We start from the raw sequence: 72,089 nt of genomic DNA, 5'->3' as shown, positions 1-72,089 counted from the left end.
TTGTTTGGCCAAATAATATTTTTTAGCTGCAACCAGCAGCGCTGGCCCCTGCGTGCGCAGAACCTACACCTTCTTGCTGGTCTTGATTTACTGCTGGTGGGCATCAGATATTCTAGCTTGTTTGCCTGTCTCTGTCCATCGAGCCTGCTGTCTGGGTCTGTGTTTACTGTCAATGGTTGTATGCTGCCCTGCGTGCCCCACCCCCCTCCTCCTCCTCCGTGGGAGTGTCTCCGGTGGCTCTGCTGCGTTTGCTCTGCGTTTGCTCTGCACTGAAAAGTGCGCTGCACCCCGCTTTTTCACAGCGTGTCGCCGGCTCCCAGCTGAGAATAATGTAACTTTTCAGAAAGACGCTGGTGTCGGCAACTAAATCATATGGAGGGGCTATCGCAGCGGAGACGGAGGGGCTCAATTGTGGCAGCAGATTGACTGCTGTTTACAGGCACAGCTAACGTTATGCTTCATGCATATCGATGCATACCGATGCCGTTTCCGTTTCCATAATGACTTCTTCTCTGTTTTTTACTCAACTTTCTCTAATCTGGAGAGCACTGTCGCCACCTAATGGGTCGGTAAAATAGGTTATACACATTCAACATGCCCCAAAATTTTACAGGAGATGGATCTGGCTTTGATCCACGTCCCACCGTCAAAAAACGCAATTGACGACTTTAGTCGTCATTGGCACTCTACGTTACTATCCGAATTGACGACTATATCATTGGCACTCAATGAGTTAAGCATACTGCGCGCGGTCTCTCTCACACAAGCTACCTGCACCATTTTGTCTATAGCCACAAAATTAACACTTCTAGCTGGAGCGACGTCAACTGTACGTGATCCAGCAACTGCGGAGGTGCATTTGGTAAGTCTAGGCATTTTGAGATGTCCTCTTTAGCGTAGCAACTGTTAAGTTAGCGATAGCTCGTTGCTAACGTTAGTTGTGGACACAACTTAGCGTGCTAGTCCACGGACGCTAATCTGATTGGCCGCTGGCAGCCTGGGGCGGGCTCTCCCTCAGCGGCGAATGGGAACTGTTAGTTCTGAATATATTATAGAAACAGACCAATCTTGGGAAGCGACGAGATGAGGAAGTGAGAACTCCGTCAGAACGAACGGGGTTGCTATATTTTCGACAAATAAATCCAGAATCATGTTTTATGGACCAGAGACACACATTTTTAAGATTCAAGATTCAAGATTCAAGATTTTTATTGTCACTCCGTAGTACAAGTATCACGTGTGAAATTCTTGTGCTGTGAACTCCGTTTACAACATAGTACAAATATAACAGGGCATATGAGTGCAAAAACAACAAGAGACACAACAAGCAATAAGGCAGTAGAGTGATAAGACAAGTCAGAGACAGTGGCACTGCGCATTTTACATTCAACGTATTTGATGTACAGGTGCAAATAGCATACCTAATTAAACATACAATTAAACATTAGACATACATAATTGGAGCATCTACAGTGCGGTACAATACAGCTACTACACTATTTGTGTATGTTAAGGAGTCTCGTGGCCAAGTAGATTGTGCTCTGATAAGAGCTAAATGGGTCCTATCTTCCATCCGGCGCTAAAGCACGCAGTGTGTGAAGTGAACCTTGACCTTGAGTGTCCAACCGACAGAGTTGTCAATTTCAGGTGTACTACAGATCGTCTAGACTAGAGGGTCTCTTACCTCTACGCCTGCAATATAGAGACAGAATTAGGAGAGTTGAGATGAAGTAAGTGCAGAACACCACTAGGTGGCACACCAGTCTGTCACTAGGCAGGAGGGGAGCTGGTGGAGAGGGCGGAGCTGTGGTAGTGGGCGGAGCTAAGGAGAGAAGCACACAGAGAAATCTACTGAAACATACATTCACAATACATTCACACCGACACCTTGTTGAACTCTGTTCAGTCTAATTTGTAATTTATTAAACAGCTGCACATAGATCAACTGTCAGTTTAAAATGTATTGTATTCAGAAGTCTGAAGTTTGAGTATTTTAAACACACAATGCTTAATGGAATTCAGCTGTTAACTCCATGCAGGAAATTACATTTTAGAGTTTATTTATTTGTACGTACATGGAAGGGCTTATAAAAAGTCCTACCTCAAAAGGAACAAATAATGAAAATATCAACATGACATGACTATATTACATCAAAAGAGAACAAACATAAATAAATAAATACATAAATACATAAATACATAAATACATAAATAAATACATACATACATACATACATACATACATGCATACATGCATGCATACATACATACATACATACATACATACATACATACATACATAAATAAATAAATAAATAAATAGAGGAATTGGCATAATAAAAAATAAAGCTAATATTTGTGTTGAGAAAGTGTTCATGTCAGAATAACCTCCTCACCTCTCACTGCTAGCCAGCTGGGTGGAGACTCTCCATGACTAGAGACGTGACACTTGTAGAGGCCTTCATCAGACATGGAAACATGGTGGATGGTCATCTGTCCCATAGGCTCGGTCCTGATGAGGTGGCCATCTTTATAGAAATCAGCTGGGAGGGTGCACGGCAAGGTTATTATCGCTAATGAAAACAAACAAAATAACAAAAACTAGGTGTGGGAGAAAAAACATTGTAGTTAACTGAAATAAAAACCTGACAAATACCCCATATTATAAAACAAGACTAAAACCTACACTGAAAGTTTCTGAACCTAATAAGAATTTATTAAATTTAAAACAAATTAAAACTAAAGTGGAGTTGAAAACAAAAAGTCTAAATGACATAGAAATAAAAACTAATGGAAAATGCAAAATTATAATAACCTTGGTTGTAGGAGCGAGTCTTGGTTGTACAGTTCAGAGTGACATCATCTCCCTCCATCACAGGAAGGACAGGACTCTGCAGGATCACATGACCATCTGAACACAGAGACATGACATCATTTAATCCATTTACCAGCCCGTTCTCTTCAATCTGTGCACAAGACTACAAGTACAGTAACATGACTTTATGCTTTCAAATTGCGTGCAGTGAATACACCAAAGAGTTGGGAGCTATAACCAGGAAGAGGTGTGGCATTCAAATAGACCGGGCGTGTAGGGTGCACTGGTCGAGATGGACGTGAGAATAAGAGATGTGTTCTAACATTTTCAAATTGGTTGTGCTGCAGGGGCTTTATTGTGAAAGTTATATGACAGGAAAACAGATGTTCTAATTCTGACTAGCTTTACACTCGTGTTGCTGGACACATGTCCCGAGGTGTGTCCCCTGCACACAAAATACACAGTTGCCGTATTAGTCTCTCCCCAGACTCAAATATGACGTTGAATCGCTGCACTAGTCCGCATACTACATAAATAAGTCTGTGCCACTCTGCAGCCCCCGCTGCTGTTTTGAGGTTGGAACATTTGAATGACTGACAGGTCGTAGCACCAATGAGAGAGTGGTTCATTTTCAAAAGTCAACAGAGTCAGGTTGGGTGGGCGCGGCTGATCGCTAAAGTCGTTACTGATTGGTGACTTTGGGGGAACCAATCAGTAGCCACGATTCCAACAGCAGTTTGGAGTTTGGTAACCTCGCGTCACCAGGCTCTTCTCGGCGAGAAAGAGCCTGGCCTCCGTTCACAAGTGATTTTGTCACCCTGCCTGGTTCCGGCCTAGAGCCCGCCCTAGACAGGAAGTAACAGCGGAAATAGCTCGTTAACTTGACAATTAGACACAACGAATCAGAAAATAAAACGGCAAACAACAAAACAAAATATGGACGTACCCAGGGGCGTTTCTACGGGTGGGCCCGGGTAGGCACAGGCCCACTCACTTCTTGCCCTGGCCCACCCAAAAAAAAGAAAAAAACATTTTTTCTAGAGGCAAACTTGCTGCTGCCTTGTTAGCTAATGGTTTTGTAGCTTAGAAATGCAGGGCACATCATCTCCAGAGTATAATGCATGACGACTTAATGACATCTAGGAATTTTGCGCTTCGCGCGCAAAGTTTCGTCATGCAATTGCCCCACCAATTTTATCCAGGCCCACCCAATTGTATCCAGGCCCACCCATAATTTTATTTCTGCGTACGCCACTGGACGTACCGAACAAAGTTTTTGAAGAAACATTCTTGTAGAAACATTGCGGATTCACAATCTCACATATTTTAAGCCAATACAGAAGCTTTAGTTTTCAAACAAATGGCCAGTTGATGGAATAGTTATAACGCTAGTTGTCTGTCCGCTGTTATCGATAATGGAGGATTGAGTACAACAGTTGAAGCATCTCTGCTGCCTGTGCTGGGAAAGACATGGACATTGATCATAAGATTTCACATTGCGAGTACTCCATTGTCTTTGGCTCTCCAGAAACCTTCCTCGGCAGTTAGTAGAAATGTGCTAACGCTACTATACAACTTGTGTTGTTGTTCTTTTCAGGCTCTAGCTAATGTAACCTCGCCGCGTCAAGCTAACGGCAACAAAGACGTTTTTTGGCGCACTTATTTCCGCTTCCTTGGTTTACGCCCCCTTGACAAAAAGCGGGGTGAAAGGCCAGACTAGAGGTTGGAGCAGTGTCCCCGACCCAGAGAGAGATCTGCAGCATGCAATAACGTAGTGTATCAGTATAAGAACTCTCATGGGTCTGTTGTGTTGAGACTATTGGTGTATCACTATTTGAAAGTGTAAAGTTGTGTTATTTGTACACATGGTATCCGCATCCAGCACTTGAACAGGGCAGTCGCTTTATTTCTCGCTCTCCCTTATCTCCCTTCTTTCCCTCTGCCTGCAACAACACCCAGAGCAAACTTGCATTTGTCTACTCGAAATGACAAATATGGATTTATTGGATTTACTAAGCTGGTCTCTCAACGCAAATCAACTAAACTTTGAGGAATGCGGGGTCCGGGGAACCCCCACCCTCTGCCCAGACGGATCTTTCGCCGCGGGATACGGGAAGACAACAGCGATTGACCCTAGGCTGTGACGTCATGAAAATTGAGATGGGCGGTCAGTGAATTTGAACTGTGAAAAATGGATTATATCTGGATATATCATAGAAATTCCACTGATCTGCAATAAGGGAATATGAACTAAGTTGGGAATCAGAGACTTGACACCTGCTGTTGACTTTCTGGTCTGTGTGACCCTGGTCTGTGTGACCGAAAGGAATTCCAGGCAACCAAAACATTTTATCCTAATCTGGACTCTCGTACTGCCAAGGATGCAGCTCTCCTGATATTTCGTCTGCAACTGAGCTCTTCCCCCCCCAAACCCCCCGCCTTGTTCCCTGACAGCTCTTGCATCATCCACCCCCCCCCCCCCCTCTTCCTCCGATACATTCATCCATCTGGCGCTGATGACAGCGAGCCACTTGCGTTGTTTGAGGAGCTAGTGCAACGGTGGCGCTGCGCACGCGGCGACCCGGCTGAGGGCAGTAGATGGTCCTTTGGAATCTGTACTTAATGCAACAAATGTTTATGTATTGTATAATATTGAAGTGTGCCTTTATTACTTCAAAACTAGTAATAATGTATCTCAATTCTGAAGTGTGCCTTTATTACTAATCTCAAACTACTAGTAATGATGTTGTAATTGTCCACTACTGTCTCATGTGAACCAAAGTGCCCTTCTGGGACATGTATTAAACTGATTGATTGATTGATTGATTGAGATCAGGTTGCATTTATAGACAGTTTCATCAATACAAGGATCACTAATTTAATTTTCTAGTTTTTTTTAAATAATAATTTTTCACACAGAATAGGATATATAGATAGATAGATAGATAGATAGATAGATAGATAGATAATATAATAGTGTTATTTAGTTATTCATAATGAGTGAATATGACAATGTTGGGGTAACAGATTACAAAATAAGGCATTACTGTAATCACATTACATTTGTATATAATGAGTAGTGTAAGGCATTACTGTTCCTAATTCCAGTAATCACATTACAGTTACTAAATCAAACACTATGTCATTACTTTCATTACATAAGTTCTTCAATTATCTGCAGGATCGGGGTTGAATCTGCAGGGTTATGGAAAAAACATCAAACGTGCACGATTGCGCAACACAGCTGACTGTAAAAGTGAATTACTAATTGCTAGAATGGATGGGCTGGTGGGACGGGGAGGAGTGATTGGTTAGGTTTAATGATGGCTGGTTGGTTCAGTCCAATCAGAGGCAGCCGTCCCTCCAGCTGATCCATTGTAGCACCAACTTTCTTAGGAGTTAGGAGGAGGAGTTCGAGGCAGATGGGGGAAATGGCAGTGTGGTCTACAACCTTCGAGGGGTGGAGATATGCTCATTACCTCACACCTCAGGCGATGTTGCGGAGTAACGCAAAAGTAATGTAATGAGTAGTGTAATGAATTACTTTCTCCACGGAGTATTTAAGTAACAGAAGGCATTGTTTTTTTTAAGTAATGTGAAATGAGTAACGACCCCCAACACTGGACATATGACAATAATATGGTCTTACCAGTGACAGTGATGTTGACTGTGTCACTTTTGTCTCCCTTGCTAGACTGACACCAGTAAACTCCACTGTCTTTTGGGAATGTGTAAGCGATGCTGCAGGAAGAACCTGATGGCATCCCCCAGTAATCTCCACACTGAGACAGTATTCCTGTGGTCGTTGTCCTCCACACCGTCCGTCCAGCAGAGCTGTCGTCCTCACAGCTCAGAGAGACAGACTCTCCATCAAAGACCTGAGATCTTCTGCTGGGACTCACAGTCAGAGAGGCTGGGGAGAGGCAGCAGGAAGGACAAATTAGTCATGATGCTTTGACAAAACAAAATGACCTTAAGCAAAAAACATTAGGCTACTGTACAAAGAAAGTCTGAAACACAAAGCCTAACTCTGCATGTATTTATTGGTTATAACTGCAATTTCTGAACTCACTTCCCATGTATTTAGTCTAGTAAAGATAAGAGGGCCTTCCAGTTCCCCCTCAGGAATGTTAAGTATATGGCTCAATACTCTGTGCAGTCCACTTCACAGGGAACTATGGTACTAGCCGATCGGAACGCAGTCTTCAGCGTTGGCAGAATCAGAGTAGGTATAAGCACCATTGCATTTATCTTTTGTAGTTTCAGTTCAATTTTATTTTGTGGGAGTTGTTACTTTCCTGGATCGAATAAAACTTGATATAAGAGCAATCTGACGTTGAGGCATTTTTAAGCCCTTTTTTGTCAATTGAGGAAGCATTGGATACTGACTTGGCCAGTCAGAATGAGTACGAAGCTGTGTAGTTTAGCTCTTTGAAACATGATGTATGTTTTAAAGCAGGGATTCTCAAAACTTTTTCATGCCAAGGCCCCCCAAATAGCATTAGCCTTTGGCCACGGCCCCCATATTGCAATATGTCTTTAAAAACCCATTGAACCCATTGGAATCACTTCCATACTACCTCAGAATATGTCCTTACTTTTATTCAGGTAATAACCGAATAATTACATTTGTATCTCAAATCTTTTCTTTTCTGTTTTCCAATCTAAACATTGTTCCACAGTCAGACTACAGACCACACCAAGGGGAAATGTCAATGAATGTGATGATGACTGGCAGGCAATTAGACAGATGGGCATGGTAAATATATTTTTATGTGGAAGGGAAGGATTCAAATATATTTGTTAACACTACAGTACTAAATATAATTATAAAATATAATAAAAATACAACTATTTATTATACTGTAGTAAATGAATTATTCCCTTTACCATAAAGATGTTTTTAAGCACACAAGAAACAACATTTATTATTATTATTATTATTATTATTATTATTATTATTATTATTATTATTATTATTACCTATAATAATAATAATAATAATATTATTTTTATTTGTATAAATATCTAAAGAGATCGAATTTTAAAGCTTAAATTCAGATTCTGTGTCTTTTCAGGATGTGGCGGGAGAGACTCGAGAGTCAGTGTCACTTCTCACCCGAACTCCTAAACTCCAAAAACTATACTATCCAAAACACACACACACACGAGCTCTCTAAAAGGGTTTCCTACAAAGGCCCTATCGTAACATCATAAGAGTTTGTACCAACCTTGTGTGGGTCTGCAGCAGAGCAACACGGTCAGCACTGAAGAGAAAATGAGACTTGGGTTAGTTAGAGGTTTTGCATGCAGTCAAGACAAGTCTCCTGAGAAAACTGGGAAACTCAGGGGTCTAGTGAGTGGAAAGCATTGGTTATATATCTTCCATCGTTCAGATAAATTGTATTTTGTGTTTGACGAGGATACTAATTTTGATCTATGTTAAAGAATGATTTCTCTACACAGGATGTAGATACAGGATGAACACATCGGGGAGTTTATATATTGGCTGCACCTGTAGCTCTATAGGACTCAGCAGTGGACTGATGTGTGCCTTTCAGAAATGTGATCGACTGACCTTCTAATCCAATGTGGTCTCATAAACAGCTCTGACCCCAGGCCAAATCTCATCTAATCTAATCATTTATAATTCCTTCAACAAGATAAAACAAAGACTATAAGATTCTACTACAGGAAACGACTTTAGTCAACATTAGTGAATCATATTTGAACGTGTTAGTTACAGTAACACACACACACACACACACACACACACACAGACACGCGCACATATTCTACTTACAGAGCAGCCATTGTAGCGATGTGACTTCCATCCTACAGTTTGATGATATAAGATCAATATGGAATCTTACCAGTTCACAAGCCCACCCCAACGCAGCTTTTTCATACTTACGCCCTCTGACAGGATGTACAAAACCCCTTCCTCCACGTATATACACACATACATGTACACTACACATACACTATGCATGCACGCACGCACACACAATTTATTCACTGTCTGTATACAGATTTATTTTGATTTTTTTTTTACAGAAATTTGCACAGGACCTTTGCACAAACATTTCCTAACTTAAAGGATAAGTTCACCCAAAAAAAGAAAAGGGAATTCAGTCATTATCTACTCACCCCCATACCCAGAGGTGTAGTGCTATCTGGATAAGTGGGAGAACGCACCTATATGGGGAACACCCGCACACACGCAGGAGTTTTTTTTTTTTACATGCAGTAGGCCTGGAAAAGTGTAATTTCCGCCTATTGCAAAAATGGTGTATTTGACCATTTCTGCATACTGGGATCCCTAAAGAGTCTTGCAATTTCAAAAATGTGGGTATGACTGACCAGCTGAGACTCTTATAGATTCAATAAGCCCAATTGGTGGCTATTCATGTCTGATCTATAGTCCCCAGAGTAGCCATGTCATTGTAGTGAGACACTTTTTTGAAACTAGACCTCACTGTATGAAAAGCAATGACCTCTATGGCTACCTCTAGGACAGGGGTTTTCAAAGTCTGAGACTGTGGGCCTCGCCACAGACAAAAGTTGGAAAAAGGAGCCCCCCTCACTCAACTCCTGGATGCCTATGGTATCAAGATTTTGTTATTTGAACCACACGACACTCAACAATCGATCCCCGATAGCCTGATATTGCTGTTTGACATACTTCAGACTACACCAAATACATAAAAAGGTCTGTCTGAAGGCATTTATTTGCTTCTGACTCTGGGAGAGTCACATTCCCCAAACTACTGTATCTCTGAACTATCTCTTTACCAAATCACACACATTTAGGCTATTCTATGCAATCTCCTTTTAATAACTAATATAATATTTTGTCACTTTATAATGTGACTGAGCCTCCCCTTAAACTGCTTGGAGCCCCCCTGGGGAGGCCCTTTGAAAACTCCTGCTCTAGGATATTCATAGCATCATAAACCTTTGCAACCACGAACTAGAACTCCCTGGCACGCAGACGCACTCTCACAGCTGGACGGAACCATCCTCCAGCCGCCAGTGCTAACCCGACGCCTATGGGCTTGGCCGCTGAGCGGGACCGCTTGGCAGCACTAGTCCTGTCCCCAAACGTAGTGCGTACTATTCAAGACGCAAGGGCCCCCTCCACTACCTTGGTTTATGCAGCAAAAGGGTCTGCGTTCCAATCCTGGTGTGAGGGGAAAGGGGTTGAACCCACACCGTGTTCCGTCTCTGTCATCCTTTCTTACCTGCAATCGCTGGCAGATCAAAGCCTAGCTGCGGAAACCATCAAAGGTTATGCAGCAGCAATCTCATCTTGCCACGAAGGGTTTGGTGACAGAACAGTGTTCTCCCACAACCTCCTTAAACGATTCCTGAAAGGATTAAGGTGAAATAAACCAATCATGCGCGCACTGGCCCCCCAGTGGGATCTGTCTCTGCTTTTACCTGAGCACCCTTTGACAAAATATTGCTTAAAATGCTCTCCCTGAAAACAGCCCTCTTATTGGCCCTCACCTCAGCCAAAAGAGTGAGTGACTTGCGCTGACTTGTCTGGGGCTCCCTCACGCCTGGCCATCAGAGCAGATGGAGGCTCGGCCACTTTGTTGCCAAATCCCTCCTTCATCCCCAAGTCCCTGGACAACTCGTTCAGGTCAAGAACGATCTCTTTGGAAGGTTTCTTTCCCACTGAGGAGACGGCTCATCGCCTGTGCCCAGTACGCGCTTTGGCGTAGTACGTTTTAGGCACAGCGAAAATCAGGCGGACACAACAACCGTTTGTCCACTACAGAGTCCAATCACCAGGCGCCGCTCTTTCCATACAGCGGCTCTCACACTGGCTCTGTGAAGCTATCACAGAAGCCTATATGTGGCGACAGGAACTGAACCCCCGCAGGGCATCAGAGCACACTCCAGCAGAGCCATGGCATCTTCCATGACCCTACTGAGAGGCATGTCCGTAGCGGACATCTGTGCAGCGAACTCATGGGCCTCAGCCTTCATCCATTTCTAAGCAAAATTTCGAAAATTCCATCTCTTGCCACCAGGGGGTGCTGCCGCACCCTTAGCACCCACCTTCCCATGCCCTTGTTGTTATGGGCAACATCCGCTCGTTAGTCAACAAAGTGGACTGGGTTTCACGGAGACCTGGCTCTCGGACAAGATTCCCGAGTCCCATGTGAAAATGGACGGCTTCTCGTTTCATTGGATGGACAGAGACTTTGAACGGACTGGCAAGAGACAAAGTCTCTTGCCAGTCTTAACGTCTGCTTGTACGTTAATGACCAGTGGTGCCATCCTGCCCATGTCACGGTGAAGGAGAGGGCCTGTGACTGTACACTGTCTGCCACTCTGCTGTCCTTTAAGCAGTTTGTGAGCCCCACGCGGGGTGAACACTTGATCTGTTCTACACGGACGTTAAGAAGAGCTACGTTGTGAAGCGGCTCCCCCCTCTATTCTCCTGTTATCCGGAGACAGCCTATTAAGTCTAAAACTGTGCGTGTGTGGTCGGATGACACTTGTGATAAACTACAAGGGAGCTTTGAATGTACTGATTGGTTCGTATTTTTAGATGATGATGATCTTGACCTGGACAGTAAAGCTGATAGAGTCACTGCTTATATTAATTTCTGTGTTGACGATGCCAAACTCATTAAAACTTTGTCCAATGATAAACCCTGGGTGACTAGGGAGGTGAAAGCTGCAATTAACCGAAAGAAAAGGGCATTTTTCAGTGGTGATAGAGATATGATCAAACATGCTCAAACGGAGCTGAAAGCCAAAATAAAACAGGCAAAACTTAAATATAGAGATCGGGTAGAAAGACAAATGTCCAATACCAGAAGATACCAGGGGCCTTAAGAAAGGCATTAAATCCATCACTGATTGGACCAACAATTCCATTTGTTCGGGCTCTGGGATGGATGTTAATCAGGCAAACCAGTTTTTTGCTAGGTTTGATAAATGTGATTTCTCTGCTGAGCAGGAGAGCATCCTCTCCTCTCTGGCTCAGCCTAGTCCTGAGGACAGTTGCCCCCCTATTGTTATTTCTATTGGAGAGGTTCGTCATGAGTTTAAGCGTATCAAGGTGAACAAGGGTCCTGGGCCTGATGGTGTTTATCCACGCACCCTCAAGGTCTGTGCTGACCAGTTGTACCATGTTTTTCATTCTCTTTTCTCTCTGTCTCTGTCTTCATCTGCTTTTCCTGTAATGTGGTTAACATCATGTCTTGTCCCTATTCCTAAAAAGAACAATGTGCGTGATAGCCTCACTACCCTGAGACCTATTGCTCTGACATGTCACATTATGAAGTGTTTTGAAAGGGTTGTGCTGGGCCACCTCAGAGATCAGGTGGCACCTTATTTAGACCCCTTGCAATTTGCATACAGGAAGAGTGTAGGAGTTGACGATGCACTGATTTTTATGTTGCATGTATTTATAGTCACCTTGAATCATCATAGGGAAATGTTCTTTGATTTTTCTAGCGCCTTCAACACTATCCAGCCACATATTTTAGCAAACAAACTGATTCAATATAAACTGCATAATTCAACCATCGCCTGGTGCATGAAATATCTTGTGCCTCGACCTCAGTTTGTTAGGCTGGACGACACTGTATCAGATATTATCTGGACAAAAACTGGAGCCCCTCAGGGAACAGTTTTAGCTCCTTTTTTCTTTATTCTTTATACTGCAGACTGCAGACATAGTGAGGCCATGTGTCATATGCAGACATTTTCTGATGATACCGCTCTTATCGGTCTCATCAACAAAGGTGATGATCGGGCCTATAAAAAGGAGATTGATTAATTTGTTCTTTGGTGCGATGACACTTTTTTACTGCTCAATGTTGAAAAGACCAAAGAGCTAGTTATTGATTTTGGGAGGAAGAAGGTGGAAGTCTCCCCTGTCATAATTAAAGGGCTGGAGGTAGAAATAGTCCAGTCTTACAAGTATCTCGGTGTCCACCTGGACAGTAAGCTGGACTGGAAGAAGAACACAGATTCTGTGTTCAAGAAGGCCCAGTCTTGACTTTTCCACTTGAGGAAGCTTACAGTAGATCGTTTGACGTCAGCAGGTCACTTCTTCATATGTTTTCTACCAAGGTATCCTAGCTAGTGTCCTCTTTTATGCTGTGCTCTGCTGGGGGGGGAGCCTCACAGTCATGGACAGAAATAGGATCAACAAAATGATTAAAAAGGCTGGCTCAGTGATTGGCCTTCCTTGGAGATCACTATAGCCAAGAGAACAAGGAGAAAACTGAACTCTATTCTTTCTTTTGAAGGCCATCCTTTGTATAATGTATTTGATGCTCTGCGAAGCTCGTTTAGTAATAGGCTTTTGATGCCTCGGTGCTCTACTGAGCCATTTAGAAGATCCTTTGTTCCTGCTGCTGTAAAATTCTTTAATGAACACTGCTAGCTCTGCATTGTGAGTCTCTCTTTTTACTCTGTTATGTAACTCGTATTGTGCTGTATGTTACTGTTTCCTGTTTGTGTATCTGTACTCACTCTGGTGGCAAACCATGTTTCCTCTCTGGGATTAAGAATAAACACCATACCATACCATATACCACACACACACACAACACACACACAAACACACACACACACACACACACACACACACACACACACACACACACACACACACACACACACACACACACACACACACACACACACACACACACACACACACACACACACACACACACACACACACACACACACACACACACACACACACAGGAAAGTCCCTGCATGCTTTCTTCAGTAGGCTACCTGATGTGTGGGAAACACAATCACAGATACACAGGGGGAGGATGTGTTAACCACAAGCAAGAGAAGAACAAGTTTCATTTTCGGCTTTGTGCGGCACGCACACATACAACATAAGATGACAAATACGATGATTAAATGGCACGTGTCGAGTCATAGTCTATTTTTTTTATTTGTCTTTATTGAATGTTCCAAAACTTCATGTTTAACTAAGAATAGGCTAATGATTATTTCCACTCACCACTTATTTAATGTGGTTACTTTACTTTGTGGTCAAAAGTTTGGAAGGAACAATGCATGCTGGGAGATATGCAAATGTATTTGTCCAATGGGTCCAATGGCATTGCTCTGTCAGAACTTGCTTGGATGTCCTGATGTTGGTTTAGTAGCAAAAGTAAACACAAGTTAATAGCAGCATTCACTAGAGACTCTTTAGTGAATAGCCTACTTTCCACAAAATCATGAACAATGAAGAAAACCAGAAGGAGTTGTGCCAAACAAACAATATCTCAAAAACTATACATCACATCGCTTATATTTTGACATTCTGAGTGAGAGCAGAAGTAGCTCAAGATAGTTTGATGTATAATATATGCATGTCGTGTTAAAGTTGTGTGAACTGTCTTTAAAATGTAAACAGAGTTAACGGAAAGCCTCGCGCCACTTGGGCTCCATAGGGTTCCATTGTCATTGCCACCCAGTGACGCGGTTTGTTTACCAAAATGCTGCTCGGCTGATCCCTCGTATTGGTTGCATGGTCGAGGGTATTGATCCACTGAAATGAAATGGAATAATGAAATCGCTGGGCTGGGTGCAGAGTGTTTGGTGTGTGGGAGATTCGAGCTGTCAAAAAAGGCAAGAGCTGTCAAAAGGGAACAAAGCCTCGCTCCTGGCCAATCCCGGCGTTTGATTGCTGCGTAGGCGGGGTCTGCCCATTTTTTTTTTAATTAACAATAAAAGATTTACAAAATATGTCAGACAGACAATAACACATCACCATACTTGAGAGCTATAAACAAACAGAAATGAATAAGACGTAGAACAATACAATACAATAATGTTTACAAAGACAAAGACATGTTAGAATAAAATAAAAATAAGGACAGACAAAATGACATTAGCAAAAGTCAATTCACAGGGGTTACATCAATATGTTTCTGTAATATTCTAAGAACCTGTTGCTTTTTTTATTGTTAAGCTGACAACAAGTAGTGCGCATGCATGACAGAGCGTGACGTAAGGGGAACACCAGTCAGCTGGGTTGATGAACATCCAACCACAACCAGCGCACAGGAAGGAAACATAAAGATGGCAAGTGTGAGCATTGTGAAGTATTGGAAACTGTGCAGCATGTAGGCTACTGTTGCAATGTTCACACTATGCAGAGGAAAGGAGGGAATTATTTATTGAGCTGGGCAAACTGGGAGTTAAAAGCTTTTCCCTTAAAACACTGTTGGGTGATGGGGTGGCACAAATAAATAGTGTTAGGGAAGTAGTTCGCTTCCTTGTAGCTACAGACCTGTATCAGAGGATATAGGTCAATGTGCAGTGACGTAGTTTAACAGTGTGAGGCAGCAATGCACCAACCCGTGCCTAGTCTGCCGGAAATCTAAAGAAGAAGAAGAAGAAGAAGCACCAACCCCAAAGAGCATGGAAGCAAAGAGACGAAACTCCGGCCATTTTTGGAAACAGAATGCGCCTCGCAGTGGTCAGCTGCGGTAGCGCGGGCCCCTATAATCAGCCTCTCTAAACAGTAACTCAACGGGAGAACACTCTAAATTTCGTGGATTCACATCTTTTCTGGGCGTACTGCAAATCTTGATTGAAGTGGTGTAGTGCAGGGATGTAAAACAACAACCATATTGTGGAAACTAAGCAAAATTTTTCGTTTTTTTCTTTTAGTTTTTTCAAGATAAATAGTAAATGCAAAGGACCCGAGGTTAAAACCACGGCAACACACTTCTGACGGAGTGGACGACAGCCGCATTAGCTATTTATCTTGAAAAAAATAAACAAAGAAAACGAAACATTTTGCTTAGTTTCCACAATATGGTTGTTGTTTTACATCCCTGCACTACACCACTTCAGTCAAGATTTGCAGTACGCCCAGAAAAGATGTGAATCAACGAAATTTAGAGTGTTCTCCCGTTGAGTTACTGTTTAGAGAGGCTGATTATAGGGGCCCGCGCTACCGCAGCTGACCACTGCGAGCCTGTGCGAGGTTCTTTTGGCGCTGTCACGCTTCCAAAAATAAAAAATGGCGGAGGCTGCTGGGCGCTGATGTTGCAATGGGGCAATATGGAGCTTTCAGTTCTTTCCATAAAAGTTCTTTGCCAACCCGTGCCTAGTCTGCCGGAAATCTAAAGAAAAAGAAGGAAATGGATCGAGCTGACATTCTATGTGTAGAAAAGAGGAAATTTTTGGCTTTCATTGCGATGGTGGTCAACTGTGCTGTTGATGTGACGGGGAAGACGGAGAGAATCGAGATGGTGCTGGACGCTGCCAGGAGGTTTTTGGACGTGGTGGATGTAACTGGGAAAGATCTAGACAATATACTGAGGGAAGCCTTTGATAAAACCCAGACGAGTGAGTCTGGGTGATGAAGAATGGACAATATTATGTTTTGGAGTATTTTGGGTGGACGTAGTTTTGTTTTTCACACTGAAGAGAATATTTTTGTAACTTCTAAAATCCAGAAGGTGGCGGTAATGCACAGAAGATGTTTGCCAACCGCCATAAAACACTAGAAGAAGAAGAAGAAGAAGAAGAAGAAGAAAGAAGAAGAAGAACAGCGCACAGGAAGAAGACAGGAAGATACAGTTGTTTTGTTTTCCAACTAAGTAGGCTATTGTAAAGTGGATTTCTGAAGAACCTGATGCCAGGTGAGGCATATGTCTGCGTCTGTTCAGGCCAGTTGCGTCATTCAGCGACATTGTGTTTCCCTGTTTTTAATTCTCGAACTAGGTCTACTGACGCACTTTTGTAAATGGCCTTAGGCATGTCTGAAACAAATCTTCAACCAGACGATTTTAAACCGGGCCGATCCGAGTCAGTCCAGGAGTCCAGTCCTAAATTAATATCTCATGTCATGTAGGCTTTGATCCGCTTTGCGTGTCAGTTTGCCCACAAACACGTTACAGGGCTTCTGCCTCTTGCGGGCATTGTCCTATGTCGTAATGTCTCACGACGCTGAAGTTGGCATCCTATTCGCAGCTCCCGATTGGAATTTTCCGGTCCCACCTTAAAAAGTGGAATAGCGCCTCTAGATGGCGTACTTGGTTCAATCATTTTCAAACTAGTTCATGAACTGGAAAACTAGTATATAGGGGGGGTGTAATGAGAATAAATTAGCTAGTTATATAATGAATCCTGCATTTTGTTCGTTTTTACTGTCGTATGCTATTCTCATTGACCTCAAAAAGGTTGTCGTATTGGTGTAAACCGCTGGAAAAAAGAGTTGATTTCACAGCGTTTGCTTATCTAGACCACATAAAACCAGGTCCTCTCTTATTTCTTTCAAACCTGGCCTAGATTACCAAGGGGACATTAGACTCTCATTATGGTCCACTCAGGGGCGCCGCCAGGGATTTTGGGCCCCATGACAGGACATAGCATTGTCCCCACTGATGCGAAAAATTTGGGCTGTTTGAAGCTGATTTAGAGGATAATATCGCATTTTAAATTATATTAGGATAACACTGTAGTGTTGTCATTATTCAGTCTTAACCATCAATATTTGCTCCTTTTCTCACTCTCATCCCTGTTGAATCATCATACTCTCTCTCTGCTCTGAATACACCAGAGGGAACAAAGAAACACTATCAACTAATGACTAGAAATAATATTGATACACATGTGGAGTCCAACAGGAGTGTTTAGCATGAGACTGTTGTGATATCATTATTCAGTCTTAATATCATTATGTTCTCCTTTTCTCATTGGCTGTCATTTGTGGGCTGCTTTTCCTTTCATATGATGGTCATTATGTGGACAAATAAATTGTGTTGATCCTTCTTATTTTTTTATTATTATTATTACTTATTATATACAGTAGTTAAGAAAAGTTGAATAAATGTTCAGATGGCGCGGGACAGACTAGACAGTTCTCTAGGTTAACATGGCAGGCAGAGTGATTCACGTAGTGTAGCCTATCTGCCTCGCCTCACACAGAGACAGGCAGACAGCAGCTGCACCATTCCAGCACTCACCTCACCTGCCTTCCTATAAAACTGCGTGAGGAACTGTTGTCCTTTCTTTTCTCTCTCCTCTCTTTTGGCATGTTGCTGGTCTCTCCTCTCTCCTCTCATCTGATTGATCAGCGCGCAACTCTGCCCACCACGCTGCCTGGATGGGAGGCGTGCCTATTTCTCACCAGGGAGAAACCATTTCTTGAAAATCGAAGGGGTGTGTGTGCGCAAGAGGATTTTTTCTTTTTTGCCAAAAAGAAGCAATTCGTTTTACTAGTACATTGAATAAAATAGTATATTCATTACAATAGGTTAATAATTTAATACTGCAAAAAATTGCCTAGTGTCCAAGCTTTTAGGGCCCTTGAAGCTGACAGGGCCCCTGTCAGCTTCAAGGGCCCTTAGAATCGTCCTACCTTTCCCCCCTATACGGCGCCCCTGGGTCCACTCTCTTTAAACTAATGCATTTGCAATATTTTTTAGCCTGTTCACAACCTACTGTTATCACACTGGGATAGATTACAACCCTTTTTTTTCTTTCTTTAGTCATCCAAAATGCATGCTCACCAAACAATACAGAAACAAAATGCCGTTTTCTATTTACATGTCATTCACATAAAAGTTCCTTTCCCTCAAACTAGCAAAGTTGCTGTTAGAACCAGCACCACCATTGTGGGGCTGCATCAAAACCCAATGTGAGCTTATGTGAACAACTCAGTAAATCTAAAAAAAAAACTACTTTCTCACAATTAAATGGGGAGAAGAATATACAGAACACCTCTAGGAATGAGCTAACCTATGCACCGTTTTATATGGAAACAAGTGTTTATGCTAGGGCTAGGCTATATAGATAAAGAGTATATCGATATAAAATATTTCATATCAGTCGATATTGATAATTATTGATAATTTTAATGACCCGTTTTTATTAATAATAAAAAAAACATGAGAAGAAAAAGATTGCATTTAACCACTTTATTTTGAACCGCCTTATTGTCAAGGCACACAGGTAATTTGTCACACACACACACACACACACACACACACACACACACACACACACACACACACAGAGCTCTTTGTGCAACTACAAGCAGTCATTTACAGACATGGTGACGTTTTATTTTGATGACAGTGTAGCTTTGCCAGCCTTCTAAAAAAACGTTTGGTAACCTGTATATCAGGGTTGTAGGGTTAACGTTAGGTGAATCAGTGAATGAGCTGCCCCACATTCCGCAAAGTAACGCTGCAGATGTCCGTATGGGAAATTGGTGTGGTGTCTAACATTAACGTTATGTCCCAGGCACAGAAGACTGCGGGCTTGTGACGGTAACGCTATTAATAGAACACATGTTAACAAACACGTTGTCAATCTAACATGGTAAATGGTAAATGGTCTGCATTTATATAGCGCTTTTATCCAAAGCGCTTTACAATGAGTAGATAGTCTACATTCACCCATTCATACACCAATGGCGGCAGGCTGCCGCGCAGGGTGCCTACACACCATCGGGAGCAAGGAGGGTTAAGTGTCTTGCCCAAGGACACAGCGACGGCAGCTGGGAGGGAGCGGGGATCGAGCCGCCAACCCTTGCGTCATTGGCCGACCCGCTCTACCTCCTGAGCTAAAGCCGCCCCTGTAACGCTTACAGACATCTTCTTCTTCTTTGCGTTTAATGGCAAATTGTAACCCAAGTTAGGTGCATACCGCCACCTACTGTATAACTAAAGCTAACGTTATATTTAACAAATACAATGGCCAAAAGGAAAAAGTGTCCACCCCCAATGCTCCCATTCACTCCAATAACCATACTCCGGCCCAGACCAAACGTCTAGACCGTTGCGAACACCTCATTTAGCGTTTTAGTTAGATCTTCTCCAGAAATGTCCTCAACGCCCCAAAACTTCCTGGCTGCATCCACCACCACCATCTTAATCCTCTCCGACTTGCTTTCAATCTCCAGAGCACAGTTTATCACCATTGAGATGAAAGCCAAAAAGGCTGTCTTGTCCATACTGATCATGTTTCCAGATTCAACACTCTTCTGTCCCGGTTCCTTTTGTACTTTAATCATCTCATGTTTCATCTCCATACTTTTAACTGCCTCTGCATAAGACATTCCTCTCTTTTCTCTCATCTTACTCACTCTTACCTCTCTAATCCTTTTTGGGCACTGTGCTGATCCTGCATGATGCAATCCCTCACAATGTATGCTTTTAGCCTGCTCTTTATTCCTCCATTCCACAATCATCTCTCCCACAATGACCACATCTTTGATTTTTTCTGCACACTGCTGCTACATGACCATACTAGTGTTGACAGCAAAAACATCTTAGCGGTGCCTTCTCAAACGGCCGCACCCTGTAGCACACACAAGCCAGGGAAACTCTTTCAGGAAACTCACCTATAAAGGTCAAACACACCGACAAACTACTCTCCTTCTTACCTTCTCTAAATCTTGTCATCCTTCTAGCCTCATGCACACCTTTTTCATACTCAAACAACTCCTCATCTACTTCAAGTGGCACACCACTTATAACTAGTGCTGCACGATTTGGGGGAAAGGTGTGATTAGTGATTATGGTGGATAATATTGTGATTTGCGATTGTGATTGCGATATAATAAACAAATGGTATCTAGGGATGTACCGGCATGAGTTTTTTGACGGTATGATAACCTTGGACAAAAATGCCACGGTTTCACATATCACAGACTAACATACATGAAATATATTACAATTTAAAATATATTAAAACTAAATAAATGAAACAATTTGAAATAAAATTATCTTTACAAAAAAACAAACATTTTGAGACATTTGCCTGTCCCAAACATGTAAAAAAGAAACACCAGAAAAATAGAAACTGCACTGTGTTACAGCACAGTGGGCTCAGACTGCAAAGTTAGTTACATGTCTGTCCAGTAATACAATGATACACCCCGTTTATTTATTTTGTAGCGACAGATGGCCTTAAACGCCACACTCACGTGACGCTTCTTGAGAGAGAGGCGAGGTAACGTGCATCTGCAGACTTTATCGAGGGACCATGAAGGCATCATGTGACAGACTAGTTAAAAGTCTGGATGTGCTGCTGCAAGCAGCAGCTGTGACAGTGTTTTCTCTGCTATCAACCTTGTTAATCTCGCTATATTCTTCATCACAGCGGGTCATTACCCACTGTGCACTTAATCGTGCACTAGTTCTGTATACTGTAAGCACCTGCAGCTCTCTCCTTATTTTACTGGCGTTCTCACTAATCACACGGCTGTTTACATGCATTTCTGAACAGCTAGCTAGTTATTAGCATAGCTCGCTGTTAACGATCATGGATGTTCTCTCTCTCCCTCTCGGTAAGATGTAACCTTGCTGCACATAACATTACTTATTTGCGGGAGTGCATGGGAGAAGTCTCCCGCTAGTGTTGATGCCCAGTGTGATGGCAGAGAAACGTGTGTTTGCTGCATCGCGTGTAACGTTTAGAGGCACACACACACACACACACACACACACACACACACACACACACTCAAAAAGACATGAAAATAATAATCGCACACTTTTGCGGTTATGTAATCGCACGTGCTGACATCGCGATTGCGATTGCGATTAGATTAATCATGCAGCACTACTTATAACTCCCTTTCTCATCGGCTCACGTGCAAGTGTGAAACACTCCACCCCACAATGCTTATACTCACTTATAATATCCATGACTTCAAATCCCTGCTCTTCTGACACACAATCAATCATCACCATTCCACTTCTGGTTACCCTCACAGACTTAACTGTCCCCACTTTCTTTTCCAAGAACTTCCCCACGTCGTGTGGGTTACTGAACACTCCATCATCCTTCCCTACCGCTTTCATTCCAACTAGAAAATTACCCGACTTCTCATTCCTCACTTTCTTCACTTGCTGACTGTCACTCGATCAGCTAGACACACTTCTTCGTGTATTCTCTATCCCTCTTAAATCATCATGATTGGCTGTTTCCGTGTCACTTGTAGTAACAAGGTACATGATTGGCTGTATGAGCCACAGAGCAGAGGGAAGCGCGCTATCGAACGTCCCCATTGAAGCATATTTTTATTGTATTGATGACGTCTCTATCGCGATATATATTGCTATAGTTTTATCGCCCAGCCCTAGTTTATGCATGTATTTTATCCCAAGAGAGAATCTACACACCTGCTCTGCAGTCGCATATTTCCACCGAAGAGCAAGTGGACTAGCCCCGCCAAACTAGCCCCCCCCCCCATGGGGGGGGAGGGGGGTTCCATTCACAGACATACAGAATACCATACAAACCAACTGCTCTAAGCCACATTACCTAATTCCAGCTAAAAAATAAAATTGTCTTGACAGAAATTTTTAATAATTCACAATTACAGTAGCTGGAACTTTAGAATGAGACCACAATTGTTTTGTAGAACTGGTATAACCCATCTATAATTCCAACACTTTATATGGGTTAATGGAATCTCTATACTACCCTGTTACACATGTCTAGCCTGGGTAAACCCAGCCTCCACGTGACCTCTATGTGCTATCAGTCACAAGAGTCTGGAGGCTGGGCCATTCAGAGCGATTTCTGGCGGACGGGGAGGGGCGGGTGTACCTCCCTTGATAGACCACTCCATCAGCCAACCAGCTTAGCACACAGAGCACATGCGCAGTGCAACAGATGGCGTCATCACTCAGCGCCCTTTGTTATTAGCAAAAGAGCTAACACTACACATTCAGTACTGCTAGCACGCGATGGCTACCACCAATGTGAATGATTTTTGCAGGTTTTGGGAAAAAAACCTTTGTTTTTGATAGAGAATAGAATTCTATACATCCGCTTAAATGTATATGTAAATGTATATCACAGCTTATCTAATACCAAATAAATTGAAACCAATGAGTCCAGGAAGATTTACCATAAAAGTATATTTAATAGCTTACATTCTCTGCAATATGCATATATTGACAGAGGGCATGAATCTCAATGTACACATGTATCGATGTACAGAGTCAAATATTCAGCCGCGATGTCACAATTTGACATACGCTTTATACTGTAAAAGGAGGGAGGAGCAGAGAGGAGGGGGTGATGGGGTGATGACTTGACTTGGAGCCTGTCTGTATCAGCAAGTGTTCCTGTCTCATGGCCATTGTCATGCTGAGTTTCTGAAGGCCAGAGCAAAGGGGAGAAATCTCCTGCTTGATAAGCTAGTTATGTGTCTCTGCATAGTGCAAATATGCATTTGTGAGATGTCATGGGTGAATCTATATGTCAGATGTCATGTCATAATGTGTATGTCATGTCATCACTTATAGCATTAATTATGTGTATGCAATTATAGCTTATAGCTTATTGATTAGGAAATATTGATTAGGAAATGGCATGGAACTTATATTTTTCTCCAACAATCCACCCAATTGTTATGTTCATCAATAACAATAATAATTACAAAATTTAAGTTCACTATTCAATATAATGCTTGTATCTATACTTAATTGTGGGCCGGGGGGGGGCAGGGTTTTGAAAACATAGGAAACATTAAACACTTGAAAGAACACAGAATTTTTGATCAATATGCAGTCCAGCGCAGTCTCAGCTCATATCACAGCATCTCCATTATCTATTGGGAAGAGAAAAACAAATTTTAGGGATATAATGACAAAATTACATCACCACTGCGGCTATAATATATAGGAGTGGGCCTACTAATCTTAACTCTATATGGTTCAATGCAAATAGTCTAATATCATTATAATGCATTGAACTTAATATTCAGTGTGTTCCAAATCACACTTAAATCTTTTCACTTTTGTAAAAGAAGCTTCTTACATACAGTATGTATATATATAATCTTTCCAGCTTCACTTTATTCAAACCTTCCTGTAAAAGGAATCATGTTATTTTCAAAGTATTCACAACAACAACAATATTTCTCATCATTCATGTGATGACTCTAGAATGTATTTATTTGTTTGTTCCTGGTGCTGTTGTTGTAATTGTTGTTATTAAAAACTATTTAATAGCCCAACTCCATGCAGTGGTTTAATTTCTTTTTAGAACTATTTTATTCTATTTCTAGTTTTAATATTGGTTTGTTTTGGAATAGGAACTGAAACTTTCTAAAATGCAAAGCATTCATAACATTGATTAATCATATTCATTAAAACATAATCACAGTATCATATAACTGATTATTCTTAAAATGATACTTTAAAACACTTAATTTTATTTAATATTGAAAATAGAAAGAATTTTCTTTACTCTAGTGAGCACAGTTAAACGTACTCTCTCTAGTAGTTTACTAGGCTAGGGAGCACAGTACTCAAAGTACAGATTTGTGCTGGTGTTGAAGGTTTTCTGTGACGTACAACCTGTAACTATAAACATTAGATTTCACAATGTGCCTGTATTTTAGACAAAATAACTTCATTACAAGTTATTAGTACAACAAGTACGTACATACGGCAGATAATGTTTTGAGATACTCTGTGAGTACATATTCAATTGTTTATTTTATAATTTGTTTGCAATGAACCTCATAAACAAGATGGCTCCTTGAGTCTGCCTTTCAAGTTTACAGATTTCGTGGACTTGTCTTGAGTGGGCTGGATGAATTCCCCAAAAAAACTGCTTTAAGAGCTAGCTTATTGGGGTGGGTCAGTCCCCAGACTGAGGCAAAACAACAATACTCTAAACGCAAACTCAAGTGTAATCTCGTCCTCAGAGGCCATTGGCTTATCTATAGATACTTTTGAAAACATCTCACCGTACTTAAGTGTAAATTTTGCTTATGTGTATATCAAACCAAAAGTTAAATGTTGGTTTGCCCACTTAATTTTATTTCTCATCCACCCAATTGGTGGTTGATAAATGTGCATTTTTCTGTTTAAGAAAATACTTCAGATTCAGATTATCGTACACAGGAAGTCTTCAAACTTCACACACAATCTATTATGATTTATTTTCAAAATAATAATCAACAGTCTATATTATTATTGATTGATTCAAATTTGCTTACTGCACTTTAAATAATGCAGAGCTTACTCCACTCTATTGATTCATAACAAACAAAACATTCAATCACATACTGTGGGGTTTGAACCTGGGGCTTGTTTCGACATTCAATTTCATAATGTGTAATACTGTGGGGTTTGAACCTGTGATACAGGGCTTATCTCTCCGACCTAGAAAGTCGGTGGCTGGCTCACTGTTTGCTCAAAGGTTTTGGGGATCCAATTGTTTCTGGCTAAGTTTTAACCTTGTTGGAAGACTGACTGTTCCAAGGAACATAAACAAATTATTTCAGTCTGCTATCACATTGGGCCAGCTACAGTATAGGGGAGAATGACCACCGTGTTGCTACTTGAGCCAATTGAATCAACAGATGGCTGTTTGTCCACTGGCTGCTCCCGTTTTTTCTTATTCCGACATCTAGTGGCCCAGTGTCCGAGCTTACCACAAATATGACATTTGTCCGTGCTAGGTGAGGGCTTTTGATATGCACCCCCCGTTATGTTTGTATTGGGGGAAATCACAGGCTTATTGAGTGTTTCTGGCAGGCCACGATTTTTACGTCTGCTACGACACCTGTTCGCCCAATGTCCTAACTTACCGCACGCATGACATACGTCGGTGCTGCTAGGTGTGTGCTTTTGAGGTGCTTTTTCTGCGGTGTTTACATTGGGGAAAATCACAGCAATAGTTATTGGGTTTGGCGCTGTGGCTAATTGTGGGGGCCCAAGCATCTGCTCATATTGTTTAATAACAATCCCAAGCTGTCCGATAATTTCTCTGGCTCTCTGACACTCTGGCCGCAGACAACGGCCAGCCTTTTCAGTGTCCATTCTCAGAGAGCAGACAGTGTCTAATCTACTGTATTTGTTTTAGGTACACAAGTCTCGGTGCAGAGCCGTTGTTTTGATAAATTCTGTAGCGTGTCTCTCTCTCTCGTAATCACTCCCTTTGGCAAAAAGCAAAGCACTGATTCCTCTATTTACTGTGAATGTCGCATTCATTTAATGTCTCATTGATTCACATTCAACTCTTTATATTTCAGTCTTGCATTACGCACCAAGGGTATTAAAACCTGTATTAAAAGAGAGAGAGAGCTACTGTTTTTGTTTATCACTTGTGATCTTGAGGTGTCCGTGTGTGTAAAGTAATATTCAACACCTTACCTTTTCGATGTGGGGACTCTGGTGACAGAGGGACGGTTGTTCTCCTGCTGACCAGTTCCGTCCGTGTGTGGGGTATCTGGAATTTACAAACTGGTGACAGAATCAATTTGTTCAAGGGACAATTGATTCTGTATTTTGGGATTGGCTAAAATACACTTTTTGCAAACTTCCATGTTCAACTCCTTTAAAATAGGCTTCTTAAGAAATTGTTTTGTTTTACAGTGAAACAGCTGCTTATTTTTGTTTGTTTGTTTGTTACATGCTTGTTACACATTGTAGGTATTTCAAAAACATATCAAACATATTGGTTATACAACTATGATTGCTTCCCAGTCTCGCTCGGTGCTCAATATCTCTGGCCGATCCTAGCCAGCGCGCCATGGGGCTACACCCCGCCGAGTGAGTGGTATGTTATGGGGAGATCTTTTGGTTTTATTTAGTATGTCGTGTGGTTCTTAAAGACCGTATCAAGCATTATGCCTAGAATCACCGCAGTTTCCCACTGGACTATAATAGTCGCTGCTAATGCAGCCTTATGGCCTTTCCAGGCAATATGTGATAACGCTTCTCAGGCTCTCTTGCTGTGCAGCTTAACACTGGACCATCCTGGTCACTGCAAAATACAGCCGGTCAAGAGAGTTTGTAATGGTCCTGAGGTCATCTGTATTATTTACATTGGGGCGTCCCTCCTTTGTCTCAAGAAGCCCACAAAATACTAACTTAGGTTAATATATCAACCATACATATTTACAGTTATATACAATGTCATTTTGACACACCCACAACATGCAAACATTTCAGATTCTTTTAGATATCAGACGACAGCTTCAGTAATGAATTATGAAATTAATTCAGACTTACCCGCTCTCGTAGATATCCTGTTTGTGACACGCCAATTGATAGAGAATAAAATCTATTCTTTCGCTTAAATGTATATGTAAATGTATATCACAGCTTATCTAATACCAAATAAATTGAAACCAATGAGTCCAGGAAGATTTACCATAAAAGTATATTTAATAGCTTACATTCTCTGCAATATGCATATATTGACAGAGGGCATGAATCTCAATGTACACATGTATCGATGTACAGAGTCAAATATTCAGCCGCGATGTCACAATTTGACATATGCTTTATACTGTAAAGGAGGGAGGAGCAGAGAGGAGGGGGTGATGACTTGACTTGGAGCCTATAGTGCTGCCTGTCTGTATCAGCAAGTGTTCCTGTCTCATGGCCATTGTCATGCTGAGTTTCTGAAGGCCAGAGCAAAGGGGAGAAATCTCCTGCTTGATAAGCTAGTTATGTGTCTCTGCATAGTGCAAATATGCATTTGTGAGATGTCATGGGTGAATCTATATGTCAGATGTCATGTCATAATGTGTATGTCATGTCATCACTTATAGCATTAATTATGTGTATGCAATTATAGCTTATAGCTTATTGATTAGGAAATATTGATTAGGAAATGGCATGGAACTTATATTTTTCTCCAACAGTTTTATATATAATAAAGATTCATATTTATCTCAGTGGCCTGGACACATTTACGTCCGTGATACCGGGCGACATGGCCTGTGTGGTTCTGTGGTGATTAGCTCATGTCTTTGTAGCATTAATTATGATTATGATTTAATTCATTATGGAAGATACATGTTGGTTTAACAGATGCAAATAATTTCGTACATAGCCTCCATGTAAAGTGACGCTATGGGCTAGGGATGTCCCGATCAGGTTTTTTTGCCCCCAAGTCCGAGTCCGAGTCCTTTGATTTTGAGTATCTGCCGATACCGAGTCCCGATCCGATACTTTTATAATACATTTAAAAAATGAAGAGTGAAGAAAATTATCCAGGATGTCCCTTATTTTTATTATATTTTAACATGTAACACTTATCATGCACAACTGTGCATGCAAGTAGTGCATTGTATTGTAAACTGAGCACTAGTTATGAGGTAGCTTGAACATTCTCAAGTCAGAACAGAAAAATTATTCTTCACATTAGAACTAGTGCAACATTAGAACTTAATGCAACATCACAGACTCAATAGTCTAGTGTTAAAACAAACAGCAGCTTAACTTAAAATGCCAGTCAGGCATTAAAATAAAAAATAAAAAAATAAAAATATCAAATAAAACAAATGAGCCAATATTCAAGCAGTGCAGTGTATTGTAAACTGAGCACTTATGAGGTAGCTTAAAGATTTTCAAGTCAAAATAGAAAAAATATTCTTCACATTAGAACTAGTGCAACATTAGAACTTAGTGCAATATCAGTGCCAGTGTGTCTGTGACGCTGCGCTGGGAAAGCAGGCCCTCGTGCACGACAAGTTGTAATGTGTGCGCTACACAGCCCACACTCTGTACTCCCATATCCAGCATGGCTTTCTTCATATTTGCAGCGTTATCGCGCAAAATGATATGGACTCGGTTCTTGTCTATTCCCCAGTTGTTCAGCATCCTCTCCATCGCCTGCTGGATGCGCTCTGCTGTGTGGGATCCACCAAATTCCTGTGCATGCAAAGTCGCACGGCTTAAAACAAAACTGGAGTTGATCCATTGCGCAGTGAGGCGAAGGGCCATGAAAACACAGACGAACTCCAAATATCTGTGGTAAACGCGACATCAGGCACGTCTTTCAATAGGACAAGCAGCTTGTCGCTTATCTTTTTCTGGAGCGCTGGCAGAGCCTTTTCAGTGATATAGTGTCGAGAGGGCATGTCGTATCGTGGTTCCATGTACTCCATAAGCATGATAAAACCCGGGTCGTCTACCAGAGAGAGTGGCTGGTCACTCATTGCTATCATCTCGGCTATCTTTTCTGTGATCTTTTTCGCCTTTTCACTGTCGTTCTCGTCGTTCACTTTGAAATATTTCCACACAGCAGACATGATAGCGGCAGCGCGGCTCAGCTTCAAAACAAACTGGCGTGCTCTCTGCGCATGCGGTGCGGTGTTTTTGTGAGGCTGTCTGGCTGAGTGTCGTTTGACACAGACAAGGTCTGACTCTGTAAACGGTGGTAGTAATACTAATTTTATTCTAATTTATTTTGAATCACCAATAGCCCATATGTAAAAAATCTGATAAAAATAATGACTCGGACATACGATCGGGTCATAATGTCCGAGTCCGGATCGAGTCTGCAGTCACGTGATCGGCCCCGATTTCCGATCACGTGATCGGATCGGGACAACCCTACTATGGGCAGACCATTTGGGCTCTATAACGTTATGTAACGTGACGATCACATTTCAATAAATTTAGTTTTTTGCAGATTAATGCAGTTTAATGCTCTTCTGTATTGGACATTTAAAGCTGATACACACTTGTCTTGGGGTAATTCCGCCAAGCTCGATCAGTTAAGAATATGGCAAGCTAATGTGTCATTGGAAAACATTATCGATAGAGTGTAACACTTAACACAATCAAATGTGTAGTTATCTTTTCACAGCACTGTACAGTGTTACTGTATCTTCGGTTGGTGATCGTGTCCTCTGGTCCAATCTTCGGTTCGTGTCATAGTTCGTGTTCACTCAACATCAACAATCTTTATTATATATCACATCTGATCATTTTATCCAACCTGCCTCTGACCAGACAACTAATGGGCTCCTTCTGCTTCATATTGTGATACATTCAGGTAGCCTACATGATTTACAGAAGTACATAGCACAATAACAACAAGGCTATTTGTTGGCAATGTTTATTGACAAAAGCATTAAAACAAGCAAATAACAATATAATTCTCCGGTCACTGGCAGATAGATCACTGGCAGATAACGGTTGGCATTTGACTTGTGTTATATCTTATGATGTTGAAACAACTGATCAGCAGCAGTATTAACCTGCACAGTAGCCTAACAGGTTAACGTTATAATCTCAGGAGAGATTGAGTAGGCTAAATAAACCATACACATGAGAATTACCGTTAACGTTACAGCATTTAATAACGTTAATTTTCGTGTACCCGATGCCAGGATATTTCGCCACTTTGTTTTCATCAAGTTCTCTGGACTTGCATACACAAGCTCACAGCGTCCATGTAAGTCCTCATCTTTATCATTCTCCCCACCGAGCTGCAAGCCTTGATTCCCAGATTAGAAGCCTTGCGTATCTGGTCCTCCATTAGCGCATTTAGCGGCGAGACAACAATAACAATAATGTACTGACAGCTGTTTTCACTTTAATTTCCTCAACGTAGTTGTATAGCCATATAGCTAGCTCCGTAGCTATGCTCTAGACGCCAAATGCTAATGGCTAGTAGTGCAGCAGCCGCCGCAGCTGTTACACTCTGATTGGCCGATCACAGCAGGTGCTGATGTTGGCAGTCACGCCGTCACTCATTGTGCGATTGAATTCGCCTCGCGCCAGAAATCGCTCTGAATGGCCCAGCGTCCAGACTCTTGTGACTGATAGCACATAGATAGATAGAGCACGTGGAGGCTGGGTTTACCCAGGCTAACACATGTCCACTCTTTATCAATACGGTAGGTTTGGTCGTACAATATGCATCCTATCTGCCTGCATTATTTCATTATTTATTTTGAATATAAATAAATAGATAAATAAATGGTCCTGGGTAGGCAACATTAAAATAACTTGTTTTTATTCTGCTTTTTTAAACCTGCAGATAAGGTGTCCAGAAATAAATCTAAACAAATGTAAATTTTAACAAAGGTGTTCCAGCAGCATTCAAAATAAACTGACCTGTTTTTTTCTTTTTTGTTTGTTTGTTTGATTGATTGATTGATTGGTTATTTTTATTTTGAAAGGCCCTTACACAGATTCCCTGTGGTTCGGAGCAGCACCAGTGAGGAGGAATGAGGAGCAGTCAGAGACTAAAGCTCCTCCTGGGGCGAGGAAGGCTGAGTCTCCAACTCCCAGACTCTCTTCTGTCTCCTCTCTGATGACAGATGAGTCATCAGGCAGCTTCAGTACTGAGCCTCCAACAAGGTAATACTTCAGACATCTTAGTAATGCACGGAATTGTTTATCTAGTTGAGTGAGTGATTGGCTGACCGAATCTCTGCGAACACATCGAACAGAGCTTCGGGCAGCTGAGAGAAAATGGAGAAAATCACATCACCCTAAAGATCTCTGAAGCCCACGGTCATCCATGGTATTTCACATTGATAGTCACATTTTTTGGAAAGGATCTGTATCTGTATATACAGTAGATATATATATCTGGATATAAGGATCTGTATATAGATATATATATATATAAAATAGTGTTTCCCCTACCTACTATTGAAGGTGTATAACCTATTTTACAGACCCATTAGGTGGCGACAGTGCTCTCCAGATTAGAGAAAGGTCAGGAAAACAGCAGGAAAAAGCCCCGTGATTAAAGAGAAACCGCTCATGCTGCAGCCAGAGCCATATAGATGGCTCTGGCTGGAGCTGACGTTGGCTGCGAACAGCAGTCAATCCGCACCCACAACTGAGCCTCTCTGTCTCTGCTGTATAGTTTCTCCACACGATTAGCCGCCAGAAAAGCAGCACCCGACGCCGAAGGGCCAAACCATTCTCAGCAGTCCGGTTTGGCTTTTCCGTGTCGTGCTGGGAGCCGGCGCACAAAAACGGAGCACTCCGAAAATAGACGCTGGGTGCGTGAGGCTGTGTGTTAGTGTGGGGAGGAGTTTACAGCTGAGGGGGGGAGAGGGGGGTGGGGCACGCAGGGCACCACACAACTACACCACGTCACTACATCAGAAAATATTAGCTTCAGACTCAGTGAATGTGCTTGAAATGCTTCATTTCACAAAAGGCGGAATATCTCAGCTTCTAATTTGAAACGCCTGTTTTTGCTCAAAACAACCTATCTGCTCCGGCTGATAACTTAAGAACGGAAAATGGTATCAATAAACTTTTTTTTGCTGATGATACAATAGAGTCTCCTCGTTCTTTGTGCGTGTTCGGTGTTTACATAGTAATATCACACAATATTCTGTGGGCCTCGAGAAATCACTGAAAACGCTCTGAAACTCTGGCACTGGGAGCGTCCGTTCTCCAAAAGTGGCTGGCACTCAATGAGTTAAGTAGCCCCGCTATGCTGCTCGCACTTTGTGAAGTGAAAAAGGGGAGGGGAGGAAAACTTTAAAAGCGTCTTTCAGACATAGAAATGCAACTGATAGAATGTGCACTGCATGTAGCGCGATTCTAACGATCTGTCTGGAAAGGCAGATCGTGGAGCCATTCTAATCGTTAATGATCTAAGATCGTCATATCGCCCACCCCTACCTGATACTTCAACTAATATGTCATAACTTTATCCAAACAAATAAACAAGTAAATCAATTCACATCTGTATGATCTGTGTTCCTGAATAAATGACAGAGAAGATGAAAAGATTCTATAAAATCTCTCCTCTTAGTTTTCAGATGAGTTCACCTGAGTCTGCAGCTCCCAGCGTAAACCTTATGAAGTGGTGGGGATCCGGGGAGATGCCACCTGTGTTCACAGGTAAATAATTCTGTCAGTTTGAAAGTCATTCTATTTGGTCCTGGAATTGAAATGTCTTGTGTCTAAAAGCATCTTACAATTGGATTTGGCCGATGTGAGGGACATTGAAGTTTCCTGTAAATGTCCCTTAACTTAATTTTAAGCTCTAAGGCACATTACCTAATTCCAACTAAAAAATAAAATTGTCGAAATCTGAAATTTTAAATAATTCACAATTACAGTAGCTGGAACTTTATGTTACACCTGCTATGCCTCTGCACTGAATGCTTCCTGAAGGCAATGTATGGTGGGTGGGAGCCCAATCCAAATAAATGATACAAGTGTTAAATATCAAAATGCAATGCCAGGGTTTATTTCATACTTGGGACAAGACAACAAGAGGACCTAAGAGCACAATTTTCCACAATTCTCCTGAGTCGTTCTGTACCCCTATATATTCTACTGAGGGGCACTTTACACAAAGACGGTTTCCTATGGTGACGGGGAATTATTTTATCGTTAATGCCTCCCTTTTAGACAGCGACAGGCGAGTTTGCGCTTAGGAAACGACACATTTTGAAACCACCCTCCAGAGTGGAATTCTTGGTGACGCTCCCCGCTGAGCGCTCCATGTAATCGCTTTGATACGGCTCATTTCAGGAACTCTGACGTGCCTGCACACGCGACACACGTGATTACGCCATAGCTGTGCGCGAGTTACACAACATCAGTCAGGAAAACAACACGAAGAGAAGCAGACATGGATCTTACGGTTGTGCTCTCGTTGATGTTGCGGGTGCTTACGTCCAAACAAAGTAGTCGGACTTGCTTTTTGCTTTCGCCATGGCTGTAATTCTGTTCAAAGTTTACCGCTGCTGTGAGAGAAGTGTTTTAAAAGGAAGTCGCGGAAGTATTTATAGGCTGACCCGGCACTCTCCAAGTTGTGGAGTGACGAGCAACGCCCTGTTGACCATCACACTGCCACCTAGCGACCTGGCATGTACATTACGGTGTTTTAAAAATTCAACAGCGCTCATGTAAACAGGGAGAAGGCGTGAAGGAAACGGTGTGAAGGAAACGCTATTGTGTCGTTTCTTCCAGAGACTGTCCTCATGTAAAGGGCCCCTAAGACAGAGAAAGTTTAAGCTACCTGTGAAGCAATTCACACTGGAACACACGACACTACAATGTTTCACACAGTGGTACGATCCACACTCTGGAATACAAAAAATAGACAATGGTCTCTGTATTTGCACTCAGCAAGGCGCACAAATCGAAACCGTTGGTTCATATAAATATCTCGGCATTTGGCTGGACACCAAACTGTCCTTCCAGATCCATGTGGAACATCTCACAAAGAAACTGAGGAGAAAAAATGGTTTTCTTTATAGAAATAAGTCCTGTCTTGCACCCTGTGTTAGAAAGTTCATTGTTCAGTCACTAATATTGTCTGTTTTTGATTATGGGGATATTATTTATATGCATGCTGCTCCATCCATCCTGAAGCCGCTTGATGCGTTGTATCATAGCGCCTTGTGCTTTATAACGGGTGATAGATTTCTTACTCACAGATGTATTTTATATGAAAAGTTAGGCTGGCCCTCTCTGACAGCTCGAAGGGAGCAACACTGTCTTTTATTCATTTATAAAGCCCTGATTGGGAAACTCCCCCTGTACATGTCCTCACTCATTAGTCAAGTGAACACAAACTATCAAACCCGATCGCATTCACATATCAGGTTGTCTGTTCCACGAGCAAGGACTGAATTAGGAAAAAGTGCCTTTTCTTATTATGCTGCTGATAAATGGAATTTGTTGCAAAACATTCTGAAATTGAATCAGCTGATTCCCCTGGAATCCTTTAGAGTACTTCTTGACGGTACTCTGCAAAATGAATGCTCTTGTTTTATTTGATCTGCTCTTACCTTGTTTTTTTATTTTGTTTATTTCTATCTGGAATCTTGAATGTTTTCTATATAGTGTAATATTTGTATTTGTAAGTTGTCTGTAATATTGTAACTATTGTAAATGTTCTCACTGTAACAGGGCTCCCTTGAAAATGAGAGCTTGCTCTCAAGGGCTCTTCCCTGTATAAATAAAGGTTAAATTAAAAAAAACAAAAAAACAAACAAACACAGCACTACAACGTTTCACACAGTGGTACGATCCACACTCTGGAATACACAGCACTACAACGTTTCACACAGTGGTACGATCCACACTCTGGAATACACAGCACTACAACGTTTCACACTTGCTTTTGTGGACACTCCAAATCACACGTAAGTATGAGCAAACAGGTGAGGCACTCCTAGGTTCTCAGTTTAATGATGATACAAGGGCCACGTTAGCGATCAGGTAACTGGGAGAATGTGGACCCAGATAAACAAACAAACAAACAAAATATAAAAAGATTAGCCCGCCCTTCCAAGACGAACTCCCAACTCTTTTCTTATGGGTCATGCAACAAGGCCCGGGGCGGACTAAATGAATCCCCAAATAAACCAATAAACAAGTGAGGTCTCCAGACCATATTTCAAGCAGAAGGCCACTCACGCATAATCCGATCATCCCCTGATGACAGTCAAGTTCTAGCATAACGTGGTCAGTCAAAAGTTCTAGTATGACGTCTGCTATGACGTCAAATATGACGTCAGTTAATCCTCATATATATAGCAAGGGTTCTACGTCACCTCTCTCTCTCTGGCCGATCATAGCAGCAGCAGCTCACGGCAGTCCATCCCCCTTGAAGCAGGCCTCCGAAGCGTTGTTTTGCTCCACATCTGCAGACCGAATCAGCATCCTCAAGCCTTCTCCACCCGTGGATATTCACCGCAGATTTCAACGCTCCCCACTCCATTCCGGTATGTCGAGTTCCGAGTCAGAGCTGTCCATGGATAGCGACGACAGCTTAGACATCGCTTCCCTGTTCCGGACCGGCCACGGAGCGTACCTGCTTTCCGAGGCTTCTGATGAAGACGCTGGCGAAGCGGCTGGACCACAGGCTGCTAGCATAGCCCCGACGAGAAGGCCCAGCGCGCGTTCCCGTGGCACGGGGCGCGCCACTGCGACGGCCCGTGGACGCCCAAGAACGCGTGCGAGCGCGCCGGAAGGAGAGGCCGCTCGGCGCGGACGCGCGAGAGGCCGCGGGCGAAGACCAGTAGAGGCAGCCGCCCCGAGAGCTGGGAGCCGCCGGGGAAACGCAGGCCGCGGGGCCGCCGCGAGACGCCTCGTCCTTCCTGGTCGCACTGACCTCCAGGCCGCCGCCCCGGAAGCGGAAGCGGCCCCATTCGTAGCTCCGCCGAGCCGACAGGGGTCGTCAAGAGCCATCCTGCTGTCCCTGCTAGATGCGAGCAGAGCAGTAGAAGCCCGTCTGAGTGCCCTGGAAACCCCCCCCCCCCCATTCCCCCCACGTTCGCAGCAGCCCAGCTGGCGCAGCAGCCGATCCTACCCCCGCCCATGCAGCAAGCCGACGTGCTCCCCACCACCACCCAACCCGCCCAGATGAACACTCTGGCGTCCGCCATGCCTGCCATCCCATTCGGTATGTCTTTTGTTTCTCCCTGTGCCAATATTTCGCCCAGGCTAAGGTCCAACATTTTAAAGGGCAGAGACATTAACTTAGTTAGCATACTCCTGCCATCTCCCGAGTGTAAAAGGAAGGCCACGGGTGACCCAGAGGGCCCTGTTTATTTAAAGTCGTCCGACCCCCGCCTGCCCAAAGACCTTTCCCTATGTGACTTCCTGAACACGTTTGGCGTCTACCGTGACGTGATCTGCGAAGTGTACCCAGAGCGCCGCCATGAGCTAGACAAATATCTAGCGCTAATAGGGGACCTCTACTCCAGCCACGGTAAACTATTTTACCAATATCATAAAGCATTCTCCGCTAAAGCCGCCCTGATGATCACTCGGGCAAATAGGCGGCTTGACTGGTCCATCATGGACATGCAGATTTTCACGTCGCTGGTTAGCGGGCGGCCGGCGAACACCTGCTACTCATGCGGCGAACCGGGGCACTCCGCACAATTCTGCCCAAAGGCGGCCTTCCAGTCCGGCGCCGCCCCCTCCCAGGCGCCCGGCACCAGCGGGTCCTCCCAGGCAGGCAACCAGGTGCGTAACCACGGCGTCAAAACGCTCTGCAAATATTTCAACGAGAACGTGTGCACGGTCCCTAACTGTTCCTTCCTGCACTCATGTAGCTTCTGCGGGGACGCCCACCCCCGCTCCGCCTGCCCGCGAAGGAACCGCCCCCCAAAGCTGAACCTCAAGAGGGAGAGAGCGGGCTTTCGGCAATACTAAAACTCCACCCCTCCACCCCCATCGACGTCCCAGCTCTAACACAGGAGCTGTCCCTTCACCCCAACCGCCCTTTCGTCGACTACCTACTGTCCGGCCTCTCCCAGGGGTTCAGGATAGGCGTAGTCTCCCCCCCCCTGGCCCCCCACATATCAAAAAATCTGCAATCCGCCCTCAAGGAACCCGAAGTAGTCTCCCAACTTCTCGCCAAAGAACTATCTAAGGGATTCCTAATCGGCCCCTTCAAGTCCCCCCCCTTCCCGGTGTTCCGGACAAGCCCAATAGGCATCGCCACGCGCAAATACTCCGGCAAGAAAAGAATGATAATCGACCTCTCGGCACCCCGGCACGGCCCCACCTCCAGCATAAATAGCCTAATTCCCCCCGAACCCTTCTCCCTCCACTACGCCACAGTAGACCATGCCATCCTCCTTATTAAGTTTGCGGGGAGAGGCGCCCAGCTCTCTAAGGCCGACATCTCGGACGCCTTCAAAGTCATGCCCATCCATCCCTCCCAATGGCCGCTGTTCGGAATCAAATGGGAGTCGAGGTTCTACTTCGCCGTCAGGCTCACGTTCGGCTGCAGGAGCAGCCCCGCCATCTTCAACTCCCTATCAGAAGCGTTATGCTGGATCCTGCTGAACAACGAGCGTCTCCCCGCCGTGCTCCACATGCTGGACGATTTTCTGCTGGTGGACCCCCCGTCGGTCCCCTCGGTCTCCCTAATTAAACTGAAGGGGGTGTTCCGAAGGCTAGGCGTGCCTCTAGCAGAGGAGAAAACCGCCAGCCCCGCGTCATCACTCGAATTCCTGGGCATCAACCTCGACTCCGAGCTCATGCAAGCCTCTCTCCCCCTCGAGAAGCTCACCCGGATCCGCGAAATCGCCCAGGCTCATACGTCCGCCACCCACGTCACCAAACGGGAGCTCCTGTCCCTCCTCGGCCAATTACATTTCGCCATGCGCATAATTCCCCAGGGCCGCTCATTCATTTCTAGGCTGCTCGACTTGGCGTCCTCAGTCCCCGGGCTCCTCGACCCGGTCACCCTCGACGGGGGCTGCCGGTCCGACCTCCGGTTCTGGTCTCACCTGTTATCGGACTGGAACGGGGTTTCCTTCTTCTACGAGGACGTCGTCTCGTCGGCTGACGACCTGAAATTTTTTACAGACGCGGCCCCGTCCGTGGGCTTCGGGGGGCTTTTCGGAGCCCGGTGGTTCACCGGCCCATGGCCGCGGCAGTTCGCCGGGCTGGACCAGTCCTCCGCGCTGTACGAAATCTACCCAATAGTGGTCGCATGTCACCTGTGGGGGCGTCTCTGGGCAAGGAAACGGATAGCCGTAAAATGCGACAACGCAGCGGTGGTTGCCATAGTCAATAAGGGGCGTTCAGCATCCCCGGATATCATGCCTTTCGTGCGGCGCCTGACCTGGCTCTCAGTCGCCCATAACTTCATTATAGTAGCCCAGCACCTCCCCGGTCACTCTAATATCCTTGCTGATCATCTCTCCCGTTTCAATTTTCAGGCGTTCCGCAGACTCTGCCCCGAGGCCGACCCATCTCCAACGCCGATCCCTCCATTCTCCGCCCTCACCCTCTCGTAAGCCAACCCCCCCCCCGTCCTGCCCCCTCACCACCACAATCCCCTTCTCACCAATCTACTCCACACTGCCCAACTCTTCATCAGGAATGGTCTGGCCAGTTCCACGGTCAAAGCCTACGATTCGGCCTGGCGGTCATTCGCTTCGTTCTGCGTCTCAGTGGACCTTCCCACTTACCCAGTCCTGCTCCCCACGGTATGCGCGTTCATTACCTTCTGCGCAACCACCCGACGCCTGCGCCCCCGCTACATCCGCAGCCTAGTGGCGGGGATCCAGTTCCACGCAAGGCGATACGACCCCGCGTTCCCCAGCCTGTTCTCTTTCGCCATCATCAAGTCCCTGCTAAAAGGGATCGCCAAGGCCTTCCCGTCCGCCCCAGACGCCAGGCGTCCCATCACCCTCCCCGTGCTGCGGCAGCTGCTGACCCGCTCGAGAGAGGCCAGCCCCTCACCACTGATAAATGCCCTCCTAGAATGCGTATTTTCCCTAGCCTTTTACGGATTCCTCAGGGTCAGCGAGTTCACTTCCCCCACAACGTTCGACCCCGCACGGGACGTGACCCTGGCCGACCTAAAGTTTTACCCCGACCACTACAGCATCGCCCTCAAACACGCCAAAGCAGGCGGGGCATGCTCCATTGTCATCGCCCGGAACAATTCCCCCTTCTGCCCCTTCTCGTCCATGGCTCACTACGTCAGGCTCAGGCCTCAGACCGGCCCCTCGGCCCCCCTGTTCCTCATCGCACCTTGTCACCACATGACAAGATCCTGGTTCACCCTGCACCTCAAGCAGACGCTCCAGCAATGCAACCTCCCGACAAAGAACTACTCCAGCCACTCCTTCAGGATCGGAGCGGCCACCTCGGCCGCTGAGCAAGGAGTGTCCTCCGCCTCCCTCCAGCAAATGGGACGCTGGTCCTCATCGGCGTTCTCCAGCTACATCCGCCCGGAGCAGGCGGCCATACTGGCGGCCCAAAGAACCCTCCTTGCCATGCTCCCTAAATCGGTGAGCATGGCAACAAACAATGTCCCGGACTTCCGTGCCGATAAAAAATGTCTCGTTGGTGGTGGCTCCCCGAAAGCACGGCGCCCAGCAAGGCGCAGTAAACTCCCCGGCTCATTTTTGGGGGGGGATAGAGAAAGAGAGAGCAGAAAGTCAGGGCAGTTGCGCCAAGGCAGCCAAGTAGGCCACGCCGGGAAGCGCCAAGCTAAATTTTAACGTACCAAGATCGAAGGCCCGACCGAGTTGGGAGCGCCAGCCGCAAATAGCTGTAAGTCGCTAAAAAGGTCGAAGGCCGGAAAGTACAATCGTGAAGCGCCAAGGCGGCCAGGTAGGCCAAGCTGGGAAGCGCTATCGCGAGGTGCCCGACCGAGTTGGGAGCGCCAGCCGCAAATAGCTGTAAGTCGCTAAAAAGGTCGAAGGCAGGAAAAGCAAGATCGAAGGCCCGACCAAGTTGGGAGCGCCAGCCGCAAATAGCTGTAAGTCGCTAAAAAGGTCGAAGGCCGGAAAGTACGATCGCGAAGCGCCAAGGCGGCCAGGTAGGCCAAGCCGGGAAGCGATATCGCGAGGTGCCCGACCGAGTTGGGAGCGCCAGCCGCAAATAGCTGTAAGTCGCTAAAAAGGTTGAACGCCGGAAAAGTGCAATCAACTACTGGCGCCTGCAGATCTCAATTAACCTCCGGTAATCAGATCTTCCTTTTGGGGGATCTCCTAGCCTATGCAGGTGCCCTCCTCTTGCCTCAAGAGCAGCGCCACTGGCCAATGGAGTCAAGCGCCAAAGCATTTGCCATGCATACCGATTGCTAAATAAAGTTTGTCTAATCCTACCAACTGGCCTCTCCTGATTGAAGTGAGGTCTCCAGACCATATTTCAAGCAGAAGGCCACTCACGCATAATCCGATCATCCCCTGATGACAGTCAAGTTCTAGCATAACGTGGTCAGTCAAAAGTCCTAGTATGACGTCTGCTATGACGTCAAATATGACGTCAGTTAATCCTCATATATATAGCAAGGGTTCTACGTCACCTCTCTCTCTCTGGCCGATCATAGCAGCAGCAGCTCACGGCAGTCCATCCCTTGAAGCAGGCCTCCGAAGCGTTGTTTTGCCCCACCCACCTCCCCAGTCCGCCACCAACGAGTCTTGACTCCTGATCCCCCACGGGGGGGGATCTCCTAGCCTATGCAGGTGCCCTCCTCTTGCCTCAAGAGCAGCGCCACTGGCCAATGGAGTCAAGCGCCAAAGCATTTGCCATGCATACCGATTGCTAAATAAAGTTTGTCTAATCCTACCAACTGGCCTCTCCTGATTGAAACAAATTAAGGTCAGCAAGAGCAGTGAATAGACCCTCCTGCAATCACTGCAACACACAAACAATGTCACCATTAATGCCACCATTAATAAACATTTGTACCAATTATTTCATTATTTATTTTGAATATAAATAAATAGATAAATAAATGGTCCAGGGTAGGCAACATTAAAATAACTTGTTTTTTTTCTGCTTTTTTTAAACCTGCAGATAAGCTGTCCAGAAATAAATCTAAACAAATGTAAATGTTAACAAAGGTGTTCCAGCATTCAAGATAAACTGACCTGTTTTTTTCTTTTGTGTTTGTTTGTTTGATTGATTGATTGATTGATTGATTGATTGTTTTTACTTTGAAAGGCATTCACATCTTTTCCCTGCTGACGAAAGGCGCTTACATCTTTTCCCTGGGGTTGAAGAGGAATGAGGAGGAGTCAGAGACTGGAGCTCCTCCTGGGGCGAGGAAGGCTGAGTCTCCAGCTCCCAGACTCTCATCTGTCTCCTCTCTGATGACAGATGAGTCATCAGACAGCTTCAGTGCTGACAGGTGCAGTGCAACAAGGTAATTGTCAGGATCGGAGTGAGAAGTGTGGATCTAATCGCGGGTAGTTGATGACCACGGGAAACTTGGTAGGTCTGGAGAAGCTGGGGTGTTGTGGAACTTGGTAGCTTGAAAGCTGGGGCTGCACTGTTCGAGGTTTTGGGAACGGTTGCAGAGAGATTGCAGAGTTGCTGGTTGCAGGAATTGCAGGTTGCAGACGTTGCTTGAGATTGGTATGATCCTAATTTAGATTATGAATCACTGGCCAGAGCCTGCCGGAACAGGCCTTTATAGATCCGAGCATGACACCACCTGTGCTATGACATCATACCGTTTGTGACATCATCAGAGACATGACATCACCTGTGCTATGACATCACTAGCGAAAGGCATGAAAGACCTTATGAACCATGACATCATCAGTGATCGATGACATCATAGTCGGAATGATGACGTCAAAGTAGGAATGATGACGTCATCCTAACAGTACCCTCCCCTCAACAGACGTCACCTGGCGTCCAATGAGGCCATCAAGGATGGCATCTGGGAGACAAAAAATCCGTAGGTTCTGGTGGAGGTGCTCTTCCGCAGGTGGTTAGACGCAGGTGGTTAGGCCCCAAAGGGGGTGCAGGACAGTGGAGGTGCTCCTCCCTAATACAGGATATCGAAGCCATAGATGGACCGATACGTGGATAGAACTTCCACCGGGTCCGGTGGATCCTCTGGGACCGGCCATCCCCCGGGGCACGATCCAAACATGGGAGGCTGGGGACCATCAAAAGGGTCAAATGCCGCCGTCTCCGAAGGCAGAGCCGCAGGGGGATCTGACACAGCGAGGCCTGCCCTCCCGACCTGTAGTTTGGGGAGGTCACCCACCGTCTCCTCCTTTAAACGCCTCTTATTTCTTCTTGCTCTTGACCGAGGGCTGACGACACTACGGGAGCCTCCCAGCATGAGTTGTTGGTCCAGCATGAGTTGTTGGTCAAGGACAGGAATTGGCTGCTGCTGGGGTACGGGTTCAGACTCGGCGAGGGGAAGGTCCACAGGTTGTGCCTCAGGTACAGGTTCAGACTCGGCGAGGGGCAGGTCCACAGGTTGTGCCTCAGGTTGTGCCTCAGGGCCAGCAGACTCGGAGGCCCCCTGCGGGGGGACGGAGCCGATCTGCAGGCAGCGATTGAGCTTCCCAATGAGACGGTCGACAGTCCTCTCCAACTCGTTAACCCTCTTGGAGACACACTGCCACTCCTGGGTCCTGCAGGGAGCGCTACCCAACCGTACAGATCTTTCGGCTGTACACGTAGAGTCTTGATCTACTGAGAGTACCACGGGCCGGCGAGCGGTGGGACCACTTAGTGGACGCCGGGAGCAGGAGGAGAGGTAATGCCCGGCTCGACCACAGTACAGGCAGCTCCGGGTGTCCAAACGGCGCTGCCTCTCCTCTGGTGTGATGCGAACCCTGCCGGTCAGATCACGGTACAGATGGCTGCTGGGACTCGAATGTGGCTGCCCCTGCTCTGGGATGACGCGAACTCCCCCCCAGAATATGCCCTTAGCAGCTGGAGGCGGCCGAGAGGCAGAGCTAGAAGCAACGGCCGCTGTGGACGGGGGAGTGGCAGGTCTGGAAACCTCCGGAACGGCGGCGCGCTCGGAAACTGGGGCAGGAGGGGCAGAAGGCTGCGGAATGGCACCCTGGGGGCCTAGCCCGTCGAGACGATCTAGCCGGCCAATCAAGAGGGCGTGTCGATCAGCGGCTTCGGAAGCCAGAGCCTGGATTGTTTTTTCCTGCTGGGCGTCCCGATCAGTGGCTTCGAAAGCCAGAGCCTGGATTGCTTTTTCCTGGTGGGCAATCAGGCGTCTTGACTCAAGTGCGAGGTCTTGCAGAGGCTGCGGGGTGACACCCTCAGGAGGATTCAGTCCGTCGAGACGATCTAGCCGGCCAATCAAGATGGCGTGCCGACCAGCGGCTTCGGAAGCCAGAGCCTGGATTGCTTTTTCCTGCTGGGCGTGCCGATCAGTGGCTTCGAGAGCCAGAGCCTGGGTTGCTCTTGCGAGCTCAATTATCATTCGAAAGGCCTCCCTGATTGGCGGAGATGTATCCGCTAGATCCAGTTCTGAGTGATTCATACTGTCAGGATCGGAGTGAGAAGTGTGGATCTAATCGCGGGTAGTTGATGACCACGGGAAACTTGGTAGGTCTGGAGAAGCTGGGGTGTTGTGGAACTTGGTAGCTTGAAAGCTGGGGCTGCACTGTTCGAGGTTTTGGGAACGGTTGCAGAGAGATTGCAGAGTTGCTGGTTGCAGGAATTGCAGGTTGCAGACGTTGCTTGAGATTGGTATGATCCTAATTTAGATTATGAATCACTGGCCAGAGCCTGCCGGAACAGGCCTTTATAGATCCGAGCATGACACCACCTGTGCTATGACATCATACCGTTTGTGACATCATCAGAGACATGACATCACCTGTGCTATGACATCACTAGCGAAAGGCATGAAAGACCTTATGAACCATGACATCATCAGTGATCGATGACATCATAGTCGGAATGATGACGTCAAAGTAGGAATGATGACGTCATCCTAACAGTAATACTTCAGACTGAAGCATCTTAGAAATGCACAGAATTGTTTGTCTAGTTGAGTGAGTGATATATTCAGTCTGGTTAACAGGCCTTTTATACTGGGGAGTGAGTTTAATCAACAACTCACTACCACTCAGGACCCACGAGGACTCTGATTCACTTGGTTATATATATACTAGAAATATTGCGCGCTTCACACCCTCCCTCTAGTGTCGCTCTTACCTGCTCAAGTGGCAGTGCTCATTTTTACTGTGCATCATTGGTTTGCCCTTGAGGGGGCTCACAGACGCAGCCTCGCATGCTGGGTGTGCTCGGAGACACAGTGCGGCCTCGCCCGCTCCACTGGCATGCATGTAGAGTAATCGTGTGCCGCGCGGAACTGCCGCCGGCTGCCCAATTATAGTAGTTATATATATATGCCCAATTATGTCACAGCGCAGCGTGCAACAGTTAAATTACCTTACAGCCAATGTTGAATCATCCAAAATTAATATGAAACAATAGCAGCTGAGCTGATAAATGCCGACTTGTTCAACGAGCAACAGGTTAGCGGATGTGATAGATAACATCATTAGGCTACATTCCCAAAACGAGTGTTATTTTGTGACGAGCAAACATTTAACGTCGGAGTTCGACAAGGAAATGTGATGCGATGAGGCACGCGCTGCAGTCATGGGCTGCAGTGCAGAGTACTATCCAGGCAGCTTCAAGCCAGCGTAAACACAGCTGCTCACGTTCTAGACCGGATATTGCTCCCAGAATTATTTTACAGCGGGAGCCTCACAAAAATAAGGTGGATAACGTTAAATTGTCTGACAGCTTATAGTGCAAGTCGAGCAGTTTGTGTGCTTTGCCTAATTTTGTCACGTGCATGATGCCCGCCTTGCATTGCCTATGCTTTTATTGACGAACTGTCCCTAATGACCACGATTGATATGATAGAGATAAAATAAGGACGATTCCCCATCCAAGTGCACACGTCACTCCCCACCTGCTCTGCAGTGACCCCCCCCCCCCCCCGACCCCCCTCAAATACAGGTACTTTCGCTGCCGTTTTCACACGTGCTCCCTCAGGTGTGAAGGGAAATTCCGGGAAATAGCCAGTCTTGGGGGCACTTTACACGAGGACGGTTTCCTATGGAAACGGGGAATTATTTTATCGTTAGTGCCTCCCTTTTAGACGGCGACGGCGAATTCGCGCTTAGGAAACGACACATTTTAAAACCACCCTCCAGAGTGAAATTCTTGGTGACGCTCCCCGCTGAGCGCTCCATGTAATCACTTTGGAACGGCACATTTCAGAAACTCTGACGTGCCTGCACACAGGCGACACACGCGATGCTGTGCGCGAGTTGGCAACCAAATAAAATGTCAGTATGAATGAAGTTTGGCAACATTCAGAATTAAGCTACACTGCGGCCTACTTCAGTTACATGTTCATAACGTTACTGCTGCGAGGAGCCGATGGCTGTACCCGGTCGGCATTTAACGTTATACAGTAGTTACAAAGCACGTCGACAGTGTTTTCTCACTGCCAGTAGCAGTTAGTAGCAGTAGGGTGACAGATCACAGTCAGCTCTCCCGGGTCCTCGCTGCTCGTTAAAGATTTCCAATAGGCGTTATTCTGATAAACTGGTCACATATATGTTACATTCTCACCCGACAAATATTAAAACTTTAACAGTTTGGGGGGTTTTTTTAGCTTGAAAAAAGCTTTTTGGCAAGTCTAAATGACTGCGGAAAGTGTACTCTATTTCCGCGTTTAAAGCGAAATTACGTCATGCGGTAAGCGTCCTTGTATGGGCAAAGAATAAGGTGATCACACTGCCACCTAGCGACCTGGCATGTACATTACGGCGTTTTTAAAATTCAACAACGCTCATGTAAACAGGGAGAAGGTGTGAAGGAAAAGGTGTGAAGGAAACGCTATTGTGTCGTTTCTTTCAGAAACTGTCCTCGTGTAAAGGGCCCCTTGATTTACAGGTAATTTCCCTGTCTGTATGTGTGAAAACAACTCTATTGTCATGTTATGTTGACTGATGCTCTTTATGTAGCCTAATGTGCACTAGCGGTGGGACAAAATATCGATACTCACGGTATCAAGATATTTCCACTTGCAATACGTTATCGATACACTGGCACCAAGTATCGACATTTTATTATATGCAGGATCTTGAAACTGATTCCCTCACAGCCATTTTGATAAACAGAATCCTAGGGTTGTAAAAAATATTGATACTTAGGTACTTACTCGATACTAAACATTTTAAACGGATACAATACTAATTTTCTACAGTATCAAGTTTATCGATACCAGCAGCGCTTCCTCTGCCTCCTCCACACAAACAGACACACACACAGCACTGCAGCCGTTAGCTACATTAGCTAATCCCACTACTGCTGCTGTAACCACTTCACCAACACCGGGCCCAAAACGCCAGTGTGAGTGACCAAATGTTTCACTTGTTAACCAGTCGGTGTGACGCTCTTTCCAGTAACATATTGGCTTTGAAATCTGTTGATACATGGACCCTGCGTGTAGATTGCAGCTAAATTGAATGAATGAATGAATGAATGAATGAATGAATGAAAATTTTATTTACGTGTCAGGACAAATGACATGACCCATCCCACATGGGATTATCAGACACATCAACATACAGTTATTTCCATATCTATTACGGTGCATGAACAATACAAAACCGTACAAACACACACACAGCACACGCGGCATCAGCAGCAAAACACAGATTTAACTACAATGTGTATTAAGTGAAATATATTAATTATCTATCGTATGTCATCTTTTTCCTCCTATCCCACGCATGAGAGATATATTCGGAAAAAGCAAAGATGTTGTCAAAGAGAAATTCAAGTATGGCACCTTCTTCAAAATCGAACAAGTTTAACTCAGGGGAGTGAACTTTTTTAAATAGTATCTCTCGTAAGTCATGATACAAAGGGCAATACAAAATAAAATGAAATTCATTCTCCACTTCCTTCAACTCACAATATTCACAAATCCTATCCTCCTCCGCCGTCCCTCTGTATCTGCCTGTTTCAATATGTAAAGGCAGGATACCACATCGTAACTGAGCACATAAGGACCTCTTACTTTTAGGTAAATTAAACATCACATATTTTTCACATTTAAATTCATTTTTAAATAAACAATAAGTTCTTAATTTTGGCTTCTGCCATATTTCTTCAGTCCAAGATTGTAACCAGTTAGCGCGGATCTGAGATTTAAACGACTCTACATTTATACACATTCTTTGAGAGTAATATTCTCCAAAACCACACTCCTGAAACAAGTCATACATATCTGAGACCCACTCCCCTTCAACAGACAAGTCCCAGAAGAAAATCTGACTAGTAACCCTATTGGATGGTAGGTCCAGCAATCTATTCCAGAGGTTCACCATACTGATTTTCCATCTGACCACACAAGGGTCCCACCCCATTTCTCCACTAACTGCTGGAAGAGGAGCATATTTATGAAGACCCAAAAAAAAGCGAATTGCCCGGTTCTGGATACGCTCGCTTAACAAAAAACGTTTACCGCCCCAAATACCAGAAACATAATCTAACACAGGGCATACACAGGAGTGATACAGTTTTGAATAAGTAAGATAGCCCAAGTCCCTCAGAACTTTGGTCTTACCTATAACACCTCCTAGAGCCCTGCTTGCAGAGTCTGCCAACATAGAAACACCAGGCAAAAAAGACAAGTGGTCATCCAAAAATAAACCAAGGTACTTGTATTTGTCAGTGAATTCAAGCTGTGTGTCACCAATAGAAAACACAAACTGACTTCTTGCGACACCCGGCTTTCTGAAGTGCATTATTTGTGTCTTCCTTTGGTTAACACACATCTTCCACCTGTTACACCACTCGTTAACACAATTCAACATCACTTGCAGATCTTCTTCACATTCTGAAAGCAAAATAATATCGTCTGCATAAAGAAGGATGCTTAAGAGTACCTGGCCACATGAAACCCCTTTCCCCAGCTGTTTAACTATGTTAACAATTAACAATGTTAAACGCATTGCCGGTGGAGGTACCCGGATGTAGCAGACATGTAGCAGAGTATTGAAGGCAAGAGACAAAGCCTGTATTGTTGTTTTTACAACAGCACTCCCGCCTTGATGTTGCAGTGGAACCACTGAGGGGAACAATCCAGTCGTCAGTTCTTATCGATTTAAGTTCTTCGGTGCAGAATTGTCGAAGTTGTCCTGCTTTGCTCCTGCGATTGGTCAATCGATGATTGACCAGACAGCAACCAGTCTGTACGTAACCGAATCAGTGGGGATAGCAGAGCGTCCAGACCCTAATGATGATTCATTTGGAATGGATTAATTGGGGTTGGTTTAGGCTAAGAGGCACACTGATGGCAGTAACAATTAGTAATAGTAAATGAGCATACTGGGGGCAGCAGCTCAGCTTGAGGGAGGCTTTGGAGGGAATTGTAGCCTACATGAAACATGAAAGCTGGAACATCCCCACCCCCCACTAACTACTTAAGACAATTTAAAAATATATTGTGAATATATGCCATTGTTCTCTTGTTTTAATAATAATACTAAAAAGACTCTTAATGTGTCATTTTTCCTCCGTGGTATCGAAAATGGTATGAGTGAGTGAGTGAACTCTGAATGAGTTCATGTCAATTCTGCTAATAAATACATAATACCTGTTTCTTGCCTTTTAGGGGTATTTTTTTCTCTTCAGTTACATAGATATCGTGATGTATCGTAGGTTAAACGTCTTCCAATATATCGATTATCGCAGAATCGCTGTATCGTGATAATATCGTTATTGAGTTCCAAGTACCGTGACCCAGGGGCGGACTGGGATCATAATTCAGGCCGGGCATTAGATACCAAGCAGGCCATGCCGATACGGGCCGACGCGTGTGCCGGCGTCCGAAGGGCGGCGGCGGAAAATTTGGGGCGTTTGAAGCTCAATTTGGGCCGTTTGAAGCCCAATTTGGGCTGTTTGAAGCCAGATTTGGGTCGTTTAAAGCCAGATTTGGGCCGTTTGAAGCCCAATTTGGGCCGTTTGAAGCCCAATTTGGGCCAAGTCCAATTTTACAATGAGATGCACCCACTTTAAACCTGAATAAAGTAATAAAACCACTAGTAAACCAGTAGGCGGCGCCTGGCCTGCTGTTCAGTGAGTGGCCTGGCCTGCAAAAAAACAATTTTTTTTTTTTTTTTTTTTTTTTTTTTTTTTTTTGGCAGGCCAGGCCAGGCCAGGCCACCGGGCATTTGCCCGACGTGCCCGATTATGCAGTCCGCCACTGCCGTGACCATATCGTATCGCGAGTTACTCCACGATTCCCACCCCTAATGTGCGTGACTGCACCTTTGTTTTCCTTATTATTGGCTCTGTTAGATGGCTCTGTCCAGCAGCTAACGTTAGCTCAACTCCAAAGTCCCTTTGTTATAGTGAGACTCCCAGCTAGCGCGGTTATATAGCTTAACATTAGCGTGTTGTTTTTTGGAGTTAAATACACAATCCCTGGATGTTTCACTTCGGGTAAAGGGATTTCCATTAGTTTCTGTTTACACCAGCTCTGTGAGTATGACGTGCTTTTGCGGGGCCGTTTGATCACAAGCTAAGCAGTGTCAGTGTGTCTGCCAAGCGGGCGAGCCTGAAGTGTAGGCCGCGCTCCGAGCTAACACTAACGCTGAGCTAATGCTAACACTCGCTAACAACAGCTAACGTAAACCAGTGGATCTCAAATGGGGGTCCGGGGACCCCCAGGGGTCCATGGCACTTTGCCAGGGGGTCCACGAAAAGTTTTCAGGTGTGCAAAAGCTTCATAGTTCAATGAAAATATGTTATGCTTTCAATCTAAAATGGTTCATGGATTACATTCTAATCTGACAAACCTATCAATTTAAATGTCAAGCACGTTACCGTGGAAACAAGCTGAGCCCAAAATCACAAATCAGAATGAGGGGGTCCCCGATATATTTTCTATCTTATAAGGGGTCCTTGGCTGAAAAACATTTGAGAACCTCTGACGTAAACAACAAACAAATCCGCTGCATCATCGCCAGCTTTGGTTTAACGTAATAGACGTTTGCCCTCCTCTCGGAACCCGTGCGGGACATGGATTGCAAATTACAATAGCTGTGATCATCTAAACTGTGAAAAACGGCAACATACTGCATGGCAGCAGCCATGTTTGGCCGCCGCAGCTGTGATGTCACGAGCGTGCGACGACAATAGCTCTGCTTCCGAGGCAAAAACAAAGCCTGATAATCGGCTGATAATTTATCGGAAAAAGGCCATTATCGGAATAATAAATAATAATGCAAAATGGCCATATCGGCTGATGATTTATCGGTCCGATAATTATCGTGCATCCCTACTAGCGACCTAGCACATGGCTATTGTTTTGTTTACCACTGCCGTGGGTCCTTTGGGGATCCTACAATAATAGGCGACTAAGAATGTGCCTGACTAAAAATGTATCTTAACACATTCACTGCCAGCCGTTTTTTTTTTACTGTAGGTAGCTTCTGCCAAGGTTTTTTTTTGAGGATTCTGGCTCATCTTTCAACAGCCGAGGATTATTTTCTGCTAAGATTTTGTGAACACAAAATATCTCAAAAGAACTACCGTAAATTCCGGACTATAAGACGCACCGGTCTATAAGCCGCGGGACCAAAATTGACTATTTTTTTCTTCTATAAGCCGCACCGGTCTATAAGCCGCGGGTGTTTTGATGTTTAATTACCATATGAAAGGGTTCGTGCACAGAGAGGAATGTCGGGAAAGAGATCGCTGTTTGGGGAAGCTCCCATTTATTAACATTTCAACAAAACAAAACAAAAGTCAGGTCACTAATCCCCAGACAAAATCACACAACAATAGGCTATATGTGCAGCAAACCTGTAACCAGAGAAGTCAAGTCACTAATCCTCGTCTTCCTCTTCTTCCTGCGTACTGAAACCACCAAAGTCCTCATCTTCAGTGTCGGAAACGAACAGGTTCAGGGTGGCTTCGTCAACCACTCTCCTCTCTCCTTCATTGTCACTCAAAACCAACGAACTCCTCTTCGTCACTGTCGGCATCGAACAGCCTCTGAAGCCTCTGACGGCCCTCAGCGCCAGCTGTGGCGGCGTCATCCTCTTCATCCCGCAGCAGTCCAGCGTTTTGGAACCCGTTGGTGATTGTGGATGTTTTCACACTCCTATAATATTCCGTGCTGAGACAGTTCCTCCTGCTGCACCGTCCAACGCCTCACCATTGACTCATCGATGCCCAGGTTACGCGCGGCTGCTCTGTTTCCCTCTTTTAATGCGAGATTGACTGCTTTCAACTTGAAAGCTGCGTCGTGTGAATTTCTGCGTACCTTCCCCATGGTAAGTGAGAGTGTTGCTTCTACTGCTCGTTCTCATGCTGTCGAGAACGAGCAAAGCTTTTTTTTGGTGAAAGAATCCTCCAGGGCGCTTCTTGTTAACAGTCCGAGTGAGTGGCAGGTCGAACGTCAAAGGCACTTCATCCATATTTATGATCTGCTCCGGTTCGATGGAATATTCCTTGATCTTCCTTTGTGTGAATTCGCCGAAGTTTGTGATTTTCTCCTGGTAGTCGGGGGAGGGAGTTGATGGCCGAGTGGCCGTTTGCTTACCGTAATTACCATATGTAAGTGGTCACGCACAGAGGGGATTGTCGGGAAAGAGATTGCTGTTTGAGGAAGCTCCCATTTACCGTATTACCGTAACATTTCAACAAAACAACATAACACAACACCACCGTTGTTTATTTTTACAGTGCACACAGTGTCCGCGGTGTGGTGAAAAGAGGGCAAGAGAGGAAATTAAAACAGAAGTGGATTTATAGTTAGAAAGAGTGCTAAAAAAGAGAGATTTTATTTGTATTTTTTTTTTTTTTCCTGAAAAAATCCATAGATAAGACGCACCGTTATATAAGCCGCAGGGGCCAAAAAACGGGAAAAAAGCCGCGGCTTATAGTCCGGAATTTACGGTAATAGAATGTGTGCTTTCTCTGTCTAAAAGAGTTAGTTTGTAGAGTTAGTAGTTATGTAGGCATTAGCACTTGAATACAGCATGACAGCGTCTGAAAATTTGAGCTGAGATAAATGGCTTTTTGTGAAATTCGATAGAACAGTCACTTTAACCATTCATTTTTGGCATCAGTAAGACGTCAGACATCTAAACAATAGTTTTGAACAGTAATTTCCTCCATAACAGCAGGAAACCCCCCTCTCCTTCAAACTCCTCCCTCCGTGTGTGTTCTCCTCCTGCCTCCCTGGCTCTGCAGCGGGCGTGTCACAAGCGAGTTGCTGCTGCTGCTGCTGCTGCTGCCTGTCTGCTGGCGGCCGCTCTTTGGGCGAGTCTGGATGGGCTCGCTCGTTTCTTGGGGTTTCGGTTGAGAGCTTTGATGAAGCTTTTGCGATTCTGGTCTTATTTATGCTGCGTGTTTCAAAGTGTGTTGCACCCATAATCTATTATGCAAATTTGCAATCCCCCACCGCCAGCTCCCTGCGCGAAAGCGAAAGCGTTTTCGCCAATCCATTTTCATGAGAATGGCTTCCTCACACGGCTGTTTTTGCTTGGCTTTCTCTCGTCTGGAGAGCACTGTCGCCACTTAGTGGGTCGGTAAAATAGATTATACACATTCAATACCTCCCATATTTTAATAGGAGATGTAAAAGGGGTTGATCGACTCGTCAATGGCAGTCAACCGTTGGATTTTTTTTGACGAGTCAACTCGCCAATGGCAGTGAACGTGTTAAAATACGTTCATAGACTAGAGAACGTAATTAATATTATTTTTCCTCATTAATGATACATCGTTTCAACCGCCCGCAACCCATCCACTATTAATCAGAATGTTTGTTTATGATCCCGCCCGCCCGCAGAGCGGGATATCCGCAGTCAGCGCCGTTATAACTGCGGCCCGTGCATCACTAATAAACAACGACGAGTGGAGCCTCATCTCTTGTTTTGATATGGAGTAGTGACTGACTGCATTACTAAAGAAAGCACTGGTGGTGGTCAGTCACTCTGCTTGTCACACTGATGCTGACTGGAGAGTCTGCACAACTTGCAGCACATAGCCTACAGTATTGTGTTGTTCAGGGCTGTAGTTTACACTGCAACACTTGTTGATTGTGGGCCAAATGGTCATGACAGAAATAAACGCCCTGGCAGTAAGTTCTGCATCAATTTTCTTATAAATTTATTCTTATTCGATAAATCCAAATATAACGAGTCTTAAGGCTCGAACCAAGCCAACAAGTCTTCCAGAGAATCGTGAGTGACCATAAAACATTTGGTTTAAGCGAAACCAAAAAGTAACCCCGGGGGGGGGGGGGCAATATACATATTTTTTTTTTAACCTTTTTTTAAAACTCGTTATATTTGGATTTATCGAAATGTCTATGGAGAAAATGGACGCGGAACTTACTTCCAGGGCAAATTACATCACAAAAAGTCATGTGCCTGTTGAGCTCTATTAAAAAGTATATTGTATTTTATAACTGCTTTGGGGTGAATTCTTAATGTAATATTTTTTAATGATGCACCAGGTTAGAGTTCCTAGTACAATTTACATCTTCTTTTCATATCAAAGCAAAATTAGTATTTTTCTTCTTTAGTAACTAAACACTCATTTTGAAGCTATTTCTGCCCACAGCATATTTTTGAAAGATGCAATACTGTCGATATTCTGGGAGGGGGGGTTGGTCCTTGCCATTTTCAACAGTTTTAGCCATTAAGTACTGATATTTCATATTCATTTGCTGTCAAATGCCAATATTAATGTCAGTATTTATGTGTTACATAACTGGACAGTCATGTAATTCAGGTTAGGCTACAGCTCAAAAAACATGTTTTAGTATCACTAACCGAATCGGAATCGAATCGAATCGTGATTAATCAATTCGGAACCTTGTGAATCGAAGTAGAATCAATTCATGAAATTTGAACCGATACCCAGCCCTACTAAAGAAGTAACAACTTCCAGCATTATGCTCAACACTGCTTTATATTGCAAGTTTGTGTATGGTTATCTTAAAGCAGATAATCGTTAACAAGCAGTAGCAACATGCTAATAATACAGTGGGTTCGGAAAGTATTCAGACCCCCTTAAATTTTTCACTCTTTGTCATATTGCAGTCATTTGCTAAAAGCAATTAATTTCATTTTTTTCCTCGTTCATGCACACACAGCACCCAATATTGTCAGAAAAACACAGACTTATAGACATTTTTGCAGATTTATTACAAAAAAACACTGAAATATCACATGGCCATAAGTATTCAGACCCTTTGCTCAGTATTGAGTAGAAGCACCTTTTTGAGCCAATACAGCCATGAGTCTTCTTGGGAATGATCCAACAAGTCTTTCACACCTGGATTTGGGGATCTTTTGCCAATCCTCCTTGCAGATCCTCTCCAGTTCTGTCAGGTTGGATGGTGAACGTTGGTGGACAGCCATCTTCAGGTCTCTCCAGAGATGCTCAATTGGATTTAAGTCAGGACTCTGCCTCGGCCATTCAAGAACATTCACAGAGTTGTTCTGAAACCACTCCTTCGTTATTTTAGCTGTGTGCTTGGGATCATTGTCTTGTTGGAAGGTGAACCTTCGGCCCATTCTGAGGTCGTGAACACTCTGGAAAAGGTTTTTGTCCAGGATATCAATGTACTTGGCTGCATTCATCTTTCCTTCAATTGCAGCCAGTCGTCCTGTCCCTGCAGCTGAAAAACACCCCCACAGCATGATGCTGCCACCACCATGCTTCACTGTAGGGATGGTATTAGGCAGATGATGAGCAGTGCCAGGTGTTCTCCACAAATACCGCTTAGAATTAAGACCAAAAAGTTCAATTTTGGTCTCATCAGACCAGAGAATTTTATTTCTCAGAGTCTGGGAGTCCTTCAGGTGTTTTTTGGCAAACCCAATGCAGGCTTTCATGTGTTGTGCACTGAGGAGAGGCTTCCGTCGGGCCACTCTGCCATAAATCCCCGACTGGTGGAGGGCTGCAGTGATGGTTGTCTTTCTAGAACTTTGTCCCATCTCCCCGCTGCATCTCTGGAGCTCAGCCAGAGTGATCTTTGGGTTCTTCTTTACCTCTCTCACCAAGGCTCTTCTCCCCCAGATGCTCAGTTTGGCCGGACGGCCAGTTCGAGGAAGAGTCCTGGTCGTCCCAAACTTCTTCCATTTAAGGATTATGGAGGCCACTGTGCTCTTAGGAACCTTAAGTGCAACAGAATTTTTTTTGTAGCCTTGGCCAGATCTGTGCCTTGCCACAATTCTGTCTCTCAGCTCTTCAGTCAGTTCCTTCGACCTCATGATTCTCATTTGCTCTGACTTTACACTGTGAGCTGTAAGGTCTTATATTGACAGGTGTGTGCTTTTCCCAATCAAGTCCAATCTATATAATTAAGCACAATGAAGGTGTAGGCCCATCTCAAGGATGATCAGAAGAATTGGACAGCACCTGAGTTAAATATACAAGTGTCACAGCAAAGGGTCTGAATACTTATGGCCATGTGATATTTCAGTGTTTTTTTGTAATAAATCTGCAAAAATGTCTACAAGTCTGTGTTTTTCTGACAATATTGGGTGCTGTGTGTGCATGAACGAGGAAAAAAATGAAATTAATTGCTTTTAGCAAATGGCTGCAAAGAGTGAAAAATTTAAGGGGGTCTGAATACTTTCCGAACCCACTGTAGATAGCGTACATCACTCGACCAACCGGCTGCTGCAGCAAATCCATTATCATCCACTATGATATATAATCCACTTCACAGCCACTTCTTGCAGTTTGTGTCTGGCAATTTAACGCTGATTTATTCAGTGATTCTGTTGACAGCCTGCTGTTGTAGCTAGATATTTGAGACCTAGGTAGCTACAGTAACGAGCATATAGCCGTTACCATGGTAACAGCTTCAGTGTTGTCTGTTCTTAAGCTAAAATCCATCTTCTTTTGAACTTTTCCTCAGTAGGAAACCCATGAAACGATAAATAATGCTGTTTCTTCTTTGAATTTGAACAAAAATGCACACTAGGCTGGGCGATATGGCAAAAATATCATATCACGATTTTGTCAGGCAGGATCACGATCCACGATCTTATCACGATTCTTTTTCATATTGGTTTTAAAGGAGAATTTCGTTTTTTTTTAACCTGGAGCCCTCTCCTCACATTCATTATTATCTGACGACTCACCCAGTGTTCTCCGCAGCGTTTTAGTGCCTCCTAGGCGTTGTTTGGAGATCAATAGTGTCCAAGCCAGTCCTTGAATGGAGCTCCGTCGAGGCCACATGGCAGTGTGCTGTTCCTCCATGTAAATAGACAGTTTTATTCCCGTTTTCGACCCATATCGTCATTATATGATCCCTAAAGAAACATCAGACTGCCAATCTCCCCCGGGCTATTTCCAGCAGTCTTTACAGGGATCTCATTTCCTCATTTCGGGTCAGTGTCACCAACTCTCGTCAAGTCCCGCGAGACTTTCCTGCCGGCTGGCCTGTGTACTGACTTGACGAGAGTTGGACTATTTTGCAAGTTACTGAACAGTACAAGTACAACCAAACTAATTTCAGGGTTTGTATGGTCATGAGAAACCTGGGAAAAGTAATGGAAATTTAAAATACAATTTGTTTTATAAATATTGTTTACAATAATTCATGTGCTAAGAAATAATGTTCACAAGCATGCACATGCTCACTCTATCTATCTATCTATGTATGTATTGGTTCACTATTATTTAGGCTATACAGTAGGTTTGGGCGATGGGACGAATATACTTTATATGGGCTAATTGCGATTGAGTCCACCGTCGGTTGCTTGTTGGGTGATCTTTCACGTGATTGTTGTCATTTTAATTTGGTAGTTTAATGGAGAGAGAGAGAGACCGACAGACAGAGAGAGAGAGAGAGCTCTGTCTGACATACACACACACACACACATACCCCAGCGTCTAGGTTAAGCAGTGAGAGAGGGGGAAACGGAGCAGAAACACGCTCACCTGGGAATACGAGGCAGGATGACAGCAGATTAAGAGCAATACATCCTCGCATTTAAAATAACTGCCCAAATCCGACTGAAGCAAATTAAACTCAAACTGTAAAGCAGCCATAGATATGATTCAGACACTTTTTCCACTCTATCTGCCTGTCTGTCTCTCTACCCGCATGTTTGTTTAGCGTGCGTGTGTGTTGTAAAGAGGTTTAATTGCGTTCGTGTCATTTTCATCGCCGTTCATTGTAACGAGCAGAGCGTGTGTTTAGGCTATTCTTCTTTTTTTTTCAACTCAGCTCAGTCGCTAAATAAATTTTCATCGTCCCTGACGCTATTTTTAATGACGGGATGATGGGAGGTCCTTAGTGTCGAGCCCTGGTTAAGTAGCCCCGCTATGCTGCTCGCACTTTGTGAAGTGAAAAGGGGGAGGGGAGGAAAACTTTAAAAGCGTCTTTCAGACATAGAAATGCAACTGATAGAATGTGCACTGCATGTATCGCGATTCTAACGATCTATCTGGAAAGGCAGATCATGGAGCCATTCTAATCGTTAACGATCTAAGATCGTCATATCGCCCACCCCTAACTAATATGTCATAACTTTACCTGGCATCCAAAACAAATAAACAAGTAAATCAATTCACATCTGTATGATCTGTGTTCCTGAATAAATGACAGAGAAGATGAAAAGATTCTATAAAATCTCTCCTCTTAGTTTTCAGAAGAGTTCACCTGAGTCTGCAGCTCCCAGCGTAAACCATAAGAGGAGGCGGTCCTTGGAGGTGCCACCTGTGTTCAAAAATAGGTAATTCTGTCAGTTTGAAAGTCATTCTATTTGGTATTGGAATTGAAATGTCTTGTGTCTAACAGCATCTTACAATTGGATATGACCGATGTGAGGGACATTGAAGTTTCCTGTAAATTTCCCTTAACTTCATTTTACTGTGAAGGTTTCACCTTCCTGAGCAGGCAGGGTCTGTCCTGTGTTAAACAAGGCAGCTATTCCTACTTTTCAGTCATTTGGTTCCCTCCTTGGTTTGGACCTAATACAAGACTGATGCATTGTTTTGTTCTTCAGTTGTTCTGGTTCACTTTCACAAAGGCAGGTTGCAGACCTCTACTAGCGAGACAAAAGCATGGTGTGGCAACTGGGTTTCTTTCAACCCTCTGCAATCTATACATCAAAAATAGAATGACCGCACCGCGGATATACAGTATGCCTCCGCCAACAAGTGAGCAGTCGACATCCATGTCTGTCCAGACTTTGACGTTTGAGCCAAATGTGAAGAAATTCCATCAAGGTGTTACTGAGATATGGCGTTAGCGAGCTTGAAAATGGCATTCGTGAGGTCACAGTGACTTTGGGAGAAGAAAAAATAAAGCTCGCACACTGCAAGGCTCCAAGTGTATTTATTTGACACCGGTGGTAACGTTTCAAGCAGCACCCTGCCCTTCCTCAGACAATCTGACATATGAAAGACCCCATCTTTAAATACCCACATGATGCAGTGACATGAGGCAGTCAAGTGGGTCAACTCGGTCATGTGACAGGAAAAGCTTAGAATTAAAGAATTAAAGAAGTTGCATACAAATATCATTACACATAGTGAAACCAAAATAATCAAAAGTGAAGTTAGCACAATTAGTTATAAGCAGTGGCGGACTGCATAATCGGGCACGTCGGGCAAATGCCCGGTGGCCTGGCCTGGCCTGGCCTGCCAAAAAAAAAAAAAAAATTTTTTTTTTTGTTTTGTTTTGCAGGCCAGGCCAGGCCACTCACTGAACAGCAGGCCAGGCGCCGCCTACTGGTTTACTAGTGGTTTTATTACTTTATTCAGGTTTAAAGTGGGTGCATCTCATTGTAAAATTGGACTTGGCCCAAATTGGGCTTCAAACGGCCCAAATTGGGCTTCAAACGGCCCAAATCGGGCTTCAAACAGCCCAAATCGGGCTTTAAACGACCCAAATCTGGCTTCAAACGGCCCAAATTGGGCTTCAAACGGCCCAAATTGAGCTTCAAACGCCCCAAATTTTTCGCCGCCGCCCTTCGGACGCCGGCACGCGCGTCGGCCCGTATCGGCCTGGCCTGCTTGGTATCTAATGCCCGGCCTGAATTATGATCCCAGTCCGCCCCTGGTGGTAAGTTAGCCATACTTCCAACTTTTGTGTGGACAGAGCCAAGTCTGTAACCACAAAAAACACACATCCCCCACATAAAGTGGGCCTGGGCATAGGTATACACCAAAGCTACCCAGAATGACAGTAGTACAGTAATAGAAATATACATAATAATACATAAATAGCAGAAAAAACAGAACCACTCACAAATGCATTGTGTTGCTAATTTAACTGAGTTCCAAAGTGGTACTAGTTCCTGAGGAAGAAATCTGCATATGTGAAGGAAATATATATATGTGAATTAGGGGTGTCGCGGTACGTGTATTCGTCCTGTGAATTCACGGTATGGGCGTCACGGTTCAGAACCGTTCAGTGCGTGAAGCGACACGACGAATACGTCAAATCCAGAAGGTGGTGCAAAGCACTTAAACGCTGTTTGAACGCCATTAAATTGAATTCAATTAAACGGCACAGGAGAAGACACACCAAAACAACACAAGTGCCATAGACATGGCCATTGGAACGTTTTGTGGAGACGAAACATTACCGGGGGTCGCTCCAGCGTGTTTACAAGCCGTAGCTTCCATGCTACTTCACAAAACCACAACAACATTGAAGCGTCCAGCTGCTCTCCCGTTACCGTCGTCAAAAAAGCGAGTGCAGAGCAGTATGCTAATGACTTTTATGACAGGCGATAAGCTGTTTTGCAAATTCTGTCAACATCAAGCCAACAAGGTAAGTTTGCTAATGTAACGTTACGTACGACAATGTCCTTTATAGTTGCGCGTTGCGGCTAAACGTTACATAATAACACTGACAAAGCTGTTAACTTGTAAACAAGCAACTTACATCGCGTGGGATGACAAGCAAGATGCGGTGAGGAAGAGGGGATGACTCCTTGTCATGTTCCAATAATCCATTACGATGACCGAACGTAATCATTATGGTAAGCAAAACTCGCATCCAATAACGTTAGCGTACTTAAGGCCTAAACATGGTCGTCCGTCCGCCTCGAATTGGAGCCGTCTCGCCGTCTGGCGGCGCCAGCTAGCCCTACATGCTCGGACGCCACTACACCCTCCTCCTGTGGAAGCTCCGTGTGAAAATGGCGGAGATTGTGTGCCAGGCAGTCTGAATGAAATTGAATGTAACGTTCCCAATTCTATGTATTAAATTCTAAAAAACGACCCTCAACATTTGGGAAGGCTAAGCCACACAACTAGTTCGTTATAATCTAACGTCATGCTTTGAAAGGCGACTTTACGACGAAGAGCCAAGGCAACGGCCAGTCACAACTCTCCTGCAGCTGACGTCACGCACGTATCGTCGCCGTGAAGTCACATTTTCGAGCAGCCCCCGTCAGCCGACGGCGCCCCCTCCCCGTAGGACGGCGCTCCACCCGCCGTCATACGGGGAGGGCGGGGCGAAGCTCTGACGGACGACCATGTTTAGGCCTGTTTACTTGGGAAAGTGAAACCCAGCCCACTGTCTGTCAGACAGTGGGGGAGGGGTGGGTGGGAGTATTGGGCTACTCCCCACCCACATGTACTCTGTTTACAAACGTGTGTACAATAAAGATTTAAAGTGGGGGGAAATGCCTTTGCCCTGTCAAACAGCTGGAATACAGACATCTGAGAGGGAGGCGCACCCCACACTTTGAAAATCGCTGCTCTAGACTAGAGTAAAACCTTTTTGTGTGGATTGCCTAGATCTTATTAAATTTGGGACATTTATTCATTCCCACTTATTAGACACTATTTCTGATGGTAAAATGAGCATAAAAAGCAAAACACAGAATTCAGAAAAATTCAAAGGGGAAAAAACAGAATTTGGGATTTGTTGCTTTTTTTTCTTCGTTGTACCGTATTCGTACTGAACCGTGACCCCAAAACCGAGGTACATACCGAACCGTGACTTTTGTGTACCGTGACACCCCTAATGTGAATACATGTAGTTAGTTAGTTTTTTATTGACAAAATATAAAAAATATTTGGGTCCAAACATTTAAAAAAAATCACAGAATTAAATAAATAACACAATACTCTACATCAGTCCAATTATATAATCACAAATACAATACTGACATTCAATCCACTGAGACTTGCTGGCGCTCCAACTCTGCCAGGCAAGCATGCAACATGAGCAAAACTCTCCGATCAGTGTTCACAAAGATAGAACTCAGTTGGGTAGAGTCATGTCCATATTTTGTCCTTATCTCCTGTGTGAGAGGACACACAAGTATGTGTTCCTCGTTCTGTATGCCATTCCTGCAGCAGCACACACGGTGTTCAGGTGGAGTACGGCTCCATCTCCCCATTTCCACTCGTAATCTGTGAGCAGATAACCTGAACCGGGTGAACGTTATTCTGAGATGGTCTTCTATAAATGGTGCATTTCTGGAATAGAGTGGATGAACGGACATGTCTGGGTTGATGGCTTGGTAGGTCTTGTACCTTGTTCCCTCCTGTGCCCACAACTTTTTGACAATTTCTCTACGGTCACTATCAATGTGATTGCTCTTTCCCATGATCTCAGTTATATGTGACATCATGACTTTGTTTTGGTTTCTTGTCATTTCGAGCACAAACCACAGAGGGTCGTCTAGCATGCCCTGACGCTGCTGCATCTTAGTCAAAAACCTGTGTTGCTTTTCTCTCACCAGGGCCTCTACAGAGGAAAGTCCTGCCTCCATCAGGCAGGTTAGGTTAGGTGTTGTTGACCTCACCCCTAGAAGGGACTTCACTGCTGTCATGTAGAGAGATATCACTGGCTTAAGGGGGACTTTGAGCCAAGACTCACATCCATACAGAACAGCTGATGAAAAAGCAGCCTCGAAGACCTTACGTTTCACACAAAATGGTGCATCATATAGTGGACAGGAAAATTACCAGCTTGTTTAAATGCTTTGTTTTCTCTTTTACATGCAAAGCAAGTGATGTTCTAGCCTTTCCATCAGCAGTGAAAATGGCTCCAAGATATGTGTAACTGTCACAGTGCCTTACAACAAATGAACCCAGCTGAATTGGCTGCCTGTCTTGATCTGATCCCAGTATAGCCATAAACTTTGTTTTACCTTCATTAAGGACCATGCCATATTCATCACAGTATTCCTGTAAATACTTCAGCTTCTCGCTTAATATTTCTCTTGATGTTGCAAAAATAACAGTGTCATCCATTAACATAAGCACATGAAGCCATTTTAAAAATCCATCATCTCCACATTGTTTTAGCTTTCTAATAAGCATGTCAACAAATAATACAAATAGGAAACAGGATGTGGGAGAGCCTTGCCTCACCCCTAAGGAGGCTGTTATTGTGGTAAAGCCCAGGATACTTGTAGTCACCCTGTACATTGACATTAGAGCCAAAATCATAGTAGCTCCACACCCCAAACTCTTTAGGAACAGTTTTCCTCTGGGGACTCTATCATAGGCTTTAGAGAAATCTATAAAGGCAATGTACAATTTAACTTTGTTTCTTACACTGTATTCTATAAGAAGTCTTAGTGCTACAATGTGTTCAATACAGCCTCTTTTGGGTTGGGCTCCCGCTTGTTCTCTGTATGGCTTATACCAGGCAATTAGTCTATTATTCAACACATAGTCATACAGTTTTGCAGCACTATTGATCACACTTATTCCCCGATAGTTATCACAGTTCAGAGGGTTACCTTTCTTAAAAAGCATAATCAGTCTGGCGGGGGTCCAACTCATTGGATAGCCCATGGCAAAGATGGAGTTTAGGAGTGTACATAGAAATATCAGCCATTCTCCTGGTAGTAGTTTGAACAGGCCTGGGCTAACCCCGTCAGGGCCTGCTCCTTTCCCTGGCTTCAGCTGATGGTCAATCACATGTAGAACTTCTGCTGTTGTGATAGGGTCATCCAGTAGTGGTATGTTCACCACACCGTCCTCCACATGCCGTAGGTTTTCTTCCTCACCAGCAGGGGGGTCCAGAAGTTTCTCCAGGTGTTGCTGGAATTCATGTTCAGATGGTGTCTCTTGTTTAGGGGCTGAAGAAAACTGCCCCCTCCAGTCAATAGCCTGCCAAAGTGTCCTATCATCCTCACACTCCAGTATCCGCTGCCACCGTGGTGAAAGAGCGTCCATAGTGCATACCAGGGGTCTGGGGGTGACTTGCCTACTCTGGGCGGCACAGTTGTACAGAGCCTCAGCAAACCACACGGCCATGTCATCCAGGTTCTGGTTAAAGTCAATGGTGGGAACAGTCAGTGCAGCTATGTTACTAGCAAATTGATCTGTACATACAATAATAGGAGAAAAAACACTCAATAGTGTAGCCCAGGGGTCAGCAACCTTTTTTGTATGAAGTGTCACTTTCAAAATGTCTTGTCCATCAGTGTGCCACACCAAGATTAATGACTCGCACATCAAAATTTAAATTGCCAACAGATTTGCAATTTTATTCCATCCAAAAAATCAAGATATTCAAATGTCACATCTGACTTGAACTTCAGTAATAATCTAAAATATATATATTAAAAAAATTATATACGCAGTTGCCATTGCAGAAAGTTTTCCAAATACCAGCAAAGGTCAAAAACACACACACACACACACACACACACAGAGGACAGGAGAGCAGGAGTCCATGTGTGATTCTCAGTGCAGGTCTCTCCCAGAGTAAAGCTATTGACTGATGGGAAAAATGCAGAAAATCGAACCTCGTCCGAAAACTTAAAAGACGGACGTAACTGTCGGACTCGCTGTGTCAATGATGATTGACACAAATGAGGTTGTATTCTTTTTTATCCCGTGCTTCAATTTCGGTCGAAAAAACGGATTTGTGTGCAAAGACTACATGCCATGACACAAAACCTCACTCTGAGCTAGACAGGAAAGCCTCCTTAATGTATTGTACGGTTTGCCATGTTTTGCAATGCAATGAGCAGTGGTGGTTTTTAGCAGTGACAAAGGTTTTGAGGGTGTTTGTTTCCCGTACCTGGACACGGAGCGTTTTACAGATTCAGCCCTGTCTGTCTCATCCTTGAAGACGTTCTCGTGTTTCGTGTCAAAATAGCGTTTAACACTTGACGTTCGGCACACAACACTTTCCAGACATAAGGTGCACACAGCACGGTCATTCATATGCACAAACCCCCTGTCCTCTGTCCACGATGGCTGGAAAGGCCTGGATCTTTTAGCCAGAGGACCTGCCATTGTTTGTCTTTAGCGCGTAGCACTATCTGAGTTCTGCTGCTGGTCAGCTGTGTATCTGGAATGTATGGAACGCAAGGAGGCAACCAATCAGAGGTTGTGGCGCTACCGTAAAGACCATAAATAACAGGCCGCGCTACTGCAAATGGTTGTGAAATAGGTAATTTGGCAAGGCGCGTCAACATTTCTACAAAAACACCCAAATGCTGCTGTGCACTGGCGTGTCAGAGGTGGCACGCGTGTCATAGGTTGCCGACGTGTGATTTCTAACCCCACATAGGATAAGCAATAACCACGCCCTGTGGCGCCGGGATTGGCCAGGAGCATTGAAGCTTGGGACTAAAGCACCTGAGTTTTTCATCTTTTAAAATAAAGATGTTTAAAAAACGATTGCTTGTTACATTTTCAGTGCTGTAGCCTACCTTTTCTCTGGGTAAGAATTGAGCTTGGAATTAACGATATGATACATTATATTATATGAGCTATGAACGTGAACACAACACCGTTTATATTATTGCATGTTTTTGTAGATTGTGTACATCGTGTAGATTACAATTATTATGCTTATTATTATTATTACTATGCTAAGGAAGGTAGGTGACCATAATTCATTTCAATGTCCGTTCTCAAGAGCTATTCAGTTGGTTCATGAAATCGCTGGGCTGCGTGCCCTCCAGTGTTGCTCCTGGCCAATCCCGGCGCCACAGGGCGTGGTTATTGCTTATCCTATGTGGGGTTAGAAATCACGCGTTGCCGACCCCTGTAGCCCAACACCACCATCAGGCTAGTGGGCCGTCATAAATTATGGGAACGCTAGAGAGCCGCCTCTATATGTCTTAAACTCGGTGTAAACATAGCAATCAAGGACCACGAGTACCGTAAATTCCGGACTATAAGACGCACCGGTCTATAAGCCGCGGGACCAAAATTGACTATTTTTTTCTTCTATAAGCCGCACCGGTCTATAAGCCGCGGGTGTTTTGATGTTTAATTACCATATGAAAGGGTTCGTGCACAGAGAGGAATGTCGGGAAAGCGATGGCTGTTTGGGGAAGCTCCCATTTATTAACATTTCAACAAAACAAAACAAAAGTCAGGTCACTAATCCCCAGACAAAATCACACAACAATAGGCTATATGTGCAGCAAACCTGTAACCAGAGAAGTCAAGTCACTAATCCTCGTCTTCCTCTTCTTCCTGCGTACTGAAACCACCAAAGTCCTCATCTTCAGTGTCGGAAACGAACAGGTTCAGGGTGGCTTCGTCAACCACTCTCCTCTCTCCTTCATTGTCACTCAAAACCAACGAACTCCTCTTCATCACTGTCGGCATCGAACAGCCTCTGAAGCCTCTGACGGCCCTCAGCGCCAGCTGTGGCGGCGTCATTCTCTTCATCCCGCAGCAGTCCAGCGTTTTGGAACCCGTTGGTGATTGTGGATGTTTTCACACTCCTATAATATTCCGTGCTGAGACAGTTCCTCCTGCTGCACCGTCCAACGCCTCACCATTGACTCATCGATGCCCAGGTTACGCGCGGCTGCTCTGTTTCCCTCTTTTAATGCGAGATTGACTGCTTTCAACTGAAAGCTGCGTCGTGTGAATTTCTGCACCTTCCCCATGGTAAGTGAGAGTGTTGCTTCTACTGCTCGTTCTCATGCTGTCGAGAACGAGCAAAGCTTTTTTTTGGTGAAAGAATCCTCCAGGGCGCTTCTTGTTAACAGTCCGAGTGAGTGGCAGGTCGAACGTCAAAGGCACTTCATCCATATTTATGATCTGCTCCGGTTCGATGGAATATTCCTTGATCTTCCTTTGTGTGAATTCGCCGAAGTTTGTGATTTTCTCCTGGTAGTCGGGGGAGGGAGTTGATGGCTGAGTGGCCGTTTGCTTACCGTAATTACCATATGTAAGTGGTCACGCACAGAGGGGATTGTCGGGATGGCTGTTTGAGGAAGCTCCCATTTACCGTATTACCGTAACATTTCAACAAAACAACATAACACAACACCACCGTTGTTTATTTTTACAGTGCACACAGTGTCCGCGGTGTGGTGAAAAGAGGGCAAGAGAGGAAATTAAAACAGAAGTGGATTTATAGTTAGAAAGAGTGCTAAAAAAGAGAGATTTTATTTGTATTTTTTTTTTTTTTTTCTGAAAAAATCCATAGATAAGACGCACCGTTATATAAGCCGCAGGGGCCAAAAAACGGGAAAAAAGCCGCGGCTTATAGTCCGGAATTTACGGTACTTAAAGTTAAAAAGAGAATGAGAGAGACCATTCAAATGCAACACACAATAAAGTACAGTTATAAGAAAGGACGAATGTCCATCTCCTCATTGAGGCCCCTGGGCGCCAGAGTATCCAGAGTGTAGATCCAAAAGAGTTTGCGTCTTAAAAGAAGATTACTCCGTGGGAGTTGCACATGCTCAATCCCAGTATAACTGAGACTTCAACAAATACAGAACAGACTTAGAAAACAGATTCCTTGCCAGGAGTTACAAAAAGGAGTGGGTGAAACAAGCCTCCAACCGGTTTGCTCAGCTCACACAAGCTGAATGCCTAAATCACACCAGACCCATCACCAGAGAGAACAGGATCACATGTGCCTTTCAGTACTCACCACTGGCTAAAGACATGTTGGCTGTAATTAATAAACATTGGCATATTATCTCCACAGACCCAGCTCTCAGGGGACACCACCCACCTCGGATCGTCCACAAACGACCGCCCAGCCCAAACCTCAGGAACATGTTGATGTGGGCTGAATGCCCACCCAACCCCCCACCAGAGATGGGCGAAAATACATCATAAAGTATTTTGATACAAATTACAAATACTTGCTCAAAAACTTTATCACAATACAAATACAGAATACTGGTCTGAAAAATGTATTTGAAATACAAATACGTATTTTGTATTTTGAAAATACGGTACATAAAAATACATTTTATAAAAACCAATAAAGAGCGGCAACGATTAGTCAATTCATCGATTCATTGCCAAATATTACATTAATTGCCTTTTTTGATAATCTATTAATCATTTTGAGCCATTTCTTTCAGGAAAAATGTCCTAACTCTCTCATTCCAGCTTCTCAAATGTGAAATTTTCTCGTTTCTTTAGATGGTAAATCATCTCTTTTTAGTCCTCTGTGACAGTATTCTCATTTGTGTACGCTTTAACACACTACAGTTCTTCCATTTCAGTTTTAGCTGTTTTTCAGCACAGCTAATTTCTCCCTCACTTGAGCTGTTAATCACCTTCTTTGAGGGCTTTTGACTTGTAGGATATCTGAAATTTCTGATTTTATTACAGGAGTATGGTTTGGAAGAAAATTACTTTCAAAGAGTGTTTGTGAATGTGGAGGACTTCAAATATCGAACCCGGGCTAAATGCCTACAGTCTTGGGCTGAAGAAATCTGCCAGAAGCCAAAATTAAGAACGTATTGTTTACTTTAAAAAGATTATAAATGTGAAAAATATGTTTTGTATAATTTGTCTAAAAGTAAGAGGTCACTCTGTGCACAGATAAGATGTGGCATTCTGCCTTTACTCATTGAAACAGGAAGATACAGAGGGGTAGTTGAAACAGGAAGATACAGAGGGGTAGTTGAGGAAGAAATAATCTGTGAATATTGTGAGTTAAATGAAGTGGAGAATGAAATCCATTTAATTTCTATACTGCCCTCTGTATCATGATTTGCGTGAAATATTGTCTCCTGATTTAGATTTGATAGATAGTGAGAACGGAGCTTTAATTTAATTTCTTTTTTATCACATTTTTGTACCTCTCAAAAGCATTGGAAAGGAGGAGAATTTATATATATATTTTCTATTAATGCTATAGATGTACTGTATGTGTATATATGTGTATATATATGTATATATACTCTGCTTTTTTATTTTTATATCTACAGTAGGTTGTATTATGTGTTGCTGGTTGGATAACACACCGGAATGTTCTTGTTCTGTTAATTATTGTATGTTGATGTGTCTGATAATCCCATATGGGGTGGGTCAAGGAATTGTCCTGACACGAAAATAAAACTTTCATTCATTCATTATAGGCAGCATTTCGACATGTTAACCTCAAGTTTTGGAACTTTGACCATGTTTAGCCATAGATATCTACATCATAACAGTATCCCTGGAGATGATGCACCATGGCTGCAGTTATGGAAATCGCCCGCTCCACGAGCTCCCAAAATCATGACTGAAAGACAGACAGCCAGACAGACAGACACCGCCCACCCACCTAGGTGCCATCGTGCAACTGTGCGCCATCGGCTCATACTACATCACAGTCGCTCGAGTGACATCAATGATGACATCACAATTGCTCAAGTGACATCACTGATGACATCACAATCGTGACCCACACTGCCGCCACTCCCGCGCAACACACACCGCCACCCATTTATCTAATTTGAATTATTAGTTGTGTCTCTCTAATATGATACACTGGTTTGAATATGCAGTAAACCGTTTAATTTGCAGATAGGCCAATGCATGCAATATTGAATCAATATTTATATTAGTAATTTCTCTCTGGGGGAATTTCCACCAACACGAGGCTTCATTACTAGTTTAGGCGAAGATTTGATGTGAAGTCTGACTCAAGACCCACCCTAATCTGCCTCTGATTTGTGGTTGAGTTTGTTCTGAGGGTAAGCCAATCAGAGGCAGAGTAGAAGTCACATGTCACATTGCGTTTTTCTTCATTCCACAGTTTAAACCTGTGTCAATGTTTAAAAGAATTGTCAATTTGAGAATAAAATCACATAACATCAAAAAAAACTATTTTATGTATTTAAAATACACAAAACACAAGGTCTGAAAGTATTTTGATACAAATTACATCTTATTTTTCTCGGCCAAATACAAATTACAAAATACACAAAATGTATTTGAAATACGTATTTTAAATACATGTATTTAAAATACTGCCCATATCTGCCCCCCACCCACTCCACTTGCGTTCCTCCCACCTGTTGAACCATGGAATTTACAAGTGTGGTAATTGCCAACAATACCCATTGTCAGCCTGCTGGGAAAGTGTAATGATTGAGGTTGTGTCTTCTGTCATTGCCAATAACTTATATCTGATAACTTGTATGTAACCTTTTTTGTGTGTCACCAGCATCTTGTTTGTTTGTTTTTTATATATATTTTTATGTTACTTTATTTTTATATTTTTCTTTATGTGGGGGGTTGTCGCTTTTGTGTTTATTCTGTACTGTATTTTTTTGTATGTCTTTATTTTCTTATAAAAATGAATAAACAAAGTGATATATAAATAAAACGAAACTATGTATATGTATTCCACACAGTGGGCAAGAGACTGGGTAAATTTATGAGGCCAGTCCAGAAATTGCATTCTCAAAAGCCCGGGGCGGGGGGCGCACGTGATGGTCCTGAAGTGGCATCACGTATATTGGCTTCTATAGGTTGAGGCGATGTCTCGTCATAGACGCCGGGATAGCTGGCTCAGCCTGGCTGGGGGCGCGGTCAGGGTGGGGTAAATCCCCCGTTCTATCCATTCAGCAAAGTTAGAATTTAGCTGATAGCCCAGCCCAGGCAGACACGATCAGGGATTTAACCACCGCAGTAAACGCACATCTGTACAGAGGTCTTGCTCTAGAATCTCCAAACCTGTAGTGTAGAGCTGCAGCACCTTCCTTTGATGAGTCAGTCCATTGAGATATATATGGGTGGTTTTACCCCACTTGCGCGCCAGCCGTATAACATTTTGTGGGTGTTTCCACACATGCGACTGTCTCTATGGAAAAATTAGCAGACTTCTCTCTCGGTCTGTGTCTTAAATAACCATTTTCCAAATGAGTTCATGGTCTGAATCAACAATTTCAAGTCTTTTTCATGCTCTCATGGGCTCCGTTTTCTAAATTATGGCCCCATTTCGAGTAAAACAGGCGATAAAAAAGACAAAACTTTTGGGGCGTGGCAAGCAGCCACAAGAAACCAGATGATCCCAACCACAGCGCAGCCAGTTGCCGAGGCAGGCTAGCTAGCCTAGCAACGTAGCCGTAGATTAAAAGTAAACTACCAGAAACAGAGTTATCTTTATCTTTTAATGATGTTAGTAGACACACGTAACAGTATAGATCCCCCTTATGAGGTCAGTTTATCAAAATAACACCTATATCGAAATCGGATTTTAGCGGACGGGTAGCGACAAGCGCGTCGATTTGGGTAGGGTTGGTCGGGACAAGTCACAACCAACATTTCAGGGTGTCCAATTGTCCCTACCAACTTTTAAGCAACCTTATTTGCATTATCTTTGGAGTGCAGTTATATAGGTCATTTAGATTGTCTTCCCATATTTTGCAAGGATAGAATTGACCCGACCATTATTGAGTGAAATTAGTTTGCAATATGTTCAAAGTTACATTTACCCCTGTTTTTCACAACTGAATGGGCCAGTCCAATTTTCTCCCCCCAAACTCACGTTTGATTGGCTCATTTGGCTGATGACCAAACAAACGCCCACCCACACACATGGCTCTGACACACACAACATGCCGACATGCCGCCTCCTCCTCGCCCTCCCGCTCGGAAAAAGAGGGACATGATCAGAAGCTATTTTCCGCGTCCCCCTGCAGCAACTGTAAGTAACGTCATTACGTTAGGTTAGCAAAACGAGACGTCATTGTTGTGGAGGTGGAGGAAGGAACACACCACTAATTTTATTACTGAAAGTCCGACGCGCATCACAGGCTGTCAAACTGTGACAGGCTAGAGGCTGTAGACAGGGACTTAGGAAGCGCTGCAGCCACTTTCCTCATTCTTGTCTTTTGTTATTGTTATTGTTTTGTCTACTATGCACTTTGAGGATGGTGTTGGTTGTCGTTTTGCACTGTTGTATGTATCGATGAGAAACAAGTGTCTGAGGATGCAAGACAAATTTCGGACTCTGTCTGACAATAAAGTAATATCTTATCTTATAACGTTAAAATGTGTGAACCAGCAGAGTATCATTTTACATTACAGCTGCTAACCTGCAAAACGCGAGCAAGAAGATGCTAGAGAAAAGTGTCCTGTCCAGTTACATGCATGTGTACATGTTACATGCATTGTTACACCCCTATTTTGGATGCATGCAGAAATGAGAAAATTAAAAATGAGGCATTCTATAGAACAGAAATAAAACAAAGTAATGTAGCTATATTTGGACTGGTGGGCTTACTGATGAATGTGAAGATGTTTGGATGCATGCAGAAAACCAGAAAAGGAAGAATACTATAGAACAGAAAGTTGTAATAGGCTGAATGTTGTGTATATTTTGTTGAAATGTATTGATGGATATGAAAATGCACTTTCTGTTTCACTGTAATATTACTGGTAAGTGAAAGTTAGTATAAGTCAGTGCACATTCTTTTATGCAGGATGTGTGGGTTTCAGTGGCAATGTTTTCTTTCCAAACCGGCTGTTTGTGAAAGAACATGATTAGATGGCTAAACCTACAGTTTGTGTTTGTTAGTTACAATTATGCTGACAGGACACATAAATATGGCTAAAAAAGGTTAAAAGAAACCAATTTTTTTTTATTTAAAATTAGATATTCCTCTAAATATGGCTAAAAAAGGTTAAAAAAAAAAGCTAAAAAAAAAATTGGCGGCGCCAAGCCGTCTCCCCTCCTGCCGTCCTCGACCCTACCAACTTTGAGACCAAAACGACGCCCTTGGGTAGCGACCATACAAGCCGGGGCTTCGGAGCTGATCACCTGGACACATTTTACGGCAAAACTATCTGATACACTGGTCTGTGCGGCTCTGTCGTGATTAGCTAATGTCTTCATAGCATTGTGATTATGATTTAATGCATTATGGAAGATAAATGTTGCTTTAACATAATGAAAATAATTCCCTACCATACATGTAAAGTGACGCTTCTCGGCAGACCCTTTGGGAGTAACGTTATTTCAATCACGAGAGACTCATAGGAAGGATAAATAAACTTTATTGAACAAATATCCAGTTTAAGTGTAGCGTATGACTCCATGATATGATGATGCTCCTCTTGAGATGAGA

The 72,089-nt window shown here is 44.1% G+C and overlaps 1 protein-coding gene across 3 annotated transcripts; it reads left to right on the top strand.

Moving 5' to 3' along the window:
• The first annotated feature begins 16,072 nt into the window (after positions 1 to 16,072).
• Positions 16,073 to 69,332, top strand: LOC310780192 (uncharacterized protein). 3 transcript variants are annotated; one of them, XM_083640769.1, is made up of 7 exons: positions 16,073 to 16,473; positions 30,738 to 30,918; positions 32,342 to 32,430; positions 40,975 to 41,176; positions 57,465 to 57,554; positions 66,719 to 66,853; positions 67,357 to 69,332. In XM_083640769.1, exons 1-6 carry the CDS (start codon positions 16,467 to 16,469, stop codon positions 66,804 to 66,806), a joined length of 657 nt encoding a protein of 218 aa, XP_083496895.1. In that variant the 5' UTR covers positions 16,073 to 16,466; the 3' UTR covers positions 66,807 to 66,853; positions 67,357 to 69,332. The 3 variants fall into 3 exon arrangements, with proteins under 3 accessions (XP_083496895.1, XP_083496894.1, XP_083496896.1); XM_083640768.1 differs by having other exon boundaries at positions 66,719 to 69,332; XM_083640770.1 differs by lacking the exon at positions 57,465 to 57,554 and having other exon boundaries at positions 66,719 to 69,332.
• Positions 69,333 to 72,089: the final 2,757 nt, after the last annotated feature.

The sequence above is a fragment of the Poromitra crassiceps genome, assembly GCF_964638095.1.
Source record: "Poromitra crassiceps genome assembly, chromosome: 7".
Lineage (NCBI taxonomy): Eukaryota > Metazoa > Chordata > Actinopteri > Beryciformes > Melamphaidae > Poromitra > Poromitra crassiceps.
This window is presented reverse-complemented; position numbering and strand designations above follow the sequence as displayed.

What these genes read in the sequence shown, in the direction of transcription:
- LOC310780192 (XM_083640769.1), top strand. An exon ending in AGTACTGAGCCTCCAACAAG is followed by an intron (nt 30,919 to 32,341) that starts GTAATACTTCAG and finishes CTCTCCTCTTAG; the next exon opens with TTTTCAGATGAGTTCACCTG. An exon ending in GATGCCACCTGTGTTCACAG is followed by an intron (nt 32,431 to 40,974) that starts GTAAATAATTCT and finishes TTACTTTGAAAG; the next exon opens with GCATTCACATCTTTTCCCTG.